Source organism: Equus quagga, chromosome 15 (genome assembly GCF_021613505.1).
Source record: "Equus quagga isolate Etosha38 chromosome 15, UCLA_HA_Equagga_1.0, whole genome shotgun sequence".
NCBI lineage: Eukaryota > Metazoa > Chordata > Mammalia > Perissodactyla > Equidae > Equus > Equus quagga.
In genome coordinates this window covers 52,633,437-52,705,525 of record NC_060281.1, presented here as the reverse complement: position 1 = coordinate 52,705,525, position 72,089 = coordinate 52,633,437, and the positions used below count along the sequence as shown (strand labels likewise).

General features: G+C 42.2%; 1 protein-coding gene across 2 annotated transcripts; it reads right to left on the bottom strand.

Annotated features, from left to right (window-relative positions):
* Window positions 1-22,215: 22,215 nt before the first annotated feature.
* NEDD9 (neural precursor cell expressed, developmentally down-regulated 9) lies at window positions 22,216-69,101 on the bottom strand. 2 transcript variants are annotated; one of them, XM_046640370.1, is made up of 7 exons: window positions 68,930-69,101; window positions 49,390-49,836; window positions 31,248-31,349; window positions 30,294-30,395; window positions 28,217-29,458; window positions 26,752-26,841; window positions 22,216-24,526 (listed from the first exon to the last, which is right to left on the bottom strand). In XM_046640370.1, the coding sequence occupies exons 1-7, from the start codon at window positions 68,939-68,941 to the stop codon at window positions 24,017-24,019; spliced, it is 2,505 nt and encodes an 834-aa protein (XP_046496326.1). In that variant the 5' UTR covers window positions 68,942-69,101; the 3' UTR covers window positions 22,216-24,016. The 2 variants fall into 2 exon arrangements, with proteins under 2 accessions (XP_046496326.1, XP_046496327.1); XM_046640371.1 differs by lacking the exon at window positions 30,294-30,395.
* Between the last annotated feature and the right edge of the window lie 2,988 nt (window positions 69,102-72,089).

Genomic DNA, 72,089 nt, shown 5'->3' with positions numbered 1-72,089 from the left:
ATTTTGTTTTATTTTTGAGTGAAAATTAGTTTATTTAGTTTAGTTCCTCAGTTTCCAATTTCTTTTCTGGGATGTTATTCTTTATTTAAATATGAGTATGAAGATAGATGCCTTCTCAAGAGAGCTGAAAACACTATTTCCAAATTCCACCTGTGGCACTGTATTAGTTATGTTCTCTTATTCAAGGAATCAGTATGAGAGAATTCCCACGAAAATATGAAGTTAGGTCTGCAAGAGAGAAAAGAAGATTGTAGTTAGTCTTGTAAACTAAAAAGATGTCTTTCCGTGAAAACATTAAGAAATGTGAATGACCATGTTTCTCTTCTGTTGTTCCTACTTGAGCCTAGGATTGTCCAAATTCCAGTTTCCTAAAATTGATAAATCAAAGAAGGTGCGTCCCCCCAAGGAACATCTTTCCTTTAAAAAACCTCATCCCACTTTACCAAAATATTTGGTTATAATATTATATAATCTATAATATTATTTGACAGCTCTCATTCCTTTTGGATCAACCAGTTCTCCAAGTTCAACCAACTTCGTTCAGAAACATTTTCAATTTTTTATAATGTGGAAAAGTGATGCGTTTTAATTGAGGAGAGCTTGTTCGGAATTTCCGAAATGAAATTTGAGCTTACACAAAGAAAGCCTCAGACAGAAAGCCTAATTTTTCGTAAATTACTGAAAATGGGACACAGAATGGATGTCTGTCTGTGACCTTTGTGTTTGTGGTTCCTGCCACAGAACTGAACAGCCATTCTTTATTGTTCTGTGACTCAGCCCTTGTGCATGAACACTTGTATAAAACAGAGGCACACAGCGGGGCAATTCTTCACTAGTTTAAATTGTTTATAGTTTCTTTTGTAGCTATAATTCACAATTTAAACATTCCTCTAAGTGCGTTTGTTTATATGTTACTCAAGCTTAACACTGGGGCTTTTGAGAAGTTCCTATGTACTATTACACTATGAAATGTCTACTTAGCATGGAAAAGAAGGCGGTGAGGGGATGGAGAATATGACCTTATGCCCCAAGAACATGTTCAAGGAACCCAGAATGACTGTGGGAATCTGGGGAAGGAAATGATTCCTCCAAAAAACTGAATGAAGAGTGTGAAACGGGTGCTCCAGTATTGAAGAGGAGGCACAGGAGGAAAGAGACTGGGCTTAGGAATTGGACGGAGGCGTGAGTGATTCCTAAATGGTGAAGAAGAATTAGGCCAGTGAAGAGACATGGTCATTGTGAGCCAGGTGGGAGAATAGCATGAGCAAAGTTTGTAAGGTGTGAAAGGGCTGGTGTGTGGGGAGGGGCTTCTCACATGGCTGAAGCAAATGTGGGTGGGATGGGATGCAGGAGATGAGGCTCTGGTCAAGGAAGGCCTTGCACGCCACACCAAGGAGGGTATTGGGGTGCCCCTGTGGGGTGGCATAATTACACTGGAATTAGAGCAAGGTCACATGAATGCAGGGGGGAGAATGGGTGGGAATGGGCAGGGGGCATGGAGAGGGATCAGTTAGGAGGCCCTTGCAGTAGTCTTACTGGTGGTGATGGTAACTGGCATTGAGGAAATAGCCATGAGAATAATGAAAAATGGACAGATTCTGTCATGATAGAGGCTAAGTGCTATTACTGTTGGTCACTGGTAGGATATGGGGCCTGATGGAATAGAATGCCTTTTGATATTGGGCTTTACCAACTGGGTGAATGGTAATGCCATTCACTGAGATAGACCACATCTACAAAATGTTGCCTGCAAAATTCCAGCAGAGTAGTTATGCATGCTGGAAGGTGTGAGAAAAGTGGAGAAGGCCTGAGACAGCCACGTGGGAACTGAGCGAGAGAGCTGACCAGAGGCCTGTTAAGCAGTGTTTAGGTCCAGCTGAAGGTGGTGACCATGAATGCACAGTCTGCATGCTTGTATGACTTTTTTCCCTGAGCTTGCAAGAGCGGCAGATGCTAACTGACGCCCAGGCTTGGTCAGATGTCCCTTAGACCAGAGCAGGTGCACATAAATGCAGAAGTGTCCCATCGGAAAATAGCCAAGAGGTGGAAATAACCCAACTGTCCACCAATGGATGAAGGGATAAACAAAATGTGGTATATACATACAAGGAAATATTATTGTGCTTTAAAAAGGAAGGACATCCTGTCACATACCACAATGTGGATGAACCTTGAGGACATTATGCTAAGTGAAATAAGCCAGTCACAAAAAGACAAATCCTCTCAGATTCCGCTTATATGAGGTATCTAAAGCAGTCAAATGAATAGAGACAGAAAGTAGAATGGTGGTTGCCAGGGGCTGGGAGGAGGGAGAAATGGGCAGTTGTTGTTAAATGGGTATAGAATTTCAGTATGGCAGATGAAAAAGTTCCGGAGATCGATTGCACAACAATGTGAATATACTTAACACTACTGAACAGAATACTTAAAAATTGGTAAGATGTTAAATTTTATGTTGTATGTTTTTTTTTACCACAGTTAAAAACAAAGAGATACTATAGCAGTAAAGATGTTTAGCTTTATTTACAATTTTAAAAAAAGATATCCCATCTGATGATCTGTTGTAGCTGGGCAGTGTCATCCCACACTTCCCTCTCACGTTGTCCACCTTTGCTGGTCTGGGGCCGGCTGAGCTTGGTGTCTGCTTTCCTGACACCTGGTAACTGACTTTGGCCATGACATGAGGATTCACATTGGCTCTTGCAGTGGATTTGAGTTTTCCTGTGCCTCCCCAGCACTGACTCAGATAGAGATGGCATCAGGTTTTGCTCTCACCAACTTGTCATTGGGAAATCAGTGACACGGGGGACTCATTCCTCTTGTTACCCATAGAACTCTATCTTGCAATGTTTGTCAAATGGCCACTTATATGATTTACTTACACGCCACCACATTTTACTAGGGGTTGAGAAAAGCTTAGCAGAATTTTCAGCCCTTTATAACTAATTTTTAAGATAAGCAAATCAGTGCAAGAGAAAAATAGGGAGAGAAACATAAGAATTCAGGATGTTTCCCTGAAATGCATGTTGTAAGGTCTGGCGCAAGTAGAAGTAAGCCCTGCTCTTGATTCTGACAGTACTGGGGGTCATAGCTGTGAGAAAAACACTCGTGGTTCCAAAGTCTACCATGTTCATCAGACTCATTCAATAAATACTTGTTTGTATATATCTTATTCTGAGGACTATTTGGCTCTGAGAACACAGCAGTAGACAAGACAGGAAGATCCCTTGGGATCACATTCTAGGTGGAAGTAGGCAGAGAAGAAACAGGCAAGAAGTGTAAGAGCTAATAATAAGGGTTCTGAGAGGATTAAGAGAAGTGAATGTGCTAGAAAGTGGTTGAGAGGTGACATTGGATGGGAGGTTAAAGATGCTAAGCTCTGGGTGACAACAAAGAGCCGATCTTGACCATCTGGGAGGGGAGCCGCAGGGCGGGGAGACAGCTGGTGCAAAGGAATGACCTGCTTATTTGAGAAACGGAAAAGAGGCTCCTGTCGTTGGAACATGGGAGGCGAGGGTAGGCATGGTCTGAGCTGAGGTCAGAGGTCAGCATTGATCATGAAGGGCTTTAAAAGGCAAAGTTCGAGTCAAAGGGCAAAGAGGAGGACTGGAGGGCACTGAGCAGGTGGGTACCAGGATGTGGTTTATGCTTTAAGAAGGTTGTCCTGGCTGCCATGTGGTAGTTGCATTGTAAATGGGTGAGGGTGGAAACAGGGAGGCCAGCTGGGGGCCATTTGCTCCTGTCCAGGAGAGAGATGACTGTAGCTCGGATTAGGTTGATGGGACTGGGTAAGACCCCTGAGGGAGAAGAGGAGGGGGCCCAGAACCAAGCCCTGGAGGCCTCCGACAGCCAAAATAGCTGTTCAGGAAAGCTTAGCTTTGCTAGGTCTGAGACCGAAGAGAAACTCTCAGGGGTCTTTATGAAGGGATACTTGTGGACAGCAGAATACTCCTCAAAACCATCACTGCATTCTCCCTTCGCCTCCACTGCCACCTCCATCGGCCCCTCCTGTGCAGCTTGTGTGTTGGGCTCAGACCTGGTGCCTTTTTTGTGATGCAGCAGCTGAGAGGTCCCCAGCACTCACGTGGCTAATGCAAAAGCCGAGGAAGGGTCAAAACTGGGAACAGTGACCAAATTCATGTGAAGGAGGTAGGGCAGGTTGTTCTGGTGAAGATTCTGAGAAATCCAGCACTAGTCAATGAATAAAAACCTAGTGTGCGTGACGCGGCTTGTCACTGAGGCAGATCAAATTCCAGTTTGATGGGCAGATAATCAATGAAACAGATGCACCTGCGCAGTGGAAATGAAGGATGAAGACGCACATGGTGTGCTACTTCATTCACTCAGGACTCAGAGACGAGAAAACGCTCTCCGTTAGAAAAATGCAATTTGATTCCACCACATCCTGACTTGCTCAAGTAGTTGCCTCTGTCATTTCCGCTCTCCCTCTGCTTTGTTGTATAAAAAGTAACCGGCATTTGTAAACAGTGCTATTGTACTATTATTATTTTTTAACTAGATAGTCATTGATATTTTCTATTGACATCAGAAGGAAATGGAGTAGAGAAGAAACTATTTCCATTAAATGACTCATCAGAGGTGTACTCATACAACTTTTATTTTTAACGTCATTAAGTTATTTTGCTCTCACTGTTTGGCAAACAATAGCAACAACAAAATTTTTTGCATACTCTATTTGATTGGAGAACTTCAGCATATTTCATTTATCATTATAAAACCCAGGGCAATTTTAAAATGTTACAATTTTTTGTAAATAGCCGTTACACGTAGGGCAATCTGTTTTTAAGTCGGAATAAATTTCTCTAAAGGAAATAAATCCTAAGTAGTTTTCCTTTCAAGTCAAGTGTCGTGTTATTGAATTGAACTTCTTATTTAAAATAATAATAGAAAAGTCCATCACTGCATCAGCACAACAGGGAGGCTGTTTCTTATGTCCTGTCCATCAGGCAGGGCTGTGGTGTCAAGTAAAAGAGTAATAGCCATTCTGTGAGCTATGAGAGGCCAAGACAGTGTGTTCCAGATGCACAGCTTGCTGGTGGACTGGCTTGATCAGGATAAAGTTCTGCAGAGCTGGAGGTATGGCTGAACTGCCTATCTCTGGGGGAACCCCAGGTGAATATTTGTCACCACGTCCATGCTGCGGTCACCTTGACCTACTGCGTAGGAGGCACTGCCACCTCCCTGGATGCTATTGCTGGTCATTTTCCTGGAACCTGGGGGACCAGCCAGGTGGCTTCCTGAGGAGCCCCATGGTCCTGGCATGGTTGGAGATGTCACTTCCTCAGGCCCTGCCTACATGAGGGCTTTCCTGGCAAGAGTCTTCAGGAGCTTTGCAAAAAAAGTCTCTCAGTTGCCCCAACTCTGCTCTCTTCCAGGAGAAATTGCAGTAGAGGCTGAAAACAGGAGACTTTTCCCTTTCCTTCATCGGGTTTTCGGTATGTAATAAGACATTCTCCTGTGAAGCTGAAATGAGTCATGGCTGTGTAAACACTGTTTGTAATTTCCTAGTTCCTTTGCATCCTAAAACAAAGCCAGGCCAGCTAGGATATTATCGTATTTCCCCCCTTTATTTCTTGGAAACAATGTAATATTCAAAGATATTGTTCAGAAGAGTAACGAGTACTTATTTTCTCTGTTTATTTTAACTCAATATCTGATTTGTAATATATTTCACTGCTTTTACAAAAGCAAAATTACTCAGGTAGCTTAAGCTTCCCCACATTTCTAACCCTACTCAATGACCCATACTTGTCTGATGGGTCAAACAATTAAGACACAGTTCATGCTAAACCTACGAAAACATTGACATATTAAGTTAGTCGGTCAGTGGACCCAAGAAGGGAATTTTTAGGTTTGGAAAAAGTTGTTTCGTGTGTTTGTTTTGTTTTTAATCTCAGAATTGTAGCAATATATTTATCAAACAGTTGTATGATGCTGACTGTGCGCCAGAACCTGTTCTAAACGCTTTACAAATATTCATTTGTAATTTTAAGCCTTGTAACAAGCCTATAACACAGCTGCTATTATTGTGCCCATTTTATTGATGAGGAAATCAAGGTGTACAGAGAGTAAAATAGCTCAAGATCACACAAGCAAGAGGCAGAGGTGAGATTTAAACCCAGGTTCTATCACTGAGGCCAGGCTCTTATAGGTAAGATTGAAGTGTTGTTGTTTTTAAAACTTTTCATTTGGAAATAGTTCCAAATTTATCGAAAAGTTGTAAGAATGAGAATAGCACATTTTACTAAGATTCACTTGTTGTTAACAGGTATAAAATTCCTTTTCTGAAACACACGTGCCTACGTTGTGGCCCTTTACCGTAGAATACTTCAGTGCATGTTTGCTAAGAGTAGGAATATTTTCTTATAGAACCAGAGTATTTATCAACTTTACTAAATATAGTGCTGATTAGCTACTTCTATTTAATTTACTGTCTGTATTTCTTTTTTCTTTTTTAGCTGAGGAAGTTTCACCCTGAGCTAACATCCGCGACCAACCTTTCTCTTTTTGTATGTGAGCTGCCATCACAGTGTGGCCACTGACAGACGAGTGGTGTGGGTCCACACCTGGGAACTGAACCCTGGTCACTGAAGCAGAGAGCACTGAACTTAACCACTAGGCCACCAGAGCTGGCTGAAATTTACTGTCTGATTTCAATGTTGACAATCAACCGAGTAATAATGACCTTTATTTTTCCCACCAGGATGGGATCCTAGCTAGTGCCAGGTATTCTGTCTCTTTCTCAGTTCTCTCCTGCCTCCTTTAATCTGAAAACATTTCATAGACTTCCTTTGTCTTGTCTACACTGATACTTTTGCAGAATATGTTTCCCCCACCTTTAAAAAATAGAATAAGTGTTCTTCATTCTTTGTTGGTCTGATGTTTTTTCATGAGGAGGCAAGGAAATTCAGTATTACACAGGCGGTGTTGTGACTGTCTCAGGGTCTCCCTTCTGGAGGTACAGGTTATTCATCTGTCCCGCGCTGGTGGTATTGATTTTGATCACCCCACTCCATCATGGAATTGTCCGCTTCCTCCACCATATAATTACTATTTTTCCCTTGCAACTAGTAAGCAGCCTGTGGGGAGACTGAAGGATGTCTCTCTGGCACTTGGAAGCACCAGTCACAGGGAGAAGTGAATGTGTGTGAGGGTGGAAGGAAGGTCTTCCCTTCCATGGGAATGTGAGGAGAGTGGGATATGCACTCCCTCCACCCGCACCTGGAAAGTCTGCACATCTTTTCATTATGAGGCTTACAGATGTCACAGGGCATTCCTTAGGGCTTAGACACTGCTCTCAGGTAGAGCATTTGGGGCTTGGATGTTTCCAGGCACTGGTGAGTCAAGCTTGCATTTTTGAAATTATAAAGCAGCTGAGATGTCTCCTGAAAGACAAAGGATTGGGATCCTAACCCTTAATGCTGTCGTCAAGGATCACACACATATATTGAAACTGTCTGAGACCAGATTTCAGGAAAGGGTATTAGTCCCCCAAGGGGAGACTGACAGTAGCAGAAATGTAAATCTGGACTGGTTTCACACCCAAGCCTGGGAGAAGTTGCACTAAAAGACTGATCTAGAGTGTGAGAAATAACCCATAGAAGAACTTGTCCCACACCAGCACCCTGGCAGTGGGTCTATAGAAGAGAACTGGCTATGAACCCAGTAGGATTGGCCCAGCCCATCTTACCAGGGAGCATCTTGGCTCTGCAGGAGGAGAAGCAGAGCCCACGCTTCTTTACTTACCCATAGTGTATGAAGCATCTGAGCTCTTACACAGTCAAAATATTCACACGGACACATGTAATATTAAAGAAAGTGGGCCAAAAAGAGAGGAAAGGGAGTAATTTAGACAGAAAAGATTAGATGAAGAGAAAAGTTAGGACTCAGATATTCAAGCCACGGGTTATTAAATAGTTACTGACATTGCGTATCAAATTTGTCTCTGATCTTCTTGGTACTATAGGCAAAAAGAAAAACATGATCAATTAGCTACAAAAATCTCATTTTCATAAGAAAAAGCTTGTCAATTACTCAGGAGAGACAAAACATTTTCCCATGATTAAGTATGAATAGTTCTGCCTATAGTTTGTCTGCTGATAGTAAAGCTTTTCTTCCATTTAGTCTTTTGTCAGTTTTCTCTGTAATTGATTTTTGCTTGTAGGCGCCATGGTTGAAAGGTCTGTAAACGCTGTGATGGGCTAAAGATCTGAGTATCAGGATGGGGATATAACAAAAGTGTTGAGTCGTGTCAAGAGAGCACATGGGGTGATGTAACTTCATAGTTATCCAAAACCATGTATTCTAAATTCAGGGACAGAGGGTTTGGTCTGGTTGTACCAACTACACAAGGCAGTGTACTGGAGCTGTGCCCACAGGGAGCTATGAAACGTGAAATCCAACCTCAGGAACTTGCAGGCGGAGAAATCATAGTCATCCAACAACAACAAAAGGCACCAACATAAATGATGGGAAATTACTTATATAAAGAGAAACAATACAGCAGTAACTTATGGATACTCTAAGTCCTGCCCTTTGGAAGAATTTCAGTTTTTATTTGCTATTCTGTAAGGATCCTGAAAAGACCTTTTGTTTCAAATGCAATGTGGGATTGGGATGTGGGGGAGACATTTGGGAAGTGGATTCATTCATTTGGTCAGTTAGCCAGTCAACAAAGATAAATTGAGTTCCTTGTGTGAGTCAGGCCATGAGATGGAAGAGATGAACTCAAGATGCCCGAGATCTGAAATATACAATAGAATAGGGACATGTGTAGGCAAAGGAATGATGGTACTGTTACCTGTTTGTAGAGTACTTAACAATTATTTTAGAAGCTTAAATTCACAACATTGAGCAAGTATCTCCCTCATTTCACGGGCAGGTTCATGGCAGAATCTGGTATAAAACCCAAATTGTCGTCCTAGGCCCTTTGTTTCCCCACCAGACCACAAGGGGGTGCTGTGTGAGGCTACCCTGAGGGCTCCTGGGTGAAGTCTGCTTTAGATCAGCAAAATGCTGGGCCCTAAATGAAAAGCTTCAAAAGCATCCTAAGTGGTGCTCAGATAAAGACTTTGTTACCTGGAGTGAATGGATACTGGCCATTTGCACTGGCAGCAAGATAAAGGAATCTTAGGAGGCCCCTTCCAACAAGGGCAGCCGCCTGGGAAGTGTAAACATAAGTCCACTCCCCTTTGTGAGCAACAGGACATGATAACTTTTCCCTAGAAAGCTCTCCTCCGCACAGCAGGCTCCTACATGCCCTCTTCTTAATGTTCCTTCAAAGCTTTTGTTTTCTTACTTGTTGATTTTCCTTTTGCAAATAGGACTGGGGGACCCATTATTCAACTAAAACTTTCTTTTGTCAAATCTTAGGCCCTTTCTAGTGTTGATTGGATGTCTAGACAGAAAGGTGGAAATAATTGCCCAGGGGCAAGGACAACCTTAACTAAGTTGTCCATTTACATTTGTACATCCCGCTAAAAATACGCCCACACCAGTCCTTTGTCTTAGTATTTCAACATTGTGCAAGACTCTGGAATATGGTGCTTCTCTTACCAGTGTTTAAAACGTCCCATTCACAACCATTGTTCTTAGAGACTTCAGCTTCTTTAACACGGATTTAAGTCACAAAGGGCCCAGACAGTTCCCAGAGCAAACCCCCATTATGCTCCCTGGGTCATAAAGGAGACTCATAAACTGCTTTTGGATGGTAACTGCTGGAGGAGGGATAGATGGTGTCCGGTGTCTGATGGTATCCTAACTGTCAGGCAGGCCAGGGAAAATTAGGGGTATGTTTTCACATAGCATCATTCCTTGCTGACTCTTGTCTCCCAGGAAAATTGTCCGTGAGGAGACAAAATAAGGTGCCCTTTCTGTTAACACTGTTTTCTTAATTATAGTTGTTGGAAGATGGCTTAAATCATGTTGTGAGGTATGGATTCTTTCTTCCCCCCAGGCTACTGAGGAATTTGTTTTAGAGGCTGGTAATAGTAAACTCTCAGATAAAAGTCAGTGTGCTAAATTTTTTCAGTTACCCTTTTCAGAGGTTTCTCCCCTGTGTGTTGGCCTCTGCTCATTAAAACCCTTTCAAGTTTGTTTTTTTTTTCTTTCTTTTTTTTCAAACACAAAATAAGCGTGTGCCTTCATGTTCAGGGAGGGAATAAGGTAGGCTTAACATAGACTTCTCCTGATACAGTTTGGGGTTTCTTGGCCAGAGTTGCTTGCTCCCTCTTCTTCCCAGCTCAGAATGGATCCACACCCTTATGGATGCCCAAGCCAGAAGCCCTCAACCTAGCTCCCTCTGCATCAGGCACCATGTCCAATTCATCACCAACCATGTGGATTTCCCCTCCTACGTACTGGGTCTGTCCGCTTCTCTCTATCTTCACTCCTCCTTTTCAATTCAGGCTACCTTTGCCCATTCTCCTAGAACTGATATAAGAGCTTCCTAACTGAGCTTTCAGGACCCGCAAGGCCCCTCCTCACCACCTTTCACACTGCAGAGAGCTATTTTCAGAACAAAGTATGTGTTTGTCTGTATTATTATTGCCACCTATTCAAGAAACCTTCATATGTATTGAGCACCTCTTCTTAGATTAAATCTCTGTACAGGCCAGACAATTCGTCTCTGACTATACTTCTCTTCCCATTTAAATGTATTTTATCTTTCTTTCGCTTTTTTGGTTCCTACCTGAAAAGTACTTTTGTTTTAAAAATTCCTCATATAAGATTGACCTTTCCAAGTGATGTCAGCATCATGGTGGAGTGAGTTGTTCCCTTTGTCTTTCCCTCTAAGTTACAACTAAACAGACATTCATTAACCAACGGAGGACTCCATAGAGAGCACAATAGGATGGCTGAGATATCCACACAGCCATATATCTGAGGGAGGGTGGACTGGATCCCCTGGAAGCAGTGGAACTAGGTGAGCAGACCCCTCCCTTTCCCCAGTGGCAGCAATCCAGTTTGCAGGTCCTCACACAGTGGTGGTGTGACTGTAAGTGGAGGTGGGGGCAGCCTGGTCTGTGCATGAATGCTTTCAGAGTGGTAGCTCGGCCTGCAGGAGTACCCACCATGCTGCAGTGGCCACACCCATGGGAATGCTCCCCTCTGAGTGGTGGAGGCTCAGCCCCTATGAAGGTACCCTGTTCACAAAGTGCAGCAGCTCAGCCAAACTGCCCATGAGTGCAGTGCTGGCTCCTACAAAAGAAAGCTCCCCTCCCACTTAGTGCAGAAATTCAGCCAGTCCTCTGCTGAGCGCATCAGTTGTACACACACAAGAGTGACATGCCTGCTGAGCACAGAGGCTCCACCTTTGCATGTGTGATCCACCGAGTGGCTATGGCCAGCCCATGTGAATGCAGAGCAGCCCTACCAGCACAACTTCCAGCAGACAGGGCAGGATCAGAAAACACAGCTTCTGCCACCCTCCTCCAGTGGTGGCAGGGAGAATCTGCGACCTCATACTACCACAAATGTGCTGGCGAAGGATCAATTCATCAAACACCGTGAAGAACTACAGTGACCCTTCAGAGTGGAAGGAAAATGACAAGTCTCTAGAAACCAATCCTGCAGTCACAGAAATTTACAATCTAAATGACAGAGAATTCAAAATAGTTGTCATGAAGAAACTCAATGAGTTACAAGAAAACTCAGAAAGACAGTTTAATGAGCTCAGGAGTACAATTAATGAGCAGAAGGAATACTTCACCAAAGAGATTGAAGCCTTTAAAAAAAACTGTACAGAAATTCTGCATATAAAGAACACAATTAATGAAATTAAAAATAATCTAGAAACCATAAAAAATAGAGCTGACCTTATGGAGGAGAGAATAAGTGACCTAGAAGATAGAAATCTAGAAATGTGTCAGGTGGAGGAGGAGGGAGAACTCAGATTTTTTTTTAGGAAATGAAGAAATTCTTTGAGATATATCTGACTCAATTAGGAAAAGCAACATAAAGATTATAGGTATTCAAGAGGGAGAAAGTACCAGAGAGCATGTTCAAAGAAATGATAGCTGAGACTTTCTAAACCTGAGTAAGAAACTGGACTTACAAGTACATGAAGACAATAGAACTCCTAATTACATCAATGCAAAAAGACCTTCTCCATGACATATACTATCAAAACTGGCAAAAGTCAATGACAAAGAAAATATATTAAGGGCAGTAAGGCAGAAGAAAATATCCTACAAAGAAACCCCTATCAGACTTTCAGTGGACTTCTCAGCAGAAATCTTACAGGCTAGGGGAGAGTGGAATGATATATTTAAAATACTGAAAGCCAAAAACTATCAGCCAAGAATACTCTATCCAGTGAAAGTATCCTTCAGAAATGATGGAAATAAAAGCTTTCCAAGATAAACAAAAGCTGAGGGAGTTCATTGCCAATAGATCTGCTTCACAAGAAATGATGAAGGAAGCCTTCCCACATGAAACAAAAAAGGAAAGGTTTACAAAGCATTGAGCAGGAGATAAAATCAGAAAATTGCAGCTCTCTATCAGAACAGGTTAGCAAGCAATTATAACATAATAGATAAAGGGAAGGAAAGCACAAAAAATAATTATGAACACTTCAATTTAGTCACAAACTCACAACACAAAAAACAATAATTTGTAACAAGAATAACTCAGAATAGGAAGAGGAAAGGAACAGAATCTGCTTAGGGTAATAGAGATAAGAGGCTATTAGAAAATGGACTGTCTCATCTGTGAGATCTTTTATACAAACATCACAGTAACCACTAAACAAAATATCAGAGCAGAGCCACAAATCATAAATAATGAGAAAACCATCGCAGAAAAGCACCAAACTGAAGTGGCAGTCAGAAATATAAGGGAACAGAAACAACAGAAATATAGAACAACCAGAAAATAAGAGATAAAATGGCATTATTAAGCCCCCATATATCAATAATCACTCCAAATGTAAATAGATTGAATTCTCCAATCAAAAGTCACAGAATGGCTGGATGGATTAAAAAACAAGACCAACAACATGCAGGCTCCAGGAAGCACATCTCAGCTCTAAAGACAAACAGAGGCTAAGAGTGAAGGGAAGGCAAGCAAAAGCAAAAGAAGGCAGGTGTTGCCATACTTATATCAGACAAAGCGGTCTTCAAGATAAAAAAGACAATGAGAGAAAAAGAGGGGCAGTGTATAATGATAAAAGGGACATTCCACCAAGAGGAAATAACACTTATGAATATATATGCACCTAACACAGGAGCACCAAAGTATATAAAGCAACTATTAACAGGCCTAAAGGGAGAAATTCACAGCAACACAATAATAGTAGGGGAACTCAACACCCCTCTCGCATCAATGCATAGATCTACCAGACAGAAAATCAACAAGAAAACAGTGACCTGAAATGAAATACTAGACTGGATGGACTTAATAGATATATATAGAACATTCCATACCCAAACAGCAGAATACAACTTCTTCTCAAGAGCACATGGAACATTCTCAAAGATAAACCATATGTTTGGAAACAAGGCAACCCTCAATAAATTTAAGAAGATTGAAACCATATCAAGCATCTTTTCCAAACACAGTGCTATGAAACTAGAAATAAATTACAAGAAAAAGCTGGGAAAGTCATAAATATGTAAAGACCAAACAACATGCTACTGAACAACAATTAGATCAATGAAGAAATCAAAGGAGAAATTAAAAAATACCTGGAGACAATGAAAATGAAAATACAATATACCAACTCCTATGGGTTGCAGCAAAAGTGGTGTTAAGAGGGAAATTTATAGCAATACAGACCTATCTCAACAAACAAGAAAAATCTCAAATAAGTAATCTTAAATTACACCTAACAGAATTAGAAAAAGGAGAACAAACAAAGCCCAAAGTCAGCAGAAGGAGGGAAATAATAAAAATTAGAGCAGAAATAAATGAAATAGAGATTTAAAAAAATAGAAAGGATCAGTGAAACTAAGAGCTGTTTCTTTGAGAAGATAAATGAAATTGATAAACCCTTAGCCAGACTCACTAAGAAAAAAAAAAGAAGACTCAAATAAATAAAATTAGAAATGAAAGAGGAGAAATTGCAATGGATACCACAGAACTATAAAGGATTTTAAGAGGATACTATTAAAAATTATATGATAACAAATTAGATAACCTGGAAGAACGGGATAAATTCTTAGACTCATACAACCTCCCAAAACTGAATTGAGAAGAAATAGAGAATCTGAAGTAAAGAGATTGAAACAGTAATCAAAAACATCCCCAAAACCTAAAGTCCAGGACCAGATGGCTTCTCTGCAGAATTCTACCAAACATTCAAAGAAGATTTAATACCTATCCTTCTCAAACTATTCCAAAAAATTGAAGAAGACAGAGTGCTTCCTAAGTCATTCTATGAAGCTAACATCACCCTGCTATCAAAACTAGACAAGGACAATGCAAACAAGGAAAATTGCAGGCCAATATCGCTGATGAACATAGATGCAAAATCCTCAACAAAATATTGGCAAATCGTATACAGCAATACATTAAGAGGGTCGTGTACCATGATCAAGTGAGATTTATTCCAGGGATACAGGGATGGTTCAACATCTGCAAATCAATCAATGTGATACACCACATTAACAAAATGAAGAATAAAAATCACATGATCATCTCAATAGATGCAGAGAACGCATTTGACAAGATCCAGCATCCATTTATGATAAAAAAACTCTCAATAAAATGGGTATAGAAGGAAAGTACCTCAAGATAATAAAGGCCATATATGACAAACCCACAGCCAACAGCATTCCCAAAGTTGAAAAACTGAAAGCCATCCCTCTGAGAACAGGAACAAGACAATGGTGCCCACTCTTGCCACTCCTATTCAACATAGTACTGGAGGTTTTGGCCAGAGAAATTTGGCAAGAAAAATAAATAGAAAGTATTCAAATTGGAAAGGAAGAAAAAACTCTCACTGTTTGTGGATGACATGATTCTATATATAGAAAACCCTAAAGAATCCACCAGAAAACTATTAGATATAATCAACAGTTATGACAAAGTTGCAGTTTACAAAATCAACTTAACAAAAATCAGTTGCATTCTATACACTAATAACAAACTAGTAGAAAGAGAAGTCAAGAATATAATCCCATTTACAATTGCAAAAAAAAGAATAAAATACCTAGGAATAAATTTAACCAAGGAGGTAAAAGACCTATACACTGAAAACTATAGCACTTTACGGAAAAAAATTGAAGACGACATAAAGAAATGGAAAGATATTCCATGCGCATGGATTGGAAGAATAAACATAGTTAAAATGTCCGTATTACCTAAAGCAATCTACAGTTTCAGTGCAATCCCAATCAGAATCCCAATGACATTTTTCATGAAAATAGACCAAAGAATCTTAAAGTTTATACAGAACAACAAAAGACCCTGAATAGCCAAAGGAATCCTGAGAAAAAAGCCAAAGCTGGAGACATCACAATCCCTGACTTCAAAGTATACTCCAAAGCTATAGTAATCAAAACAGTATAGTACTGGCACAAAAATAGACACACAGATCAATGGAGCAGAACTGAAAACCCACAAATAAAACCACACATCTATGCACAGCTAGTTTTAGAGAAAAGAACCAAGAACATACAATGGAGAAAGGAAATTCTCTTTAATAAACAGTGTTGGGAAAACTGAACAGCCACAGGTAAAAGAATGAAAGTAGACCATTGTCTTATACCATACACAAAAATGAACTCAAAATGAATTAAAGACTTGAGTGTAAGACCTGAAACCATAAAACTTCTAGAAGAAAATATAGGCAGTACACTCTTTGACGTTGGTCTTAGCAGCATCTTTTCGAATATCATGTCTACTTAGGCAAGGGAAACAAAAGAAAAAATAAACAAATTGGACCTCATCAAACTAAAAAGCTTCTGCAAGGCAAAGGAAACCATGAATAAAATGAAAATACAACCTACCAACTGGGAGAAAATATTTGCAAATCATATATCCAACAAGGGGTTAATTTCCAAAATTTGTAAAGAACTCACACAACTCAACAGCAAAAAATCAGACAAACTGACCAAAAAGTGGACAGAGGCTATGAACAGACATTTTTCCAAAGGAGATATACAGATGGCCAACAGGCAGATGAAAAGATGTTCAACATCACTAATTATAAGGGAAATGCAAATCAAAACTACAATGAGATATCACCTCACGCCTGTCAGAATGGCTATAATTAACAAGAGTAGAAATAACAAGTGTTGGAGAGGATGTGGAGAAAAGGGAACCCTCATACACTGCTGGTGGGAATGTAAACTGGTACAGCCACTATGGAAAAGAGTATGGAGATTCCTTAAAAAATTAAGGATAGAATTATCACATGATCCAGCTATTCCACTGCTGGATATTTCTCCAAAGAACAAGAAAACACAAATGTGTAAAGATATATGCGCTTGTATGTTATTTGCAGCGTTATTCACAATAGTCAAGATGTGGAAGCAACCCAAGTGCCCATAAACTGATGAATGGATAAAGAAGACGTGATATATATATACAATGGAATACTACTCAACAATAAAAAAAGACAAAATCATCCCATTTGCAACAACTTGAGGGTATTATGTTAAGTGAAATAAGCCAGGCAGAGAAAGACAAACACCATATGATTTCACTCATATGTGCAAGATAAACACATGGATGAAGAGAACAGATTAGTGGTTACCAGAGGGGAAGGGGATGGGGGGTGGGCAAAATGGGTAAAGAGGTGCATAAGTGTGATGATAAAAACTAGACTACTGGTGGTGAGCACGATGCAGTCTACACAGAAACTGATATATAATAATGTATACCTGAAATTACACAATGTTATAAACCAGTATGACCTCAATAAAATAATAAGAAATACACTTAAAAAAAAAGAAAAGATTGATCTTCCCAAAGCATTTCTACAAAAAAAAATCCTAGTCCAAAGGCGTTGATTATTTGGGGAAGTTCATCCAAGTTCATCGTTGGTTTGCTTTCTCCATTTTTACTTTAGGACATTCCGATGATGAGAAATGCATTGAGGAAACAATAAAGTATGTTTGTGTACTTCTCTGAGTGCCTAGTATAGATTCTGGAGTGTGGTGCTGAAGGCCAAACAGGTGTTGCCTCTTAGCCTGTTGCTTCTGAAGAGCTGATCAAGGTAGAGGTCTTTGATAAACACGGGCGAGACCAATGACGATTCTGTGAGATGAGTTTCATTAGCAGGCCTCATCCTTTTGTTGGGGAAGCAAAACAAAGACAAGCTATCTGAATATCCTAGACCAAGTTTTCATAAGTATTAAGAGAGAAAACAGACCTTAGGGTCAAAAAAGTTTTGGGAAACAGTAGACAAGGCAGGTGTCTTTATTGCAAGACTCTGTACAGCATTTAATACACTGAGTATTACATCTCTCCAAGAGAATGGTATTTCCCAAATGTGGTATTTTCCAAGCTGAGAATACAACCCTGTTTGCAAGTAACATCTACCGACAATTTGTTTCTCAAAATCTTGAGAACCTGGGGTATCAAGGAACATAAAATATTGCTTTAGAACCTACATCTCTTGGAGTCGTCATTTGTCACAATGACTCTTTTTTGATTCCTCTGTCGGGTCTTTGTCACCTATTTCTCCCTGTCCTTCTTCTCTTCTCCTCACCCCTCTCTCCTCCCCTCTTGCTGCCCCTTTTCCCCCCTCCTCCCTCCATTTCCTTCCTTTTATCCTTTCATAGTCTTCATTGTCTTTGTTCTTTCTTTCTTTTTTTTCTTTTTGAGGAAGACTAGCCCTGAGCTAACTTCTGCTGCCAATCCTCCTCTTTTTGCTGAGGAAGCCTGGCCCTGAGCTAACATCTGTGCCCATCTTCCTCTACTTTATATATGGGACGCCTGCCACAGCACAGTTTGCCAAGTGGTGCCATGTCTGCACCTGGGATCTGAACTGGCAAACCCCAGGCCACCAAACAGAACGTGGGAATTTAACTGTTGCACCACCAGGCTGGCCCCATCTTTGGTACTTCTTTTGTCTCATCTTTCCCTCCTCCTCCTGCTTTCTCGTTTCTTGTCTGAAAGGATACGGTGTCTTGTCTATTGCTCGGTTTCATTAAGTCAACAATATTTGGTATGCCTGTTCCAAGTTAAGCAGTCCTCTGTAGGTGCCGAGTGCAAAGCCCCGGTCCCTATGTAGTAGAATTCTAGGAAGCCCCTGTCACTCCCCGCTCCACTCTGCCATGCTCCTTCCTGACTGCCAGCCTTTGCCAGGCTTTCCTCCGCCCTCTGTGCATCCGGTTAGCTCTTCCTTTGCCATCCATCTCTTCAACCGTGCTCTTTGCATGTGCCCATTTCTAATGGTCCCAGATTGCTTCAATTTTCTCACTCTCTGTACTCCTGAAGGCTTTGCCTGAAGCTTTCAGTTGGGCATTTGTCTATAATCCACCTTAAATTGTTTAAAAGGCATGTTTACTTTTGGTCTCAAACCAAGAAAAGCAGAGAGAGGTCTTCCGTTTCTTTTCTGTCCCTTTGGTGCACAGCACGTTGCTGAGCAGGCAGGACGCTGTTGGAGAGGGTGGAGGCTGCCCGGGCTGGCACAGTTGGTGCCTTACGGATGGGTGGGGTGGATCCACCTGCTCTCGCCAGCCGGGCAGGAAATGCTCAATGAATAAATGAATCTTGTCTTTCATGTCCTCTCGTGAATGGCAACATTTCTTTTGTCATTAATTCCTCAAAAACTATTAAGAATGGAGATGTGGTTTATGGGGAAACATCTAAAGCCCAGACAGACTTTTACTGATGAGGGGCGTTGGACACTGTCTTTGTCTCCCTGGTGGCTCATGAACTAGCCCTCGACTGACTCTTTAGAAAGCTGAACTTTCTGACTTGACCTTTCTCTATGGGCCCTCCAGTGTTTCTGCGAGTTGATTGATGATAATATTGATTTGAAAAAAAATGGAACTTTAGAGTTAGTTGGGCAATGCTTTACCTCTTTTTAAAATCAACTTTATTGAGGTGTGATTTGCATACAATAAAACGTTCCCATTCTAGGTGTATTTTATGATAATTTTGACAAATATATGCATTCATGTAATTACCCTAAGAATCAAGATATAGATATGGTACTGTCCAATGCAGCAGCCACTAGCCACATATGGCTATTAAATTAAAATGAACTAAAATTAAAAACAGTTCCTCAGTTGTACTAGCCACATTTCAAATGTTCAGTAGCTGCATGTGACTGTTGTCTACTGTATTGGACACTGCAAATTATGAAGCATTCCATCTTATATATATATATTTATATATATATGCACACACTGATATAAACCATATCCATCACACCAAAAAATTCCTTTGTGTCCTTTTCCTGATAATTCCTAACTCCCACCCCTGACTTCAGGAAATCACTAATTTGATTTCTGTTACTACAAATTAGATTTGTGTTTTCTAGAGCTTCATATATATACTGTTTATTCGCCTGCGTTTTTCTCAGCATACGGTTTCTAAGGTTTATGCATTCATTCTATTATGTATATAGTTAATTCACTGCTTTTTATTGCTGAATAGTATTCCATTTTATGACTAGACCACAATTTATTTATCCACTCACCTGTTGATGCTATTTGGGTTGTTTTGATTTTTGGGACTATGATGAATAAAGCAGTTAGTTTTTCATGTGGATACATATTTTTATTTCTCTTGGGTAAATACCTATGATTGGAATTGCTGGGTTGTATGTAAGTGTATGTTTAACTTGATAAGAGATTGCCAAACTGCTTTTCAACATGGTACCATTTTACATTCCTGTCAGCAATGCAGGGGAGTTCCAGTGGCTCCACCCTTACCAATTATTACTGATGTTTTTGTTTACTTGTTCTATTAATTACTGAGAGAGTGTGTCTAAATCTCCACCTATAATTACAGATTTTCCACTTTTCCTTTCAGTGACATCAGTTTTTGCCTCATATATTTTGAAACTTTGTAATTAGCTACACACACGTTTAGGAGTGTTTTATCTTCTTTCTGAGTTGATTCTTTTTTCAGGAAATGCCCCTCTTTCCACCGTTCTGAATTCTATTTTGTCTGCTAATATAGCCACTCGGCTATTTTTTAATTAGAATGTGCATGAATGATACATCTCTTTCTATCCCTTTTCTTTTAACTTATCTATGTGTTTTTATTTAAAGTGGATGTCTTTTAAATAGTGTATAGTTTAGTCTTGCTTTTTAAGAAAATCTAGTCTGAGAATCTCTGACTTTTATTTGGAGTCTTAGACCATTTTTGTAAAAAAAATTGTAATTGACAAAGAATCAACTGTATGTATTATAAGTGTACAATCTGATGAGTTTTGACATGCATATACCTGTGAAGCCATCACCACAGTCAAGAAAAGGGGCATTTTTGTCAGTCCCTAAGTTTCTTTGAGCTCCTCTGTAATCTATTCTTCCCACCATTCCTCTTCCCAGACAACCACTGATCTGCTTTCTGTCACTACAGTTAGCATTTTCTAGAATTTTGTATAAATGGAAACATACCAGATGTATTTTTTTTTGTCTGGCTCCCTTTAAGCATCATAATGATTTTTTTTTTTAAAGATTTTATTTTTTCCTTTTTCGCCCCAAAGCCCCGTGGTACATAGTTGTATATTCTTTGTTGTAGGTCCTTCTAGTTGTGGCATGCGGGACGCTGCCCCAGCGTGGTCCGATGAGCAGTGCCATGTCCGTGCCCAGGATCCGAACCAACGAAACACTGGGCTGCCTGGAGCGGAGCGCGAGAACTTAACCACTCAGCCACGGGGCCAACCCCCTAAGCATCATAATGATTTTGAAATTCATTCATGTTGTTTTTGTTTCAATTTTTTTTGTTCCTTTTTATTTCTGTGTAGTATTCCATCCACATTTGGGTTGTTTTAGCTTTTGGCTATTACAAATAAAGCTGCTATAAATGTCCTTATACCAGTCTTTGTATGGACATATGCTTTTATTTCTTTGGGTAAATACCAAGGAGAGGAATTCCTAGGTCATATGGTAGGCATAGATTTAATTTTTTAAGAAACTGCCAATCTATTTTCCAAGGTGTTTGTGCCATTTTACCTTCTCTCCAGCAGTGTATGAGAGCTCCATTTGCTCCCCTTTCTAATCAACAGTTGGTATGGCTCGTGTTTTTAATTTTAGTAATTTTATTTGGTGTGTTTATATTTCATTTACTATTGTCCATTCATAGGTCTTCATTTGGGAGGTTTCTGTTGAAAATTTTTGCTCAGTTAAAAAAATTTAGTTGTTTGTCTCCTTATTCTGATATATGTCTTTGGCTGATGGATGTGGTGCAAATATTTTCTCCTGGCTTGTGGGTTGCTTTTTTGTTAATGATCTCTTTAGAAGAGTAAAAGTTTTTAATTTTGATCAAGTCCAATTTATCAATTGTTTTATGATTTATGTTTTTTTGTGCTGTCTAAGGAAACTTTGTCTACCTAAGATCACAAAGATTTCCTTCTATGTTTTCTTCGAGAAGTGTTACAGTTTTAAGTTTTACATTTAGGTATATGATGCATTTTCGTGTAGGATGTAAGTATTCATTTTTTTCCATGGAGAGATTTAGTTGTTCCAGCAGCAGTTTTTCAAAAGAATTTCCATTCACCATTAAAGTGCCTTGGCACTTTCCTCAAAAATCAATTAATGTTTATAGATGTGGGCAAAAAGATACAAGGTATATTCAAATAGTTTATCCATAAATCTGAGCAAGATACTGAGTGAAAGAGTGGGCCAAGCTTTAAAAATAATTTATGTGGTTATTAATGTTATTTTCATCAAATATAGTTTCCTTTTAATTATTTTTTTATGTTTGTTCCAGAATGAATTGTGCAATTCCCTTTGATTCTAAAACCACATGAATGGTAACATCCATATTATGATAGCAGAAATCATCCTACCCATTACTTAAATGTTCAGGCTTTCTGGTGAAGAGAAGCCTTGTTCCAGATATTTGGGTTTGGTAACATTCCAGAATTTTCTTCAAATGCAAAGATTCTCTGAAATGACACAAAATGAAAAGATAACCAACTCTCAATTTTCCTAAAAATTCCAGGTTTATAGTATGGATAAAATAACCATAATTTAACTTTCTATATTAGGAGTGCCAAAATAAGTCAACATTTAATTCTGTGACAAAGAAAGAAATATGGAAAAGAACATCCAGTGCCTACGAAAAGAGAGATCTAAAAATTTAATGGTTTAAAAATAGTCTCTACATATAGGATGGGAAAGAGAATAATACAGATTGGACATTTTGGTTTTGAAAACGTGAAATGTCACCACTTAGAACAAATCTGTCATCTCCTAAGAAATACACATTATACAAAGAAATCTACAAGAACATTTTTCATCTTCTTTGTTGATTTTCAGCAAGCTCCTTCCTCCCCACAATAACAATACAACAATACAATACAATACAACTTTTAATCTTCTTCTGGTAGAGCAGAACTTTGAGACCTACCATAGCGGTTGTCTTGTAAAGCACCTTCTGTAAGTTTCACTGGCTTTTTATCACACTTAGATCACATATTCTTTCTTAAATCTTTTCCTGTTTCAATGATTTGGTTGTTTAAAACATGCAAGCTTAATTAAGTCAAGACCTATATTGCAAATAAAAACGTTTTCAAATAGGCTGGACAGAACAATTAAATAAGAACTGGACCGAAAGATCACAGATAACACGCTCCTTGACTTGGTAATATGTGACTACATTTACCCACAGGGTAGGAAGTATTTCATTTGCCCATGATGAATCTAATGGCTTGTGGTGTGTTTGTGCTGTGCCAACAGCAACAGGTGCAAGGGGACAGGCTGTGAAATGGATATTGTGATGAGCTGTGAGACAGTGGTGGGCTGTACACACAGGGTCATTGGCCAGAAAGAACTGTAAGGATTAGATGGGCTCCATACAGTTGCTCTGAGTGTCGGGTCTGCATATGCATGTTTTAAGGAGGGTGCAAGATCAAGCAATGAATTTTCTTAGAGTAGGAGATGGCTCTAACATTTAGGTGACAAAGGAACCGGGTAGTTTCCCTCAGGTGATGGGGGCGGTAGCACCTAAGTGAATGTTGAGAGTCAGAAAGGCCTCTACTTACTACTGGCGGATGGAACCATCCCTTCTTTTGTGGGTGAGCGTAGTCTGATGCGTCTGTATGAATTCCTGCTGCGAATAATATGGTCTTTGCAAATCTAAAAACATCCTTTGGAAAACCTCCTGGCCAAATCACTCCTAAATGCAGATCAGAAAACCCTGGGGAAACACGTGCTCTCCTTTTATTGTGACCTCCTCTCAGTATGGAAAAACCCAGTCCTAACTGGGCGCATGTCCTCCAAATACATGTGTCTTTCCTCCAGCACCGAAAATATTGGGGCTTGGATTAACATAGGCTTCTGAAACTTTCTAAGAGGGCTTTTTCAACCAGAAGTGAGGCAATTTGCCATAATGTGCCCAACACAGTCAATTTTGGAAGGGGTTGCAAAACAAGAACAAGTCATACCATGCCTCATTACTGGGAGGCGAACACCAGCAAATATACTATGTTTCCCAGACTTGGAAGTGACAGGCTCAGAATAATTGCTGGTACACGTAGAGCAATATTACAACTATCTGGTATGTTTTCTAAAAAAAATGCAGCATCAGGATGTGCTTACTAAGGTGCTTCTTAATTCATGTTTTTTAATGGAATGTATCAGACAAACATCTACAAATGAACACGAATACACAGGCATACACACGCATGTGGACGAGTTTCTGTACAGTTTGTCTTAGATGCTTATGTGTGTACACAAGAACCACACAGAAAAACACAATTCCCCCTCTAGCTCCCTGAATTTCTGAATGTCGCCTAACCCATAAAATGTTAAAATATTTCATTTCATATAAAATATCTATAAAAATAGATAATATTTACAAAAACCAGACAGTATTTCCAGTTTTCCTTAGCAACCCACTCAGTCCTCCTTTTCTCATTTTCTTTTCAGAACGTTGCCATCTCCAGCAAAGAGCGCTTGAACAGCTGCGCGGTCCTGGACAGGTCTGTGACTTGGTGTACCATTTCTTGCAAGGCCGTAGTGCTGGGGTAATGGAGGGCGGCCATCTTGGTCGCCATAACTATAGTCTTGAGCTGTTCACAGAGCTGGTTGCTGGAGTTCATCACTTTGTTGCGAATGTCCTGGGCAGCAACCTGCCTTGTCAGTGTGTCTCCAATGAACACCAGTTTGTGTGCACTTAGGATGACAAACTTGCTGTGTGCCACGAAGATCCGCGGGGGCTGGGCTGAGCTGACGCAACTGAAGAGAGCATCGATGGCATTGAGAAGGGAAATGAAATGGGTCTCACACTGGTCATAGTAGAAGCAGAGCAACTGCCTATCCTGAGCACCCACGCTGCTGTTTGTGGTCGGGAGGCTCTGAGAAGGCTTCCACTTGGAGATGTCATTCTCCACGGGCTTTGTAATTTCTTGTTCCAACAACTGGAACTGACTTAGCTGCAAGGAAGAAAAAAGCAGATTCATTAAGGGTAAGGCAGTGTGCTGTAATGAAGACTAACCGGGGCTTGGAGTTAAAAAGACAGGGATTGTAGTCCCTAACCAGTGTCAGGTGCTTGTTAGATGGAAGTCCTTGGTCAAGGTGCCTTGCATCCCCCAACTGTAAAATGTAGAGGTTGAGGAAGATGATCTCTAAGGAATCTTCCAGCTCAGGCCTTCTATGATTGGATGATCAGCCTCTGCTGCCCTTGCGCTGGAAGGAAGCATACGGTTGAAACCCAGCTCTGTTACCTACATCTTCATGCAGGTGTAATGAGTTAATATTTACAAAGTGCTTAGAATGGTGTTTGGTATATTGTAGCTCAGTGCTTGTTAAACATTGAGTGGTGGCAAGGGAAAACCAAATGCAGGGATCTCTTTGTCAAGCAAATCTCTGAGAGTTTGCTCCTTCTGGAGGAAAGCCTTGACTCTGGCCCTTCAAGACTCTTTGATAAACAACAATCCATGGCACTTTTCTGTTTCTCCTACTCTTTCTGTCAAGATGTATAAATGTTATCATCCAGCACGACAGGAAAGACTAATGCATATAAATATATGTGCACTATGGAAAAGAACTGCTCTAAGGGAATTTGAATGCTAATTGTACATCGTAACACTTAGCCCCCAGAATTGTGGAAAGAAAAGGACCTTGCACAGAGTCAGACTCAATGAGTGTTAGCTTTCTTCCTCTCTCCTCACTGCCCGAAGCTGGTGTGTTGTTTAAATTGCAATGATAATATCTCCAGCTATTACACCAAGTCTCAGGAGAGACTCTCTTTTGCAGGTATCTGTGACCTGAGCTTGGGACTCAGTCAGTCTTCTACCCTGAGGTAGGGCTGAGTCAGAGCAGGGATGACCTCACTCAGCTTCTCCCCTGAGAAAGGCACAGTCAGCTTTACTTTTCTGCAGAATCTGTTTTCTTCTTAGGAATTACTGTGGTTTCCACAGGTTTGCTAAAGCTCTGTTATCTTACTTGGCCAGATGCCAAATAAAACATAAACAGATAGAGGATGGTGCTTCAAGATATTTAGCTTATGCTTTTGCAAATATGTTCATAAATATATCATCTCATTAGATGGGGGGTGAGGGGTTTTCTCAATTTACAGAGAATTAACTGGAGTTCAAGGAGGTTAAGTGACTTGCTTAAGGTCACAGAGTTGGTTGGTCAGAAAGCAAGGACGATAACGCTGGTTTCCTGAGTGCAGTGTGCCATTTCAGGTCTCTACATGACATTTCATTTCATCTTAAAAGGTTTATAAATCCTCAATCTATTTCTCGTTATTTTTATGCCCCTGTACTAGCAATACCCATATTATCTGCCCCGCTCATGCCCAACTGTTGAATGAACCTGCCGTGTCCCAAGCCCTTAGTAAATGGACTTGATATATTTTAAAAACAGTGGATCCTGCCCTCCTACCCTTAGATTGGATCAAGTTGAGCCAAGCCATAGGCTTGTGTTGTAGGGGAGAGATAGATGATAGATAGATAGACAGATAGTTGATAGATAGATAGATGGATAGTTGATAGTTGATAGATAGATACATAGATACATAGATAGAGATGGCCCAATCAGACTCTCCTTTTTGGGAATTTAATGAATCACAGAAGGAACTGACTATCAGCTGAGGAAGCTGAGATGAAAAGCCATCTTTAGAAGGGGCTTTGAGTGGCCATTTACGGGTTTTGTAAAGTTATAGAGGAGCCAAATGAGTAGATAAGAAGAGGAAACTACCAAAAGATAGAGGAGAAGAAAGCAGATTTAGAGAGAAGTAAAAGAAGTACAAGAAGAGGAGAGAATTTACAGCCCTAGTTCTCATCAGACTTGGCTATATCTTTTATTTTCTGTTCCTGAATCCCCTACCATGGCCTGACTATAAAACCTGTTTTCTTGGGCTGGCTTGAGTGGGTCTTGTTCCTTGAGACCAACAACCTTAACCCAAATAGTCCTAATATGTCAGAAGCACAGGTTTAGCCTGGAAACATTGCCGTTTGGACGTAACCTGTATACCACCAGATTACTGAAGCCATAAACCTTCTCGCTGTTCTTGTACCCTGTTATATGCCTTGGAGCTTATTTATGCCAAAGTGTGCTGGAAGGATCAAAATCAATCGTTTGAAGTTATACCTTCCTTATTAAGTGAGAAATCTTTTCAATACCAAGTAGGTTTTGTTGTGACTGAACTTACCTGATGATGTTCCAGCTGCATCTTGTTCTGTTTGATGATATTTTCTTTTTCCAACAGCTCTTTCTGTTGCCTCTCAAACTCCTCTTTACCCTATTATTTTTCGACATAAAGAAACATTACATCACCACTGTGATTCATTTATGCTAACAATTTCATTGACAAACGCGTAAATACTCTTTCATTTTCCACTGCCTTGGCAATTTCCCGCATGCCCAATTAGGCCTCTGCGAACCCAAGACAGGGATGACGTGCTTCTCGGCCAGACTTCCAGAGTCACCGTGTAGGTTAGGGCTGAAAATCATAATCTGTTTCTGTGTAGGGGGCCACGCTCTCTGCTCCACTTTACCATTTTCCAAGAGTACCCATGATCCCCTTCAAACTCCTTAAGCAGTACCATTTCTCAGGGTTCTTTTCTGATAGATTATATGTGGACCCATAAACCTCCTAATGCAGGTCTAAATGTGGCCCACAGTGCACTTCTAGTTTCTTGGAATCACTTACAACTCTACACCAAATTAGTGTTTCCCAATATGCAGAGATGGACAACCAGCCAGGTGAATGTTTAATGTCTCCATCTACTCTCTCCCCACGTCTTTCCTCAGTCCTAGGTGTGGCTTAGTGCTCCCTTTCCCAGTGTCTTGCACTCAAGGGAACTGTAGTTAGTTTAATAGTTCTCAGGATAATCTGTGGCTCTCAGTCAAATGAAAAGAACGGCAGAATAAGAAAGTGAGCCAAATTCTAAATAATGGATCTTAATCCCCCAAAGCAAAAGGGCAAGCTATCAGGATCCCAGGCCAATTTGGGGGAACTTCCACTTGTGGGTGGCAGACTGTGACTGCCCAGTTTCCCATATTCAGGTTAAGTTCTAGGTCAAATGGCAAATGCCTAGTGGTCCTCAAGGTAAGTTTGAGGTGTGGTTGAGTTTTTCTGCAAGTTATTACACACACACACACACACACACACATACTATAGAGCTGAGGGGACCTTAGAAATTCTGTAGTGCAGAGGTTTTCAATTTTTTTTTCTTAACAGTGAACCCCCCCGTTTTTTCAAATAAAATATCATGCAGAACTAAATCATAAAATGCAAATGGAACTGGTATGATAATCTGAAGGCCAACTATCCTACTTGGGGCATCTCTGCCCGCTTGCCTGAGGCACACCAATGGGATCTAATCCAGCCCTGTGCTTCGCTCATTTTGTAAATGAGGGAATGAAGGTCCAGGGAGGTTGTATAGATTGGTCACACAATTAGTACCAGGGATAGGTCTAGAGCTGAGGGCTCAGGACTTTCAGGCCCATGTTCTTCCTACTATACAGCATTGCCTCCAGTTTACGAACCACTAATGATGTTTGTGAACCATTAATCATGTTCTCTGCTCTGGTAGCCCAGCCTAACAGCCTGACAGGCATTCGTCCCAGGCTCTCTGAGTGAATATAAGTTATTATGAGCCTGCTTTCTTTACCTGTAGGTGGACATAGTCATAATCATCCATCCAGCTCCTTTCAGAGCCATCACTGCTGCTACAGTCAGGGGGCTGGTCCTTGCCCAGGTTATGGGGTAATGGCTTGTTGAGGCCTTGGGCCTTGTGGTCCCCAGGATGTAGCAGCTGCATCTGGGACCCAGCGTGGGGGTAGTCAGTGGAGTTCATGATGTTCTCAGGCCCATTCTTTACATGTGAGCTACCAGGGCCTGGTCTAAAGAGGGCTTCTGCGTTGCTATTGATCGTTGTGGTGAGCTGCTTGGCATCATCGGGCACCGTCTTTGCTACCATCACAAACCGGTCCAGATCATCACACTTGTTTTGGGGCTTGTTGATGGCCAGAATATTCAGGGACCAGCTGCACTCATTTAAGTCATGGCTGGTTTGGCTCAGAATCTGGTGGGAGTCTTCTACTCTTTGGAGCTCCCGCTTCATTTTGTTGTGGAGGGTGAGTTCTGGGAGGCAGGAAGCATTTGCTGCAGCTCCCTTGGCAAAATGGAGGTAGTCCCTCAGGAACAGCTCCACCTTGTCCACTGCGGTGCGTATCTCGTTGATGTGTCGTTCCATGTATCCGTAACACCGCCAGTCTGTGGTGACCAGCGCCATTAGGCTGGAGACGCCCATCTCCAGGGTCTGCTGGAGCCGATGAAGTCTCTCAATGGCTGTGTCTGGATCCAATAAAAGCCTTTTGTCCTGAGATGGGGAGGCCGACAATGAAGATTCCTTTGAGGTGGTGGAAGATGTGGACATATTACTCCTGGTGCTGCCTGTACTGGAGAAAGATAATCGGTTGATACCATCTACCACGTCCTGAGAGCCTTTGGCATCTGGTGGGTTGTGCAGAGGGACATCGTAAACACCGTCTCTTTCTTCGGGGTTTGCTTTCTCACTGGTTTCTGCTGGCGGCTCAAGAAACTGAACCCCTCGGGGGACATCGTAGGCATCGTTCTGAGTGCCCACTGACTGCCCCAGCTGTGGTGGGGGATGGTTCAGGGAAATGCTTTGGTGTCTTCGCGTCACCAGTTCAGCAGGTCCGGCAGTGTCACAGTTATATTTTATGTGAAGGTCCTTCCCCACTGGCTTGGTGCTGGTTGGGGGGATGTCATAAACGCCCTCAGGTCTGATGTCCGGCCTTCCAGCTTGTCTCATCGGAGGGGGGAAGTCATACTCTTTTTCCCTAAGTGCTGCTTCATCTCGGCAAGCAGAGGGTGGAATGGCATATACCTGCAAAGTAAGTAAAAAATGAAGCTGTCATTTGTTCTGTTGGCTCATGTGAACACGTGGAAACTGAACGGTACATTAAAATCAAGGCCAGAATTCTCAGTCCTGCTTTCTGGCTCTTCTTCTTTCACTCTCCACCCACTAATGGTAGGTATTTTCCAACTCTGCTCTGCTCTGCTCCGTTCCCACTTCCCTCATCCTCTGACAAGTGCATCCTTTCCGTGGCCTCAGTGCTGCCTTGTGTGGACCCCTGCTGGCTGAGTTGCTCTTCCCGGGTCCCAGCTTCAGTTTCTGAGCACGTCCTGGGTATCCTTCCTCAGCTGATCCAGGCTGAGAGGCAGATTATGCATTAACACAACTGACTAGGTGTCAGAAGACCTGCGGTCTCTCCCCGGATCTACCAGCTGTGTGATGCTGAATAAGTCACTTAAAGTTCTGAGACACAGTTCCCTTATCTGTAAAACAAGGCTCGCTGTACTTCCTGTGCAGGCATACACCAGAGGGCAACAGAGTGAGTCAAATGCATTAGTCCATAATGGACTAAGTAAGCTGTAACACCCTATATAAACAGGAGATATATGAGATAGATATATGAGATATATTAATTGCTTGCCAAACTGAATTAATTGTTTTACCTTCTAACTGGCTTTCCTTATTGACTGCCCCATTTCTTTTTTAGTAGGAGCCCCTAAATATGGAATATCTAGAATTATCTTTCATTATTGTTTTTCCTTTCTTCCTTCCTTCTTTCACTCCATCCCTCCTACCCTCCTTCCATTTACTTTCTCACCAAGACCAGTTTTTCTCCTTTGGGTTTGCCCTTGCCACCTTCACTTACCCCTTTAGTAGGAGGGATGTCATAGACCCCTTGAGGTTTTATCTCTACCACTGGAACTGAAAACACAGGGCCTTTTGCTGACGATGGAGGGATGTCATATACCTGAAAAGAAACACTTGAGTTACCCACAATGGAGGTGTCTTACACTTGTCATGATTTCCATTACTAAGCTTTTAACTATGGATTTGTTGACCAGCTCACCCTTGCTCTGTAGCAGCATTCTATGTTTTAAGGGATTGATGGCATTTTTCTAAGTTTTGTGTTCTTTGACTTAGATTAAATATAAAAATGATCTTAAGCAAAATATCTATGCTGTATTTTACTTTTTAAATTTTTAAATTAATTATTTTATTGAGATATAATTGAAATATAACATTAGTTTCAGATGTATGACACAATGATTCGATGTTTGAATGTACTGTGAAAAGATCACCACCGTAAGTCTAGTTAATGTTTATCACCTTACATAGATATGAAATTTTTTTTTCTTGTGATGAGAACTTTTAAGATCTACTGTCTAACCAACTTTAAAATATGCAGTACAGAATCATTAACTAGAGTCCCCATGTTGTACATTGCATCCCCAGTCCTGACTTATTCATAACTGGAAGTCTGTACCTTTTGGCCCCCTTCACCCATTTCACCCGCCCTCCCCTGCCCCCACCTCTGGGAACTACCATTATCTATATTTTAAACTGTAGTTTAAATTTTATACTTCCTGAAATAAAATGATAAGCAACAAAAGCTTTGTCAGATAAAAGCCTAAGATTTCCTGATAAAGCAAATCCAGAAAACATAATTTAAATAACGTTGGCTAAAATGGATCCTGAATAGAAACCTAAAGGAAGCTTCCTATGAAATATACACAATTTGTCATTTCCCTTTCCTCTGCAGCCCTGAAGGAACGCTACCCTTAAAGCTCATCTCTCCCGTGACCACGTTCCCGGTACGTACCCCTTGAGTGGCATGGGAAGGGGGGATGTCATAGATGTCCTTTTGGTGTCTGGATGGGTACTCGTACACATAGCCATGGCCCGACCTGACAGGGGTTATCACCTGTGGACAAGAAGACACAGAGGTGTAAAATCCCAAGCCCCCGGCCTGAGCGAATCTCTTCGCCTCCTAAACAGGCACTCCTCCCTCCCCCAGAAAAAGAAAGAAAGAAAAAAACCAAAGAGAGAAGGAAGAGAAAAGGAAGGAGACAAGGAGACACCAGGTCAGTAAACTTTTAAAACCCTCTTGAATACCCATAAAGAACAAGCCCCTGAAATATCTCTGTCCCCCCGCCTCCCAGTAATAAAGTCATCTCAAAGTTGGTCAGATTAAGTCTCAATTCCCAAAGTGTACTTTAAGAGAGAATTATTTTTAAACCACGAAAATCCTACATCGTCCCTTTGGAGCATCAAAAGCACAGCATAATGAAAAAAAAAAGTTTTTTAAAGGCTCTGAAACTATTTGTAAAGTGAATAATACAGAGTTTGGTCGCTTAAAATTCCTCACATATCTTCCCCCAGGACTCCTCTTCATCTGACATTATTATAACTAAAATTCCATAGGTCACTAGAGTACTTTTATGAAGCTAACGCTCAAACAGCGCTGCCCTTGGAAGCCTCCAGGAGCTTTCAGTCTAAGTTAGGAAACCAGTGCAGGACTGAGTCAGGGAGCAACCAGGAGCAGAGTGCAGGTCTCTCTTCATTTTCCCATTTCCACCAGGGAAGCACACATCCCAGACAGTACCTACGACCCATGCAAGGGATGTCAGAAGTCAAATATGCTCACCACAACTCTGGCATCTGGAACCAATGTCAATGAAATGAATCTCACCCAACAGGCTTGTATTTTCATATCTACATACTTCATTCTGTCCTAAGCATGGGTAGAGAATTATTTGAACTTAAACTCATTTTGAGATACATTTAATCCTCCAAGGGCTTCTAAATTCCCTGGGTCTTGTTTCTGCCTAACCCCTGCCCCCCGAATGACGAACAGCGCCCACCTCCGTATTGCCCATGACATTTTGAGGACAACAGATATTGCAAATTAGGAAGAGTTGGTTGTTCCCTAAGAAACTGTCATCTTTTATCCTTTCTGTAGTGTGCAAACTCTGGCGTCAAGCTGCCTACAAAACTATGTGAAAAATGCTCATGTCCGACTTATGCTGAATTGGATGGAATTCAGCCAAAGGCACCAATGCCCTTCTCCCTGGGGGGCTTTAAAATGCCCAAATTCAATTTGGCTTTAAATCCCTGGTGCACGCAGCTGATTATTTCTTGCAATGAAGGCAAAAGAGATTAGTATGCAGTCACCATCCCATCAAATCTCTCCACTGCCTTGGGTTTAAAAAAGGACTCTATCGCTTTAAGGTTTGTTGGCATGGAGCATACAGAACCATTTTATAGAGTGGCCACTGTACTGTGCACAGCAAATCTTCCTTTTCAAAGCAGGATGCCCTTTGCTCAAGAAAAACACACTGTGTTCCTAATGCCCTTATGTAATTTTTTTTTTCACTATTGTCCAGGAAAGAAATGAAGTTATCTTCTCTTAGTCTACCTCATCAGCTCCTCTATTTATAGCTCTCTATTTGGGCTTTATAATAGAACCTGCTCACAACGCAGCTTTTGTTCAGGCTACAAGTTTCTAAGAGTGGGGTCCGTCACGGGTTGCCAAGTTAGCAATAATGCTAATGGAAAACCAAGGCTGGTTATGCTGAAGCCAGCTGAATGGTTTCATCTTTAGAGTCAAAAAGGGAGCGGGGCTAGGAGACAGACGGGGTGGTGGTGGTATCTGAAATAGCCCCGGATGAAATGAGCATACGGCATGACCTCAGAAAGGCGGGGTCACGGATGAGGCTTTCCTCGCCTTCGTGGATCTTCCCTGGCAGAGAGCATTAATGCTCCCCGATATTTAACATCTCACTTTCTGACAAATGTCACAGAACCCCAACTTGCTCTCTCTTTCTCATTTAGAGGATGCCTGTGGTCATCTGGTTTTTAAAAATTTCACATTCCAAACCAGTCATTTTCCTTGTTTATGCATTAAAAGAAACAGATGGTGAAAACCACAGGGGAGGAAAGCCAACAAAATACAACCTCCCCGATGCCAGCATTCCTGATGTTACCATCTAATTCACGTTGGTCCACAAACGGCATTTAAATGGGGCCAACGTTTTGCATCTGGGCAGACACATCCAGGGCATGCAGCGATCCGCTGTGTGACGCAGGAAAGAACAGGGAGCTGCAAGTCTACTTTTGGACATTCTCCTCCTCAACCCATTGCTTGGGTCACTTACATGCCAATTGTGTGTTCTTTCCTCAGAGGAAAGTGCTGACTGTTCTGTACCTTACAAAGTATCCAGTTTTGTGGTTCATAAGGCCTTTTCTTCCTGCTTGACATAGCACACAAAAACCTTTCTACTATCCCAGAATTACTGAACCTCAGCGTACAAGGAACACCAAGGCCTAGCTAAGGGGACGGAAACTTTGCAAGAATTCTCCTGGGCATTGCACTGCAAGGCACTCATGGAATTGCTACACACAGGGCATTTTACAATTAATTTTCTCAATGAAATCAGGTCAGATTTTTCGCTTCCCTTTTTCCCTCTGTTTGTTTTTCTTTTCTCCATTCTTTTCATTCTGTGTATTTATTTATAGTTACAAGGGTTTAACCTTAGGAATTACCAAACCGACCTATTCGTTCACTAGGGTTGCCACAAAGGGGGCTAAACTGTGGGGTTTCTGGTGCCCTATGACCACTGTTACTGCTTTCCTGTCACCCTGGCAGAGGATTTGCATTTTCCAAATATAGACTTTCTCTTCTGATGAGGAATGCAACCTTCCTCAGATGTTAGTATACCATTCTTGTCAACTAATGGGAGAATCTTCAAGAGACATGGTGCAGAGAAGGGCAGACTGTAGAAATTTAGAAGAGGAGGAGTCCATTTACTAAATCTCCAACACTGGGCCCTGGCAGCGTAGGATCGAAACAGTCCAGAGACTGGCGTGACGTTAGCTCTCTTAATTCATCTGCTCGCATCAAAATAAGCAAACACACATGGCTGGCCCCGCCCTGCCCTTTGGTGTGTTTGGTTCACACCATTTCAAGCCTCAGATCCTGGGCAGCCCGAGCTGTTTTTAGAGACGCTTTAAATACTTCCATGTCTCATAATCTCGAGAGCCATGCATGCTGAGATTTTAAAGAAGAGTCTGTATTGGAGGCAGCAGCGAGGCCTAGGGAAAACTGAAAACCAACAGGTGTGAGGGTCAGAGAGCTGGAAGAGAGGCTCCTGGGTCAGGCATTCAGGCCTCTACATTTGGTTGGCTAGGCGCAGACCTGTAGAAGAGATGCCTGCGAGGCTGAGCAGGTAGGCGGGCAAGGGAGAAACAAGCCGGGATTCTGTGCTGGGGAGACAGAACTCAGACCCTACTGAAATCAGGAGGCAGCCATGCCTCAGCTCCAGCCAACTGCCATCCTGAAAAAATACACCCTGTGTTGCCAGATCTTTCAAATTTTCAGGAGAAGCAAGAAATCTGGATTTTTATGTGAATCTGATTTTCAAAATTGGCTCAAACATTTGAAAAGCATCTTGGCCAAACTAAACTTGTCTCTGGCCCCCAGGGTGCCATCTTCGCCTGCATCTGTCTATTTCTGCCCTCCTCCCTCGGTACCTTGAAAGCCTCTGAGGGCAGGGCCCGAGCGCTCTGCACCAACTCCATGCCTTGGCAAGATTGAACTATCTGTTTTTTATGTACGCCCTGCACTCCACACCTCTGTGCCTTCACTCACACTGTGTCTTTGTGCAAGATGCTCTTCTGCCTTTCCTCATATTCAAATTTTATTCGATTTTCAAGGTCAACCTGAGTGCCCCTCTCCCATGGAGACTTTCCCAGACAGATATAATATCTCCCTCCTTGAACTCCCCGAGTATGTTATCCATGCATCCTAACGGTACTGATCTTTTGTGGTTTGACTGTTATGGTGCATCTCATCTCTTCCCTTAGCATTGTGGAGACAGACCACTTCTTTTTCATTTGTATATAAACAGCAGGGCCTAGCACGGTGCCTCGAATATAACAGGTCTTAGATAAATTTATTGATTGAATACATTAAAGAACTAAAGGAGAACTCAAGGCTTTTCTTATGCAAGTTGGTGTGGAACTAGAGAGAGACTAAACAAGGTCTGCTTATGTAGGATAAGGTTGGTTTCCAGGTAAGTCAGCTCTAGGTTGAGTGGGACCCATGGGATAAGGGGCAGAACTGTGTCTTAGCAGCCAAGTTAGGAGCCAAGAAAACGGAGTGAATGTTAGGTAAAGTTGAGAAACCAGAAGCCATGGAAGAATTATCACCTGCACCACCATTCGGTGCAAACCACGATGGGAGGCCAAGAAGGGCCACTACATGGTTTCCTTTTCCCCAGTCTAGAGCCTGCATGTGACATGAACACCTGCATTCTTGTCAGCCACAAGCTGGAAACATATGGGGGAGTTTTGCAAAAAGGAATCAAAACAAACTCTGCTTTTTACTCTAACATCAGAAGGAAAACACAACAGAAAGGAACAGGAGTCATGCTTTCTCTAGTTCTGAAAATATGTGACAGGTCTGTGTCATGAAAAGCTGCGTACCAGAGGCCAAGGCCACAATGGGTCTTTAGCTCATTGAAAGGATTAGGTGATGTGAAGGAAGTGATTGAGAACAGAAGTTGGACTCAGGCAGAGCTGGATCTAAATCCTGGCTCTACCACTTACTAGTGCTAAGAACATGACGACGGTATTTGTCTATTCTAAGCCTCTTTCCTCATTAGTAAGTGGAAATAATAATACTTATAGGCTATTATGAGTATTAAATGAGATCAAGTACATAACATACCCAGTGAAGAGTAAACCCTCAAGCCTTAGGTATTTTTATTATAAGTGTCACCTGGGCTATATAGATTTTACTTTTGGACTTAAATTGTGGACTAGGCAGTTGAGACCAACCATCCTACTGCAGACAGCTTTAACAACTGTCTTGTTTAATAGCTGTTTGCTAACAGCTTTAGCAAACAAATGAAGAAAAGATACTAAAAATATTCTCAATAGCATCAAAGAATTAAAACATAGTAAAGAATTGCCAGGTCAAAATTTGAAAGAGGAGAAGGAATTCATAGACGTAAGTCCAAATTTTGAGACTGGTTTTTCCCTGGGGGCATTTGCTGATCTGAAACAGCTGTCTGAGAGTCTACATTGTGTTTTTTTACAGCTTCTTGGGTGGGGGGGAACACTGATAGCCATCCCCACTTTGGTTGGGACCCCTAAGGGCTGCATGCAAAAGTAAGGATTAACTGGAAGTAAACCCACCACTGCATGGACGGAAACTAGGTTTTAAGTCATAGGGTTGGCAAGAACATTGCAAAGCCTGAAGTTAGATTTATGTGTGTCTATGAGGCAGGCAGAAGGAAATAAAATCCTCTCTGGAAGTAAAGAACATCTTTATAGGTCTTAAATTATTTCTACAAATATATAAAAAGTACAATGTCCAACACACAATCAAAGATAACCAGGAACGTAAAAGACAAGACATCAGAAGCAAGATGATCAACATCCAATTTTCACTTTCTGCCTAATGTGATAAAGATGTTGTCTGTGTCTTAGTGATCACAGAGCTCAAGGCTGTTTACTTTCAAAATGTTTCATGATTAAACCATGGGAGAAAACAAACAGCATTTAATCATTCTTAGATTTAAGTCAGATAGAAATTAATCTTCACAAATGCATAAAGTGTTCCCAGTAAGGTCTACAAGGCAATGGGAATTTCAAAGCAAAGCAGTAAATGACAAGAGACTTTGGCTGTTAATGACCATCAGTAGATTTACTTGGGGTTACTATTTTACTCTGGTCTTATCAGTGTTGTCATTGTCACAATTATCACCATAACAGCCTAAGACACTCCAGTGGAAAACCCCAGGAGAAAACGTGCTTTATAAGGCTTAGAGATAGACACTTATCCAAGAGAAAGATGGTGAGGTCCAAAACCCAGCGCATTTTATTGAATTCCTCTCCAGACGAGGCCTTTTCAGTGGAAGGTCACAAGCTGAGTTTGTCAAGAGGATCTCACCAAGAAGTAGGGCACCTACTTATCTGGAATGTCTAGAAGCAAAACGCTTTTGCTCAAGACAACTTCTGCTCACACAGTATCACTTGTACCAAGGTCTCAGCAAGTCTACTTGGAGGCACTACTTTCCTTGGGCACCCACTTCACCTCCTTAAAGTTGAGCTAGTGGGTGCCTGGGATTGGGGCATAGCAGCAGCAGAGGCCCTGTCGTTGAGAGAACTTCAGCTTCTCCGCTGCATGCTGCCAGTTCAGTGGAGCGCTGAGGGAAGTGGGAAGGGAGCAGGCTGTGCCATTCATGAAGGCAGATCCTCCTTGTCACCCCACCCCCGAGAATCCTGCGAAAGCCGATTAATAGGGTCTCAGGTCATCACGTTCTGCGGTGCTTCTTTCTGATGCCAGCCCTACTGCTCTCCTACTTATCACAACTTCTCATCTCTCTCCTCCAACACTCGCCCCTGCTTTGACTCCTTCCCTCCTTCCATGCTACCAGCAACCCTAAGGAAGAACAAAAACAGTAAAAAGGAAGCAGAAAAATCCTACTGTTTGACAGAAAGAATTAGGTAGAGTGCAGGAGAGACCGAGTGGGATGGGGTGGAGCACAGGTAACCTCGGCAGCACTGGTCGTGTTCTAGTGTTTTATTATTACTATGATTCAGAGTTCTACATTTGATGCACGTATGTATCAAAAATTACAAAGTCACAAAAATATAATTTTAACAAAATTTTTAAAAATAAGAAATCCCACTTGGAAAGGTAGGGAGGAGGCTTTTGTCACTGTTCTAGTTTCTTAGTTCCATGATTCAATTCTCTGCCTCTAAGTCTCCACAATCTGAATTACACACTCCTCTGCTTTAGCTTTCTAGATGATACCTCGATAACTGGCCAATGGAGTTTATCCATGAATCTAGAAGAGCAGGAATGTGTGTAACCAGCTCCTGGTGTTCTGCCCCAAGGCCTAGTCAAGAACTAGACAACCCAGGTGGTACTCAGGAGACAGAATGAGTAAGTGATGAGAAGTTAACAAGTGCCACTATACCCTAATGATTACAGTACAGATTTATAACCTTGCCGTTAACAGTACCTAAGATAGTCTGAATTCAAAAGTAGGCTTCAGTGATTAGCAGTCATCTATTTGCATTTTTCTTGGCACATGTGGAAAGTAAAATTAGATTGCTTCCTGTCTATCTCTAATCCCCCCTAACCCCCTGTTTTATTTATACCATCTCTGGGCTTCATGCATTAACAAGAGTGTTTAGATTTCTAAAACTGCCTGTTGGAAAGGACTTATTTCACTTAAATGCCCTTAAAAAGCATTAACAAAGCCACCACAGTATTTATTAGATCTTATAACAACCTCTTTGTCTTAAAGCCCGTGAACCATGCGACCTTTCCCTTTAAAGGAAACCCTAGGAAAAGAAACATCACTATCATCCCTGCCTGCCCATTAGAACTTGGATCCAGTTTTCAGAAACTGCAATGTTATAGAGGTTTGTCTGTTTAAAATCCAAGATTATTAGATGCTTTTCTATGACCAGAGGAAAAGCCACATGTTGCCTACACTGGATTCATTAATTCTCTATAAATTCTCTCTGCCCAGCTTGGGTGTAGCGGTGAGCTCATTTATTTACTCACATAGCAACAATAATGAAAACTGAGTCTGGCCTTAAAAATACACCCTCGTGGGCCATATCCATGGTTAACCCTTCCTAATGCTTCTCGTGCTCCTCGAGATTGCTCCCTCACTATTTTGGGGAGATGATTTTTCCTTCAAAGACATGTTGATGTCTGATTTTATGCTAGAACGAAGGCTTTTGCTAGCCACATCTAAATCACGGCCAGTCTCTTTTTCCAAATGAGAAAAAAGTCACAACTAAAAGCTCAGAAGTGGAACAGGGCTCTTGGGTCACTTTCATTTGACACAGCATTTGGGCGGCGAAGCACTCAATGGAAACAGTGCCCGATTGTAAAGCCTCCACACGTCTCCCCGCTGCTTTCAGGAAGCCCTTTGTGCAGTGAGTGCTAAAGCAATATTTAGTTATGGAGTGACCAAGCGCCAGGGAGCAGCTAGAAGCATTTAACGTGAAAGGACATGATGGGAAGTGACATCTGGGTTCCTCAAGTGGTTGAGGTCTTTCTCTGGACAAAGCCGAATACAGCCTGTGACAGAGCTGGGTACAGCAAAGCCATTTTTTATATCCCATGGACTGAAATGTTCTTTGAATAAAAACTATAAAAGGCACAAGCATTTTGGTTCTTTTGATGTTCAAGTAAATTCAACAGGACACTAAGTGCTAAATCTAGATTTTGAAATGGATTTTAGAGAAATGCCCACGGAGTGCCCTAAAGAGGATGTGATTATGGAAAGGAGGTAAGGGATGAGAATTTCTGGACTCAAATGCCTACGGGTATTGTTTCCTCCTAAATAGGAGACCTCTCAAGGCTTAAATCGGAGAAAAGACACGATGGCTGATGGAGCAAACTGCTCACATGGCAGAACTTGGTGCCAGTTCTGAAGAGGGCTGACCCAGTGCTGCGGCAGGGCTGTCGCTTCGAGAGACACGGGACCCACCAAGGGCCTCTGCCAAGCTGAGGGGATTAAACAGAGGAAAATGGGCAGAAAATAACGAGTTCCAGGACAAAGCACTTCCTTAGCTCTTGGTAAAGCAGAGGTGAGAGTTCTCCTTAATGAGGTGCTCGCTATAGCCTTCTCAAGTATGGGACCGGGTCTGCAAACTTGGATTCTCCCTGGCTCAGCATACCCACCCCTCCCTCCTGTGTTCCTGCCTGCTCCTTGCTTTCTATTGACACGGTTCTATCTTCTAAAGGAGGCTGAGGTTTCTAGATAGGAAGGTGAACTGGATCCTAAAGGAAAGGTCAGAAGGAATTGCCAAAACTTAGGGGCAAACTGAAATTTATGTCAACACCTGCATGTCTTTTCTTTTTTTTAAGAATCTTGAGGCGGGGTCATTTTATTAAACTTTTCAAGCGACTGTGGGAAAGAATCAGATAAGGATATCTGGATCATAAAATTTTAGCAAAGACCATTAGAGATAATCCAGCCCTACTCCCCATTTCACAGTTGAGGGAACTAAAGTTCAGAGAGGTTATTCAGCTCATTAAGGACAGAAAAGTGAACGAGAATCCTGGTGAGCTGGGTCCGGCAGCCCAGGAGTGCTTTCCTCAAGGTCCTGGTGCCTACAGTAGCAAGACAGATTAGAAATTTACTACTTTTCTAATTTCACAAGTAAATCCTCCCAAAGAAAATTACTTGCTTCTCTGAGAAGACAAACTTGAAATCTGGGTATCTTATTTTTGGGGGGGTGCCCCTTTCACTGGCAAGCCCATTCTGGGAGATTTAACTCTATCTGGTTAAATAGTTATCCATTTGGAGCAATTGGAGGTCATTTGAAAAGGTGGTATTTCCAATGGCAGAGAAAGCCAACATAGCAATGTTGTCAGTGGTACCATGGTCTCTACATCACCTTAAAGACCCGCTCAGGACTTCTGGATCTGCCTGCCGTGAGACCGACCACTGCACAAGGCGCGCATTTCCACGTTCCTTAACTCGGGTTCCCTCAGCATTGAGGCTACTCTCTGGATCTGAGGTGGGAGCTTTCTGAAGTGACTTTAATTCTTCCTGGCCAACAGGATGCTTTTTAGCACCCAGGGTTCTGGTGAGCTGGAATTGCTAATGAGGTGTCTAAATATGCTCTCTTATTTTAAGGCTTGGCAACCTCAACCATTCGCTGGGATGTAAAACTCATTAGTTTCAGAGTCAGACAGACGGGCTCAAATCAATCCTGCCTCTTACTAGAGGTTGTGTCCTTCGGCAAGTTAACTTACTTCTCAGACCTCAGATCCCTCCCCTTGTAAAGTGAAGGCTGTAAGGAGCACCTTGTGAGGCTGTTGAGAGGATTAGATGAGATTATGTGGATAACATCCTTCACATGGAGCCAAAGCTTAAAGGCACTGTGGGGTCACCCCTACTTAGATCGAAAACTGTCTTGAAAACTGAGTAGCTTAAAAACATGCTAAAGGCTACACAGTCAGTTGGTGGCCAATTTGAAAACAAATAACTATTCGAAATGACTGGTTTAAGCACACCATGCTCTAAGAAACCCAAGTATTATAAAAATTATTCAAATAAATCAGATGTGATTATGGCATTGCTAAAGGATTCTTTGCTTCAAAAATCGATCTACTGTGGGGCGGGCCCCGTGGCCGAGTGGTTAAATTCGCGCGTTCTGCTGCGTCCAGTGTTTCGTCAGTTCGAATCCTGGGCGTGGACATGGCACCGCTCATCGAGCCACAGTGAGGTGGCATCCCAGATGCCACAACTAGAAGGACCCACAACTAAGAATATACAACTATGTACCAGGGGGCTTTGGGGAGAAAAAGGAAAAAAATAAAATATTAAAAAAAAAAAATTGATCTACTGTAGGTAATGAGAGGACTCCTTAGTACTCTTCAAATGCTACTGGAGTTACAACTTTTAAGGAAGACACACCGGCCTAAGCGAGTCACACCTGCACCCCTTAAACAGGAGCAGCGCGCCTGTCTAGAAGTGTACATTGACAACTAGGTTCATGGCACAACCATTTAGAACCAAGTGCATTTCTGATGGTATCTAGCTCTGCATTTTGCACAACATACTCAAACAAGTCTGCTTGTGAAGATGTGTTGAACCAGTAGTAAGTCTCGGTTTTATTATCAAATCAAATAAAGAAATGTATTCTTCTCTCTCCCTCACATATAGAGCATTATCCACTTAGCCAGACATCATACTGCAAACAATATGGGACCTGTTCACTCTGATGAGCACAGTCACTGAGCAGGAAATCACTGACAAACGACAGGAGATTACCTCTGTTTGCTTTGGTGCGGGTTTATAAGAAGTTACTAATACACTCTTAGAAACATGCATTATCTATGAGCTTTATAACAAATTGCAACTGCGTTTGAAGGCCTTGGAATTTTCGGAACAAAAAGGACTTTGTTCATTTTTAAGGAGGTGTCACAGTTTGCTCATTCCGCAGGCGTGGGTGACGCGACTGGGAAGAGACACTTCTCATTTTCAAAGTGAGCTCATAAAGTCCTGCCCTTGAAGTGCTCAGGGACCTCCACTTATCTGCAAGATTTCAAATGCATCTCGACACTGAGGGTAGAGATTGTAGATGAAAGTTCACTTCTCTGCATAGCCCATAAAGCCATGTATTGAGGAAAAGCAATCATTTAAATCAGGATTATCTTTATATAGAAATGCATAATTCTGGAACATGGGCTTACTCTATTGAGTTGATAAGTGAAGAAACCAGAGGTACTCTCTGCCCTGGCAAACTCTGATTCTCCCTGGTATTTTTTAGAGTGTGTGTGTGTATAGGAAAGGAAAGTGAGGGAGAGGCAGAGTTTATCTTCTCTGGGAGCTTTCATTTCCTCTAAATCTATTTTTACTTGTTGGTAGACAAATCATACTGCTAATATACAGCAGTTAGTTGGCTCATAACTGAGTGTTGCTCTGGGTAACCAGATTTCACAATGCTTCAAATCCCAATAAGGGAAGTCCTCTGTTCCTTAACCAATGGCTTTGGGTGTGTGTGTGTGTGTGTGTGTGTGTGTGTAATTCATGGTGACTCAGTGTCTAAGAAGGTACAAACATTGTAGCTAATGTATTTCTGGTTCTTATATTACCTTTCAGGAATGGGCCTAGAAGACCTGGCTAAAATCTTTGACTCATTTCCTGCCAACTATTTGGCTGTCCCCTATTTTGCAAGGTAGGAAATGGTCTTTAAAGATGATGTAATGGGGTCTAGATAAATCTTAATACTACTTGAGTTTTCTGAGTGCCACCCTGAAGCAGTACTTGCCCCAACCTAGACCATCATACATGGTATAAGGGCGGGCCATTACAGTTTTAATGAGCCCATGAGCTCCCTTGAGATTAAGTGAAATGTACCATACCTTGGGACCACTGAGGAGCGAGAAACTGCTGGGGTGCAGAGAGAAAGCTTCACAGAAGAGATGAACATTGAAATGGGTTTTAAAGTATGAATAGGAGTGCACAGGTAGACTAGAGGAGGAAAGGCATTCTAGGTAAATAATAGCATATGCAAAGGAAGCTCTGCTACTCGGTAGAAAAAGTGTAGTTCTCTTTTTTAGGTGCCTATAGAAGAGTTAACTAAACTTGTTGTGTAAATTGGGCAAAATGCATGAAATTGAGGCCCTCAGACAAGTTGCGCTTTACATCAATCATGCTTTGGATGCTCATTCGTTGTGTATAGATAGTTATGATTACAGAAAACAGATGGTGACATTCTCCAAGACCGTTCTGGGGGAAAATGACCGTGTACAATCTGACGTATGTCATAACAGACTAATGAGCTGGACGATGGGATTTGAACAGTGTGTCATGGCGGATGGTGATAAGATCAGAACTACTTTTCAGCTTATTTAAAGGTCAACTCAAATTAAATGCTTCATTTCTTTCTCTGCCTTGTTCATTTGCTCATTGGCTGTTCTCTGTGGGCTGATACTTTGCTGCAAGCTTGGCCTACGGCAGCAGAGACAGCCACAGCCCCTGCCTACCTTAATGGAGCTTATAACGTAGCCCCAAACTGATCTTCAGAAGGATTGACAGCAAATCTAATTTCACCAGTTAGAAAAAAAGTGACATGTCCAAGGACTAATGAGAGAAACACGTATAATTCCCCACGCAGATCAAGCACGACACGGATGAACTCAGGTGGCAGTTTTACTGGTCTCTGAAGCAAAGAAATGAGGCTATTTCAGATCTTTGTAGACTTTAGGCTCTTGGATGTTGGGAGGCTCCACTCCAAACCGTGCTCCCATATTAAGGAGAATTTTTCCTTTTTTAAAAAAAAATCAAGAACATTTAAAAAAATATAATTCAGCTTTTCAAGTTATTGGACTATGAGTAACTCATTTAATTTAGAATTGCCTGTGAGTTCTTGGCAATCACAGGGCATATTTAGAAATCTTTGCAAAGTGAGAAAAATCTAACCTACAAACTGTTTTAAAACGTAATGAAAGAGGTATAAGCCCAAAATATAACCATTAATGAGGTTGACACGATGTTGTTTCCTACACGTGTCTACATGTTTATTAATTTCTATTTTGCTGCTTTTGTGTTTCATATTTTGGAGCCAAATTTTTTTTATTCAGCTCTCAGACATTCTCGTAGGCCCTGGGCATTCTGCCCACAATGCCTAATGGAGAAAACGGCCCTGCACACAAAACCCAGAGTGAAAAAGACCAATGAAATTAAGTAAAGGTGTCAGTGTATATGGTTTCCAGATAATGCTGAGAGTTCTTTTCCACTCTATGCAAAATTCTTATAGAACCAGAGAGAGCGCCATGCACTCAAAGGGAACAGCATATGTGCCAGCAATAAAGTATTTGCATATTTGGGTATGATAAGAAACACAAACAGGGCCCACAGTTCAAAACAAAATCTGAGAAAGGAAAGAAAAACAAGGTGAGAGGCACCCATTTTTGAAGCACCTGCTCTGCTAAGCTCTGTGTCCAGTCATTTCTATATACCGGTTCATTTAATTCTCTCCCTGCGAGCAAGTTATGATTACTCCCATTTTACGGATGAAGGAACCAAAGCCTAAAGAAGTTCAATAACTTGCCAAGGGCTGTGCAGAGGAGGAAACAGAATTGGGAGTCAGCCACATCCCTAAGCCCGCACTCTTTTCACAATGCTCATGCTGTCTTCTTGTTTCCTAAAGGGCTGAGGACTATGTGATTTTCTTTCTTTCTCTAATCACTGATTTAATCAGTGATGAAGGTCACTGAATATGGATGGGATGCAAGAACGTGGGTAGAGGCTGGAGTTTCCCTGAGAGCAAAGCTGAAGTGATGGAAGGCAGAATTCACTGCTTTTCTCTTTTTTTTTTCCTTAACTGATTCATTAGTAGAAAAAATTGTGGTGGATAAAACTTCTGAAGCCCACGGTCTGTTAGCAACCTCAAGGGAATCTTTAACTACGGAAAGTCCCGAATCACAATCAGATTGGAACATATCCAACCCCTTTCATGGTCCATTCGCAGTGGTTCTCGAAGTGTAGTCCTGGACTACTTCCCCCAGAACTATCAAGGAGCTTACTGAACTGCAGACTCCTGGGCCCTAGGATTCGACTCTCTGGGGAAAGGCCCAGGAATCTGCATTTCCCCTCACCTTCCCTACCTCTCTGGGTGAGTCTTATGTTCTCTAAAATTTTAAAACCACACTTTCATGGTTCAAAACAAGATTCCATTGCTGCCTCTTTGTCTTCTTTAATAGCTTTTAAGGACCATAGCTTAAACTACCAGGAATGTCCAGTTCTGGGTTCACCACCATTTTACAGATGGGAAATTAAGAGAAAAATGGGTACAGAGCTATTTAGCAAGTCAGTAGAACTGATACAATGAGAACTCAAAAAATATAAAAAACCCCACCTGATCCCCACTGTACTGGGATTAACTCTTGGGGCCTCGGCTTAAGTTGTTAGTGTAATTCTCACCCACTGAGAAGATCCCTACACTGAAGGAGATGGTGGCAGAAGTTTTTAAAGCAGCTATTACCTAGAAGGTTAAAATCACCTCTTAGCAGCCAGTTCATCACCGCTATGAAGGAAGGAAAGAAGAAAAGAGGGAGGGAGAGAAGGAGGGAAGGAAGGAAGGAGGCAGAGAGAGAACGGGAAAGAAAGGGTGAGACCAAGAGCAAGAGCAAAAGCAAGAGTGAGAGAGTGGGGGGGCCGGCCCAGTGTTGTAGTGGTTAAGTTCTCACACTCCGCTTCAGTGGCCCGGAGTTTGCGGGTTCGGATCTCAAGCACACACTTAGCACCACTCATCAAACTCCACTGTGGCAGCATCCCACAAAAAATAGAGGAGGATTGGCACAGATGTTAGCTCAGCGACAATCTTCCTCAAGCAAAAAGAGGAAGATTGGCAACAGATGTTAGCTCAGTGACAACCTTCTTAAAAAAAAAAAAAGAGTGAGAAAGAGAGGGAGGAGCGGGGGTGAGAGGGAGAGAGAAGAGAGGAAGGAAGGAAGAGTGGGAGAGGAAAGAAAGGAAGAGGGCAAACACACTCCCATGGGGGTGGGAGTCAATGGTGTTCAGTGGACAGGATGGAGGCAGGCAACCTAGAGAACCAGAGGCACTAAGGTGGTATTGAAGGTGATGTCAGGATATCCTGCAGAACACTTGGTGTTTGGCGTGAAGAGCCTGGACCATTCCCTCCTGCCCTCCCCCTTCTTGCCATGTAACCACCTCAGACCCTGACTGCTCAAAGCTCAGCATCCAGCATCATCTACTCCTTAGCTCTTGGAAAGTCTCCCCCAGATCTGGCTGCAACCCCTGGAAGGGCCGGCAGAGGTCCTTTTCAGAAGGTGGCTTCCTCCCACGGGAATCACCTACCTTTTGCTAACCGTAAAATGTTCCACTGACTTTAGAATTAAACAAACAAACAAAACATTGATTTGAGCACCCCAGGGTAACCCCAGCACCCCAACATCAATTCAAGGGAAGGTGTGGGCTAAGTCTTTCCTCTCCAAAAGGATGGAGAGTCAAGGAGCAAATCTGCCAATAAGATGGGAAGAAGTCTGAAGTTTTAGACTTTTCAGACTTGGAACTAAAAAGGTTGAGTCTAAAAAGGAAAACATGTCACCTTCCTGCCAAAATAAACTGTGATGAAAGTCTAGACCCGACCACCTTTCAGCCAAGCATTTCCTGTTCTGGCCGCCTCCATCTGCCTCACACTAGCTCAGAGGAGAGAGAGCTATTTTTAAGGTGCAAACAACCAGGACTAAGAATGAGAGAAGTTATGTATTTATAGTTACACCTTTTAACTGTTCTCTTCTCCCTCTGGAGATAGAGGCTGGATTTGGCTTTCCCTTTGAATCAGACATAACTGGGGGAAGAAGGACTTTGAAAGGTCATGGTGACGTCTATAGCCTCTAGACAGGGGTCATTGTCCTGACAATACAAGTGGGAAAGCCATTCACCACTTCTTGAAGAATTCCTCCTAACTTAGCTTATGCAACACATGGGCTCTTGAGAAGCGTTTTGTAAAACATACTTGTTGTATAAAAGGTGATTTGAAAATACAGTCATGTGTCGCTTAATGATAGGGTTGGGGATGCATTCTGAGAAATGCATCCTTACGTGATTGCATTGTTGTGTGACCATCATAGAGTGCACTTACACAAGCCTAGATGGGATAGCCTACTACAAACCTAGGCTACATGGTACTAATCTTAGGGGACCACCATCGTTATATGTGGTCCATTGTTGACCTGAACGTCATTATGTGGTACATGAATGAACAGTCATGGTTTTGTTATTTAAGGAATTCAACAGTAAATCACCCCCCAGTTTTGTTTTTCAACAGAGGGTTCCATTATCATGCAAATAAATATTCCCTAATTTACATGGGTTTGTAAATTCAGACTTTGGATTCGATTTAGGGCAGGACACATGTATAGGCAGTACTCTAAGAGCCAGCATGGTGGTCTAGTGATTAAGATCTGGCACTCTCACCACCACAACCTGGGGTTCGCTTCCAAGTCAGGGAACCATACCACCATCTGTTGGTTGTCACACTATGGTGGCTGTGTGTTGCTGTGATGCTGAAAGCTATGCCACCGGTATTTCAAATACCAGCAGGGTTACCCACAGTGGTTTCAGCAGAGATTCCAGGCTAAGACAGACTAGGAAGAAGGACCCAGCCACCCAATTCCAAAAAATTGGCCATGAAAACCCTGTGAATAGCAGCGGAGCACTGTCTGACATGGCGCTGGAAGGTGAGAGGATGGGGCAGAAACACGGGGCAGGGCTCTGCTCTGCTGTCCACAGGGTCCTGGGAGACGGAATCGAATCAATGGTACCAGCAACAAAAAAGCGTCAACAGCTCTTTCTGGTGTCTAACTGCATCTTTCCTCTTGTAAGTCAGGGATCTTTTCTTGTTCCATTAAATTATTCCATTCTTAATACCAAACCATGCAGGACCCATTGTAGACTCTTGGAATTTGCCAGTAAATAAAAGAGAAAAGCCTTTCCTTGTAATGAGTCCAAAAGTATCATCTTGGTGTTGGCTATTACCCCCCATAAGTTTACTGACATTATTGTCTTCCCAGCACTTATCCCCCCACCTGACATTACAGTGTCAGCTTCTGTCTCCCCACTACAATGTCCACATCATGAAGACTTCGCTCACTCTTTAATTCAGCACTGTATTACAAGCACCAAAAATATACTAGATGCTTAAAATTTATTCAATTTATGAATTTCTATTTACCTCAAATTGTTACGGAATTTGGAATTATACAGACTGCTGAAGAGGTCCTCTCTTTCTTTAACATGATACCCTCTTAAATATCCTAACTCCACTATTTTCACCCACTGCCTCAGTCATTATTATAGGAATTACTTGAAGGACAAAAGATTTCTAAATTCAGTAGGATCTGTATGTTTCAAATGAGTCAAACTTTAAGAACTTTACAGAACAAGTTGGTTGGCATGACCCACTCCCAGCTTCCTTTTTCCCTCTACTTCTGGAGGTTTCTTTGTGCAGCCAGGCCAATGGGGTCATGATTCAGCTTTTGGCAAAAGGAGTGTCCTTGCTAGATCATTGTGCTTGTACCAAATTTGGTGGCTTGTACCACTCAAGGAAGAAACATAAAAGACTGGAATCTATTTGGGCTTAGAACCTGGGTCTAAAAACAGATCTATCAGAAAGATGCAGAGAAACAACTTGATCCAGCATGACCCACAATGACAAAGGAACTTCTAATGGCTGTGGATCAACAGTACTTGGCACGTGGTAGGAGTTAAAAAAAGTTTTGCTGACTGATGAATGGAAAAATGATGCAAAAATAATGCCCAAGCTAGGGAACTAGATATGCTTACTTCTTGGAAGTTTCAAGTTCTTATTTTGGGAACATTTTTATTGCTATGAGTGCAATGGAAAAAAATAAGCAGGAATAAAAATCCAGTGAGTCGCTCACTCACCTTTTTACTTAATTGGGGACCATTCGCCCCCCCAATGCCTCTCTGCACTGATGGTGGTACTTGATACACATCTTGTTCCTGGGTACCATGGCCAGTGGGTACCTGGTAAATTCCCTGATTTTGGTAGGAAGGTGGCACTTGGTAGATGGTGTCTCGAGAAGCACCCTGTGGGTTTGGTACTTGATAGAGCTTCTGTTGGCTGAAGGTCTGGTGCATCAGTCCAGGAGTGGGCTGGTCCTGGCTGGACGAGGTCTCCTGCACAGGGCCAATCAGAAGCTTCACCCGGTTGCCTGGGACAATGCCTTGCCGACCATGTAAGGAACAGAGCCACCATCCTTCCAGTCCTCCTGTGTTCTGCTCTATGACAGTCAGGATGTCTCCCTTGCGAAAGGCCAGTTCCTCAGCACACTCTGGGACATTGTCGTATAAGGCTCTTGCCATAAGATTCTAGGAAGGAAAGAACAGAGGGAAATCAGGTTAGAATATTGCCTCAGTCTCTTTAACACCTGAAGCCCAGGCTCTTATGGAGAAGCGCACTTCCTGGAAAGAAGAGAAAAATAAATCTGAACAGCCGCCCATAAGGAGAAAAACAGATGGTGCAGACAAAAGACAGAAACATACATACTGTGTCTGCCACCAATGACATCAGACTGCCTCCTCAGAAAAGCCCAGAACACCACAAGAGTTCTTTCCTCCAGCAGTAGATGCTGTGCCAAGGAATTATGAGTAGCACTGTTAAAGAGTTAGAGAACCGTTCACTATATAAAACATTTTCTTCCTTTCCTTAAAACCAGCTTAAGGAATAAAAAGTTCCAAGATATTCAGCTAGTCTATAATGGATATTTCTCAATGTTTTTATATATTGGAGGTAAAAAGAGTCAAAGAAAATCTCATTTAACAAACAGTACAAATGGCATTTATATTTGGTGTTAAAATGGAAACAAAAGTACACTTATATATGCCTTGGCAGGGCTTAAAAATTCTCATTCTCAGTTGATCAAGAGGTCCTTGGATACAGGGAGAATCTACAAGCAAGCATTTCTACCACGATAATCAAGCACGGGGCACAGAGTGACAGTAATCTACCTCTCCAGATTTGATGGCGGGCAGCTACAAAGAATTTATCACACATAGGTAGAGGCCATCTCTGTCTTTTTCGGTCTTTTATTCATACCTTTCCTGAGGGCCTCCCTCACCCTGCCACTTTATAACCTACTTCTTGAATCTAGCCATTCACATCAGAAAGGCTGTGCCTTCCCCTTTCATGGGCCCAAAACACTTTCTCTCTTTGTATGAAGGCCCGTCTGGCACATTCAGTACTAAGCAGACAGCCAAAGTAGGCATTCAGCAGAGAGCGGGCAGGCAGTACGTGCTGACATTCTTGGAAGCCTTTCAAAGGCTCTGAAGATTTCATTTCTTGGCGTGAGTAACGTTTCGCAGCACGATGGCAGCCATCACCACATGCCTGCTCCTTCCCGGCACACAGAGTGGCCGGGGAATGCTGTAAATTCATCACAAGCACTCAGAAAACTCAACGTGATCCCTGTAGTGCTTCCCTAAAGTGGCTGGATGGACCTGAGTCATTGCGATGGTGATCATTTGTGGGAGAAAGGACTGCTGATCAGATGGAGCATGTTTGTGACTTTACATATTTGTGGAATTTTTGGCAGTTGTTGTTTGGACTTCTGCCCCCTGTTTGTTTCTCTAGAAATGTGGACTTGGTCTTTCAGCTGCGTGCTTTTCATTCCTTAGTAATTGACACACGTTAATCATCTCCCCCTGTACTGTGCCCCACAAGCACAGGTCCTGCGCCGTGTGCTGGTTCTCTACTACGGAGTGGCCGTGCTGTGTAAAGGATCTCCCCTCTGGTTGGTAGTTGGGAAGGGGTCCTACTTTGATCTGTTAACCAATTTCCTCGTGGTGCAACTACTTAACCTAAGGAAAGGAGATAAAGCCATAGAGGTCAGTACCCAGGAAGCCTGGTGATGCTCTTTAAGAATAAGGTTGAAGTCCTTGTTCTCGGCAGTTTTGAGATGCAGGAAGTCTATGACGTAGACGGGTGAGCAGTAAGAGAAGCTAAAGAGAAACTGAGGGGTTTGCGTTCTGGGTGAAGATTTTACTTAGTATTTATATTCTAGGAAACTTTGGGTTCCTTCTGACAATTAAAAGTTCACATACATAAAAATCAGGCAGCATCCTTTCCTGGTTGAAGAACCATTTAAAGATGTGTCATAATCCTAAAATCTCCTCTGTTTCTCTTCTTCCATCTTTTGGGGTTTTGTAATTTAAAAGAAAAGTCCTAGAGTTACAGAAGACAAGATTCTGGTCCTTTGTACCAAAATGACCTGAAGGACATTGCTCCAACAGAGCAGGCAGAGAGCTGACCACTCTGGTCTCTGTCCCTTTCTCTGAGGCCCATTCAACAATTAGCAATGGCTGGTAAGGAAGCCCCAAGATGAAATCAGAAGTCATAGGGTTGGGGCCAGTTCTATGGCATCTGAGAGTGGACAACTGTGCAATTATATTGGCTACAAAGAAGGGAGAGAAGAGAAACAGAAAAAGGTAGAAAGGCAAAGAACTAGAGACCCACTCAGCATAAATGAGCTGGAGGCGTTCGGAGTTGGGCCACTGCCATGGAACTCCATGAGGCACTGAAGCAGAGCCCCGACCGTGCTTGATTAGACGCAGATAGAAAGCCCTGTGTGAGGGGTGTTCTGGATGTTCTTTGTCTCCTGTCCGAGTGACCCCCCCCCCGCCACCTGGTAAACAGCATGCTAATGTTCCTAGATGTGCCTCAAGAGCTGCTTCTCTGGGAAAACACTCAGAGCCTATTGTCCTTGCTAACTGAGGAGGCGCCATGCGTGAGTTCCCTGACGAGCTGTCCATGACTTCCCAGCAGTCCTCCCAATGCCCACAGAGATCAGGACTGTGAAAGAGAGCTGGGCATGGCTGTTAGTGGCAGGCACCCCAGGGCTAGCCTGCTACCTCACACACTGACAGATATTCTCAGCCTTGGCTGAAAAGGAGTGAGTTATTTAATATCTGTGCATGCCACAGAGAGTCAATGTCTATACCCAGCCACTCTCCCAAACAGAAGGTTACAGCCACAGAGACCTTTAGAGAACACCTGCTCCCAACCTCTCTGTCTTACAGACGAGGAAATACGTCTGGGGAAGCCTTCCTTTGCCTAAGGATACTCTGTTGGTGTCAGACATGAGAAGAGAACCGTGTTCTCTTGGTTCGATTCTCTTTCCAGAACTCTAAGCCACCTTAGCTCTCTCTACACATGTCTTCCTGACTGGGCTCAATTCCATTATACAGAATAGTTCTGAAGATGACAGTTCTACTTATCATGTCTTAGAATAAACAGATTCTTGGGAGCTGGGATCCTAGCTGTGTGACTTGGGCAGATTACCTCTCCCCTTTGTGCCTTAACTTCTGATCTGTAAAATGAGAATGCAGATAACAGCGCATACCTTATGAGTTTGCTGTGAGGATGAGCTAATTCAAGTCAAGTACTCGCACACTACTGGACACTTACACAGCTACCGTGGCTATTTACTGAATTTGCTGGATGGCTCTTTGGCCTTAGGCCTCAGTTCACCTCCTCTCAGTTCTCAGTCAAGAGTTGGTCCCATTCAAATGATGCTATTATATGTATTTTTATACATATCTGATATTTCTCTTGCTCACAATTACATTTCAGGAGAACTGTATCTCGTGGCAATATTTCTCTGAATTAATAATGAGTTCTGGGGCCGGCTCCGTGGCCGAGTGGTTAAGTTCGCGCACTCCGCTGGGGCAGCCCAGGGTTCAGATCCTGGGTGCGAACATGGCACGGCTCGTCAGGCCACATTAAGGCGGCGTCCCACATCCCACAACTAGAAGGATGTGCAACTAAGATATACGACTGTGTACAGGGTGGGTTGGGGAGATAAAGGAGAAAAAAAAAAAAAAGATTGGTAACAGTTGTTAGCCCAGGTGCCAATCTTAAAAAAAATAATAATAATAATAATAATGAGTTCTGGTGATTGCAACCTCATGTCAAGTATTTACCTACAAATGGTAATAATGAAACTATTGGTTGCGTTCAAGAAAACTTTTGAGACAAAATAATAATAATAATATTACTGGACAAATTATGGATAAATATCATTAGATTCCAGCAGAGTACAATCCATCAGAAAGTGAGAAAAAACATGGGTAACGAGCGTGGCTTTTGAAAACACTTAGTGTGTCGGAGCAAGAGTTTAACAAAATTAATTACAGCCAGAACACAAACCGTCTCATTCAAAAGTGGACATGCAACTCATAAATAGGCAAATCAAGAGTTAACTCCCCCAGCTAGGAGGTTGGTGGGGGGGCCCTCTCTTTCAGTGCAGAGGTGTGATTCCTTAAGGCCACAAAGTCAGAAGGTGATTATCTGAATATCTTAGAAAAACCCAGGAGAGGCAGTTTGTCTATTCAAGATCTACTCTTTCTCCTACCCTGTCTGGGATATTTATCTTCAGGGCAGGGAAGGTCAACATAGAAACAAACCAAGGAGAGATAAGAGAGCTATGTAATTCTATATCCACTTGGACGGTTAGCCGGAGAGATTGGCAGTTGGAAATGCAGCTAGAGCTTGGCAAAGCACCCACACAGTCGGAGCCCAGAACTTGAAAGCCAAGGGAACTTTAAACAATTATAGTCCAACTCTCGCACTTTACAAATGAGAAAAATGAGACTCAAGAAGTTAATGATTGGCCAAGTCACCTGGCAAGAAGGTCAAAGAGCTGGGACAAGAATTCAGGCCTCCTGTCTCCAGCTCCAGAATTAGGACAGTATTTAATAAAGTCAAATACGTGTGCTACAAAAGCTGTGGTTATAATCAGGAGTGGAAATTGGCATTTAGAGTCATAAATCTTATTTGAGGGTCCCCTAACATTAGCAGCCTCTAGTACTAATCCTGATCCCAATCTTTCCTTTTTTTCCCTTTTTTTTTAATTGAGGTAACACTGGTTTATAACACTATAAAAATTTCAAGCGTATATCATTATATTTCCATTTCTGTGTAAGTTACGTCATGTTCACCACCCAAAGACTAATTACCATCCATCACCACACACATGAGCTCAGTCATCCCTTTCGCCCTCCACCCTCCTCCTTTCTCCGCTGGTAACCACCAATCTAATCTCTGTGTTTGTTTGTTGTTGTTGTTATCTTCTATTTATGAGTGAGATCGTACGGTATTTGACTTTCTCCCTCTGACTTTATTTCACTTAGCATAATACCCTCAAGGTCCACCCATGTTGTCACGAATGGCAAAAGTTCACCTTTTTATGGCTGTGTAGTATTCCATTGTGTATATATACCACATCTTCTTAATCCATTCATCCTTTGATGGGCACTTAGGTTGCTCCCAATTCTTGGCTATTGTGAATACCCCATCTTTCTTGAAACTCTCTTTTGGCTTCCATGACTCCACTTCCTAGTTCTCTCTCTCCTCTTGTTCTTGTGACCACTCATCTTTCTTCTCCTGAACAGTTGAAAGGGTTTTTTTTTTGCCCATCCCTTAAGTAATTGTGTTCCAAAGGGATCTCTCCTTTGCACTTTTGTCTTCTCTATATGCTTGCTCTCTGCAGGAAATCTCATCCATGCTGATGGCATCTAAACACACACATATACTCAGATCCATAGCTCCAGCCTAGATATCGCTTCTGCACTCCAGTCCCATATGTCCAATTGTCTAATGGGTATCTTCACCTCTCACTCAACCAGTGCAAAACCCCCTTTTTCCTGCTTTCTCTCTCTTAGTTAACAGCATGCACACAGTTGCCCAAGATAGCAGCCTCAGAGGTCTGCTGAGTCTCTTCCCAACCTGAAACTCAGTCAACTTGGACCCTGCTCCCCTCCTCACCACCACTCTTGGTTCCCTGCTCCCGTCTTCACCACCACTCCTAGTTCCATGCTCTCCTCCTCACCACCACTCCTAGCTCAGTGCCTCAGGAACTTTTTTTGGGAATATGGTAATTGCTTCCCAACTGGTTTTCCTGCATTCAGCCTCTTCCCACCTCAAACCCATCTTCCACATAACCAGAATAGTTATCTTTCCAAAACCTATCAGATTGTTTCCCTTTCCAGTTCTCTGTAAATCTATCTTACAGTATGACTTGTAGTAACCCATTCAAGACTGTGAACTCCTTAAGTTCAGGGAGGCTGTCTTATTCTGATGGCATTTCTAGAACTTTAGCCCAGTGTCTGAAACAAAATACACACTCATTAAATGTTTGCTAACTTGAAATGGATTCTGAACTCTGATTTCCTGGTTCTCTACAGAGAAGGTGAAAATGTTTTCTAGAGAAGTCCATGAGACACCTGGTTAAAATTTTCAGATGGACATGGGAAGATGAACGAGATAATGGAACCAAAAAGATCAATGGTGTGTCCGAGTCACGTAAGCCACACAGCCAGAGAACGTGTGAGACAGCAAGCAGGAAAGCTCCCGCCCCTCCCTATTAAAACAGGATAATGACGTAGATGGGGAGGCTGAATCTAGTGTCCATGCCACTGAGCAAACAGGAAGGCCAAGAGGAGCTGACCATACCAGCCAGATCAAACGCAACGGTCTCTGTAAGAACCTTTTCTCCCTTCAGTGTAGCAACCTACAGCTGGCAGCAGGTGACAGAGCACCATTCATACTCTGCCGGAACATTTGGGTTCTGCTGTTCCTGGTTTCCAAGCTATGCCTGAGGAGTGGGAAGAAAATATGGTATGACCAGCCAGAACAGCGGGTACAGAGAGCTCCAGGTTGCATGACAGCTTCCACACCATCCCCCACGTTTTCCTGCCTTTTTTTTCCCCCACCACTATCAAAATGTCAAGAAAGTTTATTACTCCTACTGCCAGGGAAACTATCTGCTATTCCAAATACAGAGAGGTGTGACTTATAATTTCCATGACCATTCAAGCTGCTCTTTGAAGAGAAATGAGACACAATGGCTGGTGCGTCACCACTCTAAGACTGATAGCATCATCAATGGCCCAACTTCCTCTTATTATTTTTACTTCATTCTATATTTATCATGCAGGAGCTCCTGCCAAGGGCTCAAGGCTGACAGATTCTTAACAACATGACTTTCCTGTACCCAACCCCCCAAACTTTAGCCCTGGACTCTGGCAGAGCGCACATGCATGAACACACACACACACACACGACAGATCCTGAGAAACAGACACAGTAAAGAAGGAAATGGCCATTGTCAAGGAAATCAGTCCTAAAGGAAGTGGCTAAGCGATGAGCATCACCAAGGTCAGTCTCAGGACACACTGGGGAAGAGAAAGAAAGGCGCCCGTGCTTTTGTGCCTGCTGACAAAGTCAGCTTCAGTCTGAGGGCCAACAAATCACTTTGGGTTCCTCCCGCCATCACCTTTAAGCTATAGGGGTATGTGGGATTTCAAAAGAAGGAAACAGCTATAGTCAGAAAACATGGATCTCTACAAATGTCTGGATTTCAAGTCTTGGAATACTTGGTTTACACCTGAGTTCTTTCATTGGATGACCTGGAATGCTGAATTTTCTAAGAACTGTATCCTCTGGAGATTAAGTAGCAGACACGAAGCTTTCAAGTTCAGGAGTTAGAAGACATGATAAATAGCACATCCATGTCTTTTTTTTCAGCATTATTTGTCGATTGCGATCTGAGATACTTCTCACTAAGTGATCTAAGAAGCCACAGAAAGGCAGCAGCGGTTCCTGCTAGGTCCCACTAGTCCCCAGTCATACTTCTGACTCCTGGTGAGGAGTGTCCCACATGTGCCACCAAAGAGTCCTCTGGCACCTATACCACATTTTAGCCAATGATTTTCATTTTCTGGAAAGTACTTCTATACTCCTATGATGGTCACAAAGCTCACATGAGTATCTTGGACCCTCTCTGAATCTTCATGTCATTTACTCTGCCCCAAGTTGCTTTCTTAGATTTTCCAGCCTTGTGAACTTTAGCCACAGCATTCCCTTTTGACCATTTCTGAATGGGAGATGCTTTAAGAAATGTGACATTAGATACTTGTTTCCCAAAGGTACTCTTCGACATGCAGCCCTCACCTGTGCCGTGGGGCTGCGCCCTGTGCCTGGTCTCCTGTGAGGCTCCCAGGTTTGGGAATCTTAACGTCTCTTCCATACTGGCCTATTCCTATGTGAGGAGGGATCATTTAGAACCCAGCATTACTTTGGTCGTTCACATACCAAAGTGACACTACCTCTTGAGAGTTAGTGAGAAGATCTGATGCTCACTGCAAATTTGGATATTTGGATCTCAGAAAGAGTTTTTGATCTGACCAGATTTGGTAACATGATATGGACAGCATAGCTACGAGATTTAAAAAGCGTTTCTTCAAATGCTGGGTTCCCTTCCTTTTCTGCACTAGAATGAATGCCATCTATTCTCTCGTAATATAAGATTGATGCAGGACAGAAACTTCATATCCTGGGATTTGTTTATCATGGAACCAATGAAAGCCTGGAGTAAATCCTTTGTTTCATTTTAGGAAAATTACAGATGTGCTGTTAGGTAGGTGTGCATGCACGTGGGTATGTGTGCAACTTCACGGCAGCTTCTATTATTTCTTAGCCTATTGTAGAGGATGAATTTGATTGCTGACAGCATTTGAGAAAAATAAACTAGCTTTTTGTGACAAGTCTGATGATTATAAATAATACATGTATCTTGTGAGCTCAATTTTCCACACTTCTGTGGCCTTTGAGATTTTCTTAAGCAACTCCTGAGGGCCTTAAAGACAGTGGAAGAACACCTAGGTTTCCATGGGTAGTGGAACCAGAAGTCACCCATAGGTTGACCAGAACCAACTAGACTAGAATTTTACACTAAGAAGGGATCCTGGAGATCATTCTAACCCAATCTTCTTGCTTTACAGTCCAGAGGGTCTCCTATTAGATTAGCAGCAGAGCCAGAACTAGCATCTGGTTCCCCTCTTAATCTAGGACTTTTCCCACAGACCAGGATGTGCATCCTAAGAAACTTCTCCATCTTAGAATTTAGTACTATTGCTATTAAGCCTTGGAATTTATAAGCATTTGTCTCAGGTTGCCTGGTTTTGATAGATTTAAGTAGAGTCTATTGGCAAAGGATCAAAAACACGGGGCAGGCACAAACTCTTTTCTGGGTTCTGTCCCTAGATAAATCTGACAGGCACCATATAATGATGAAGACCTGACACCCGCTCACCCAAAAGATATGTTTTATTAACAATAAAACAACCATCTGGATTTCAGCCAACATTACAGTGTTGGCACCAGGTCACTTCTATCTGCCTGTCTAGACAAATCCCTCTAATATCCAGGTACTTGGGGAAGCGAAATGAGAATTAAGTTATAAAGGAGTAGGAGATGCCAGTCCACTATATTACAGTACATTTCTCAAAACAATATCACTTCTCAAAAGTCAAAACACACAAGTTATAACATCTAATAAAGTATTTGAAAGAAGGGAAAGATCTTCCTATTCTTACATTCCCATATATCTTATCTTCCTGCACCGTGGTATGAAGCCCCCAAGGTATGATGTTATATCTAAACCCACCAATACCGATGTGTGCACATGCTAGCAATCCTCATCAGTCTCCCAGCCCAAACCCAGCTGATGTAACTTGGATGCCACCCCTTACGGGAACTCTTTTAGATGTCACCTGACCTAGGTTTGGAACCTGATTGCTATTATCCCACTTAATTTGTGAGGTCCTCAATGAATTTTAAAAAATGGGTCCATACACTTAGCCGAGAGGGTGTATACAATCATATGCTGTCAGCATTGCAACTGCAGAGTTGTCTCAAGAAAGAACCTTTAGGTGCCTGTCAGGTGGCATGTTGGTTAAGTTCCTGTGCTACATTTCGGTGGCCCAGGGTTTGCTAGTTTGGATCCTGGGTGCAGATCTACACACCGCTCATCAAGCCAGGCTGTGGCAGCACCCCACATAGAAGAACTAGAAGGACTTACAACTAGGATGTACAGCTATGTACTGGGGCTTTGGGGAGAAAAAAAAAAAGAAGAAGATTGGCAACTTATGTTAGCTTAGGGCCAATCTTCCTCACCAAAAACCCCCCAAAAACGTAAATACCTTTAGATGCTGCAGCTTTTTAGCTAGGAGAGGAAAGAAGGCAGGAGCAAATGGAACAGAGGAAAACCTCAGAATGAAATTGTTCAGTGGCTAGAAGTATATAGACAAGCTCCTACATGTACATATCATACACCAGTTTATGAGAATAAAATAGCTTTCTTCACGGCCCAGTTCTAAATGCATGTTCCATTATTTTCATTGTATTGTATATAAAATTATATATATGCCAGAGGAAGACTTCAGAGAATTATGGCCTGAGGGTTTTACATGTGACTGGGTGAGATCCCACGCTTCTTAGTATTTTGTGGTATTCTCTTGAACAAATTGAAACTAAGTGTGTAAGAGGATGTTTCCTTTTGGTTAGGTCCTGTTACATTCAGCTCAACCTCAGTCATGATAAAATTATGGCGAACAGTTCTACAGTTGTATTTTTGTGCTTCTATCACATAAAACCAGTGAGGCGATGATTTCTAAGCAGAAAGAAGTAGGAGAGATTAGACTAGTGATTCTTAACTAGGGGGGATTTTGTTCCCCCAGGTGACATTTGGCAACATTGGGAGACATTTTGTTGTTGTCACAATGTGTGTGTGTCACTGGTAGTTATTGGGTAGAGGCTGAGGATGCTGCTAAACGTCCTGCAATGCACAGGACAGTCCCCGCCACAAAGAGTTATCCAGCCCTAAATGCCATTAGTGCTGAGCTGGAGAAACCCTGGACAGAGGACTGGATCTAAATTGAATTAATACAGAGTCCAGTCTCAGTCCTCATAGCGTAAGACTAATGACAATGAAATCACTGCCTTTTGTGCCTCTGTTTCCCTATCTGCAAAATGGGGATCATGAACGTGTTCTTTATAATAGTATTATGAGGAATCATGAAACTATACGCGAAACACTCTGATTTCTTCAGAAGAGTCTCTATAAAATCAAAGCACAGTTATTACTCACTCTTATGAGCTCATGAAATTGTGTCTTAAGAACTGGACTCCTCCCCCTCAAAAAAAAATTCCTCCGGGAAAAGAAAACAAACCAGAAATGATCTCATCATGATTACACCTGCCACACCAAAAACAGACACAGTTCAGAGAAACTAAATTCTTTCCCTCCAGCAATGAAGTAAGCTGCGTCTGTAATTAAGACCTTAATAAGGGAGGCAGGAGGCCTGATGCAGACGCTGCGGGCTACGAGGCCCAGGGCTGCCACGCCAGGTTCCAAACAAGAACAAGGGAAATACAATCTCCCTCCTGCTTAACGCTCCCAGGTGTTCTCTGCGCGCGTCCATATCGCAAAATGGGCTTGCTCTCGTTTCTAAAGATGCCCATTTCTGCAAGGAAAAAAGAAAAGGAGCAGCTTATTATTTATAAGTAAATGCTATTTATGAGTCTACATGAAAAATTTACCTGGATCCACTTAAAAAAAAGCCTTTTAGATAATTTCCTGTCAAAAGGTTGCCATAAGGGAAAAGGGGTAGCACTCTTGACAGCTGATGGATCTCTGGAGCAGCCCACGTTGACTGTCTAGAGTGACCATGTGTTCCTGAACTTTCCAAGACAGTCGTAGTTTCAAGTATCCTTCCCATTGTCAGACCATATGTCCCATTTTTGGGTTTGTGAAACACAGATACATACCTGCAGAAATTACATATATATTTTAAACTAAAAATGAAAGATAGGCATTAGCAAGTATGTATCTTGCCAATGGGTCTGCCTTAGTTGAATTTAGGATTTGGGAGAAAAAAAGATAGGTCCTGGTAAGAATCTTCGATTCAGTCAATGCACGTGTTCTCTAATTGACAAGATGATCTTTACAAGGAAACAAGATCTATTCCAAGGGCCTCTGGGCCTCTGTGAGATTGTGTACAAGTCCAGCTCCACAGTGACTGGGGTCACGAAGAGAAAGAATGCTGTGGGACTAACTGTATTCCTAATGTCCCCTCCCCTCCCCCCTTTAAGGGCATGCTCCTCACACTTTGCTCTGAGAGAAAAGTGTCAGAGAATCAGAGAAGAACACAAAGGTCTGTCCCAGATGAGCACTCCAGGGGAAGGAGACTTCAGAATTTTGCTCTGTCAATGCTGCTGTGAGGTACTGCAATCCACTAACCCATTTCCTGCCACATTCTAAGTCATACCACAAATGATTCATCGACAAAATTCATCGACAGATTAGTGACATGTCCTGTTAGATACTAAAGGTTCTAAACTCCAGGAAAACTGGAGTTCAAGAAGCGTCTAGACGTCCACCTCATTTCCCTTCCCAGGGTTCTGGCTTTGCTTGTTATGGTTATTTGGGGTTGGGGGTGTAGGGGGAAATCCCAGCTTATTCTTTCAGAAGAGCACAGAGCCTGGGGACAGAGAGAAGCCTAGATGAATCCTGTGTTAGCCACATCTCCTGTAGGAGTGAGCTGCTAAATTAAGGGTAACAATGAGAATCAATGAGATTAAAGCTAGTTCATAATTAGCAAGAGACAACACAGGGTTTCCACATAACTAAAAGAAATTAGGAAGGATGTTAATGGCCCTTCATACTGTCTAAATACATATTGTTTTAATAAATAAAAAGAAGATCCCGTTCAAATCTTAGCTTTATATGCCTTCTGGTTACTGCAGTTTTCCATTGAGCTTCACAAATATTCCTCCCCACCCAACATACATACAGAGTAAAGAAAGGAATTAAAATTAAATTCAAAAGGAGCTATCAAACATTTTTGTGCAATATTTGCATTTTTACCTGTTCATGTAATATTACATATTCACAGCTCAATCTTTATTTCTAGAAAGCATAAACATCAACATTCCACATGAGAAACATTTTTGCTAACATCTTCTATTACCTTGACATACTAGAAATAGCAGAAGGAATTCTCACTTGCAACGTACGCACCAAGATTTGCAAAGGAATAAGGCACCTCCAAATCGACGGACACAGCCTTTGAATAAAGATCTTGAACTACCTATTTACACACCATTCAGCACCATTAATGGTTGGGGAGGAGGTTTCCGGGAAAGGGACTAGCTCTTTTTTAAGAATAAACTGGTATTTAATGTCCACGATGGGGCCCAGGCGTATGTATTTGCAACCATTCCACCGGCAATTTTAATATCTCCATAATGAGATGCCCCACGCCCCACCTCAACCATGAAAAATCACGGTCACACAGCATCACTACTCATATTTCCTGGAGTGCCCATTCCACTTTCCTCAAAGTATATGCCTCAGTCAGCTAGACCGTATTATCTGCTAAAAGTACCTTCTAAAAGACTTGCTCTTCCCAGTGGAGGGTGGAAAAGGTCACCAACAAGGCCATTTATCTTAAAATGAAGATTCCTCAGGAAAATAGTCTTTTGCAGCTAGGCTGTAATGTTCCCCAGGCATGCAGAGTCCTTATTAACCAGTAACAATTACGGCAGGGAGATGACTGGAATGTTGTAAGTAAATAAGATGGAGCAGGGTGTTGTTGACAAGTATAAACAAGTTTTTTTTTGGGGGGGGGTCCCTCTTTCCATGCCCATACTCTTTGCAATCATCCATTGCCTAGGAAACCGGCAGCTATTCTCTGCATTTTAAATTAGAAATATAGCATTTCTTCCCCGCGGCCCTGTTTTGTTCATCTTGGCAAGGAGCCTTGGTAATGAAGTCTCTACGTTACTGCAGAGTACTGCCATGGTCCCGGTGGCTGGCATTTTAAACCAATTTGTTTAGGTGTCTTTCTAACCCTAAAATGATCTAAAAATAGATCACTAAGACCTCTTACTTCACATCTACGTCACTCTAACTGACCGCAATAGGATAAGGGATATAGTTTACCCTTTATCCCCCAACTCATCTCCTTTGTGTTTGACCTTTGGTTTTTCACACTGATGACTTTCTCTTTTCCTTACTAATATTTTTGTTATGGATAAACAATTCTAACAAATGTTTCCTCTTAAATTTTTACCTGTATAATGCTTCTATATCTATATATGTGTAAATATATAATATACAGCTTCTAATGCATCATATAATGGCTGCCATTTTTAAATACCTACTGTGTGCTAGAAACTGATGATTTTCATATATGATATCCTTACAACTATCTGATAAGACAGATATTATTACTCCCATTTTATAAATAGGAAACAGAGGCCTAAAGTAGCTTGCCTGAAATTACACTGTTAGAAAGTAACAAAAGTGGGATTTGAAACAAAATTCATGTTCTTTCCACTATGCCATACAGTTTCAGATTCTTTGTAATGGTTACTTGTAGAAGTATTTTATGAAATTCAACATTTGTTGAGTATTTACTATGAGCAAGATCCTGTACTTTCAGGAATATCAAATCTTATTAGTAACAATGAAGATACCGAGTCGTTAATATATTAGCAAGTGGACACATAGGCATGCTGGTAAGTCCCTGTGTCAGGCGTCTGCATTTCTACAGCACACATCCAGGCCTCTGGGATACTAAACAACAGTCAATCATCTTAACCTGGTAAGGGGGATTTTGACATAATACCATCATCAGGTCTTGAGTCCACCCCATCCTTTCAACATCTATTGAGTATCTGCCATATAAGGAGAGCTGCGGCGGACCAGCACTGTCTACTTACCATACGCCAGGAGCCACGGTTAATACTCTACATTCATATATTATCTTATTTAGGCCTTAGAACAATAGTATGTGGCAGTCATTATCTCTATTTTACAGATAAGAAAACTGAGGCTCAAAGAGCTTCACTTGCCCAAGTTTACAAAGCATCAAGTCACAAGAAACAGAAATGCCTTTCTCCAAGGCTCACACTCTATCTTGTCTCTACTAGAGAACATTTGAGATTAAGGCACTGCCCCTTCAAGCCCATAACTGATCCTAGATCACACTTTTTAGTCAAGGACTTGTCTATCAATCTGCCTCTACATACAAATAAAGGGTGGGTCTCCAGAATTCAATGGGGCTTACTTCAAACTGGACAGCCCCAGCGGGCAACTTATATGAGTTACAGCTTCGTTTAGATAGTGGTTTCACCGAAAGGCATTAATAAGTAAGGCAGTGCTAACAGAGTAGGGCAGAGGTGAAAAACATACAGCCTATCCTAGGGGTCATAGGACAGACAAGGAGACAAAAGGTCAGGCTTTTGATTGTTTTATAGAGTGGATGGATGAAGAAACATGACTGGTGGGGAGTGACAGACTAACCAGGTCACGTAGGCACAAGCAGACAGGGGCAAAGGAACAGGAGCAGCAAGGGACCATGATTACCCAGAGCAGAGCCAAGAGGGAGGAGAGAAGGAGGCGCACACGGTGGGCTTTGAGAGTGGCAGGTCTGCGTGGGGGGTGAGGCGAGTCCTACAGAAGTCTGGTATCAGAGAACATAAGGAATGCTTGAATGAAAAAATGAGAGACGATGAGGTCATAAGGGCACAAAAGGCGGACAGAATTTGCAAAGGGCCTTGAAAAGTAGAGAGGAAGTTTCTTTTTGAAGTCTTTGAGGGGGCAGACAGGAAGCCACTGATGAAGTCTGAGAAGACTGATGTACATACACTCCAGCAAGGAAAGGATGCTAAAGGAATCCGTGGTGTGTTCCCCACTATGCAACGTGCTACACTTGGTGTTATCAAATCACCCTCAGTTTTCAAAGACTTTCATCCCTGTGCAGGTAAGTCATTTAGCTCTGAATATGGGTTTTCTCAATAAATAAATACATAGATAATAAAGGTAACACTTTTCAAAGCATCTTTTGGTGCTTTCAAATTCATAGATCCCACATAAGATTTAAAGAGGGGGCGCAGGAGTCTCTAATTTGGACTGAATGCAACAAATCATTTAGAAGAGAAAAAAGAATTTGAAACCACAGTGTCAGAGTGAGGAAAGAACTGGGAATTACAGAGTCATTGATTAAATCAAAGACCCTCGATCATTCCTTCTCAGGCCAGCTTGAGAAAATAAAATGTTTTCAAAGTCCCCTCAAAAGCTTTCATAGTATACACTTTCTTGTTTCCCAACCTACCGAGCCCACATTCAAGCAGATCACAGGAATCTGAATTTCAGAATGTGGTTTTCTTTGTTGTATTGTAAGTTTCATCTGTAACTTTTTTCAATCAAAACGTTTAAGAATGATTTTGTTGAACAGCAGACTAAATAACTAACTTAGAATTTAAATGTAGGCACACGGGGTTCAGAAGTTTGGCAAAGCCACAAAAGCTGCTCAGGTATTAGTGATCAGACAGGCAGTGCCTGCAGAGCACTGACCAAGCCTGGGCCTGCAATAAGTGGGCAGGGTGGGGGGGGGGGGGGGGGGGGGGGGCAGCACAAAGTGGGCGGAGTCTGGGGCCTGGGCCTGCACAAAGTGGGTGGGGCCTCCGAGGAGGGTGCGGATCTCTGCTCAAACACAGCTGTGCAGGGCCCTTCACTCACACTCCTGGCAAACAGCAGCAACAATCGGCCTCCAGACCCTCAAGAGGGAAGCCTTCACTGAGTAAGCCACTGCTATCCAGGCGCAGCCTCCTCCCCCCATTTCAGAACATGCTCTGAGTATTCAGAGGAGCTTGTGGAAAACACTTAATAAATGAAGCCCCCATAATTTACTATCACAGAACCTCAGACTGAATCCTTTTAAGAGAAACAGAACCTCAAGTACACATGAGAGTGACTGCAGCCTTCCTATGTACAAATAAAAAACACATAATGAAATAAAAATAGACTAGATACGTGCTAACCAAAAAAGTTTACAGAAGTAACAGCTTACATTCCACAGTTCTCAAGATTATTGTAAATACGTGGCTGGCCGACCTGGAGCTGTGTGTGAGTGCAAAATGAGTGCAAGTCTGGTAACTGTTCTCTAGTTACGATCCCCAAAGTAGGCAAACCAGATAATCTGGTTTAAAAAAAAAAATCTTCTAGTGGCTGGATTATAAATCTCTCAGGGAACATTTTTAAGTCTGACTGTGCTAAATTTATAGTGTATAGACCAACACAGTATTTAAAAGATAATTCCTGACTCCAGGATTTTACAATCTAATAATTATCTGGTTTTACTACCTAAGTGGCTCAAGTTAAACAAGTAACTGCCAAATGTGCATTTCACTTTGCTTTGCAGAATTACTGTCTAAAAAAAGAAAATAAGAATCTATCCTGCAGGATACTTGGGATGAATAGTCTTAAACTTCCTGGGAGAAGAAAACACCAGTCAGACATTTTCGAGAGGTCACAGATGGTTCTTTCTCTGACTCTAATGGTGATTTAAAGTCACAAGTTCTGGAGCCAGATTGCCTTGGCTCAAATCCCAGCTCCACCACTTTTTAGCTGTGTGGCTTTGTATAAATTGCTTAGCCTCTCTGTGCCACAATTTCCACATTTGAAACTGAGCATAATAATACCTGCCTCATGGAGTTATTGGGAGAGTTAAATAGGACAATTCTCTCCTTACCTCTTATGTCATGGTAAGTCTTAAGAAATGTGATTTATCACTCTATCTTTGTGTCACCTCCTCCACTTAAAATAACAAAATCCTATCCTGAAATAAAGTTGTCCATTATTAACTAGAGAGAAAATAGGCTTTATAAGAAGGGAAAGTAGATTGCTTCAGCTATTGGTTTATTTTATAGTCACCACAAGGTGTCAATCTGTCATTTGGTCCTTCGAAGTTGGTATTTTTGCTGGTGAAGGTGTCCACAAGCTAATAAAACTCATACAGTTACATCACTTGGCAGGGCATTTGTTCCACACTGGTAAGACCCGGCAAAGAGGAAGATTTTCTCCATGAATGACAATCGCAATTTACATTGTCAGTTGCCATGATGTTTCCTTTCCATAAGAGTAAAACTAAACATGATGAGGTCATTGAATAAAAGTGACTTTAGACTTTGTCACTTTTGTCACTTTCTAGATTGCAGCACTCAATGTTAATTTCAGCCATTTATACTTTCCAATAATAAAAGTAGAAACACATTTTCCCTTTTTTTTTTTTCCTGAAAGGCAGTTTTTATGAAACTGAAGGCATTCAGCCATAGGGAGAGGAGGGGCAAAGAGTCACTGGAGGCCGCCTGAGATCTGGTCCTGTCACTCTTCTCAAGGAAATACGGGGAAACCACTTCAAGAGAAAGAGCTTTCTCACCAGGGAGAAGGACTTGTTTTTGGATGCATCCTAAAGGCAAAAATATTAAGAATCTTCAAGATTATCTGTGCCTCTGATCCTTCCTATTGAGACAGATACTGGAAAGCTGATAGTACAGTGGTAGCTGATACCTATGTCTTCAGACAGTTGTAACCTTTCCAAGAACTGTAACTCATGTGTTACAGTAAAGACTTTCTGCATTTAGATTTAGAGCTTTGCAACAAGATTTATAGCTTTTGAACAAAAGATTTATCACTGAGGTTAGCCAGTGGCTATTAGCCAGAACCAAGTATTTACAACCTCACATTAAAAAAGGATGGGCCAGAAGCTAGATAATACAGAAAGAAAACAAAGTAACTCCCAGCTAGCACCATCCCGAACGTCAATAGAAATAGAAATTGTCACCCCAAAAGCATAGCCACCTTGCGAAAATTCATTTTAATAACAGCACGTTTGTTTAAACGCACTAGGACTCGTGTCTATTCTAGAATAGAAATATTCATCCTGCAAGGAATATTCATGCCCAATTCATTACAATCTGCTTCTGTATGGTGTCTCTGGAAGATGCTTGCCTGGTTAGGTGGGGGCAACGTAAACAAAACGGAACATGCCAAGCATGTTAAAATCCTTTTGCCAAGAATAAACACACAAACAATGGTGCAAAATGCATGGGAAAATAATGCTGCCGAAGTATTATGACACTGTGAGCTTCAGGGACAATAAGCTCCCTGGAGCCTTCAGACCCTCAGTCCATTCACAGGCCAATAAAAGTGCTTTCAAGAGATTGCAAATACCCATTTGTTCTTACATCCAACATCATTTAAGGATGTCAAAATTCTCCGTCATGAGCTGTATAATAGTACCTGGGGCTTTCAATTTCTCCCCTGAAAAGTGCACCTGGGAGACTGCTTCCCAAACCAGACGCTTAAAGCAAAGGCTGAAAACTGCTCTAAGCCAGTCTGGGAGACTCAGCAGTTGGGATTCCTCTCTTCTTATGGCTCCCGGGACAGTGGAGGCCAGGCCTCGGGGAGCCGGGGAGACGTGAGCTAACGCCTGCTCCGCGGCAACTGACCCACCCTCTGACCCGCAGCGGCTGCTGTGGACCAGCTCGAAGACTAACTCCGCACAACGTTTAGAGCAGACGGCCCCGGGGGTGCAGTGAACTCCCGGCGCGGGGCTTAGAGGCTGGCTCTCCGCCTGCCCGCTTGTATGCCGCCCTCAGTGACAGAGACCCATCTCAGAACTCTGTGGGGCACAGAAGGAGTCCCTGCAGAGAAGCTGTCACAGTGGGAAACACACCCCCCCCCCCGGAAACCTTATGTAAAAGGCACCTTCTTACCTTATACTTCATCTCGGCAGCAGTGAATTGAGCCGTTTTCCTACCCTAGTCAGACTGCATTAAGCACGAGCTGTCCGCCCCATTTAGTGCAGTGAGCGCTAAATGAAAGTAAGAACGCTCCGCGCCGGCCGGGGTGTCAGTCGCAGCTCGCCCAGCGCCCGCACGGCTGCGCTCGCCGAGCCTCTGAGCTCACTGGGCAGATCGAGGCGGGCTCTTCACGGGCCACATTTGCATACCGCCCCTCCATTGGCTAGTGGGCCAAGGTAATACGCATGCCCCGCCCACCTCTTAACTTCAGAAAACTGACAAAGAACTTGTAATGTGATCATTTTTTTTACACTGTCAGAAAGGGTGGAAAATAAAACAAAGTGGGGAACCGTCCCGAACCTTACACCACCCCCCCAAAACCCAGGAAAAGGAGATAAATTCTTTTCTTTTTTTAAAGTTAACCTAAGTTTTAAAGAAATCGGATTCACAAAACAGTCTGACAGTCGTGTTTCCTGTGACCTAGCAACTCCTTCATAAACCCATTTCATTTCAAAGCCATTCACCTCACAATCTCTACATGAAACGAACTCGGGGAACAAAAGGTTTTCTGTCTCTGGGCCCCTTTTTACTAACTACCCCTGCTGATATCTCTCTCTCTCTTTCTCTGCTCTCTCCCCTCCGCTTTTTCGTGGCTGTTTGCTTTTTTTGTTCTTTTCAATGTTCAAAGTACTTCCCAAGTCAGTCTGCAAGGAGCCAGAATACAATTCTCCCTCAGTGAAAAGGAGCTCCCTAGCAGGAGCACCAGGGTTTCCCTGGCTGGGTTCTCACGAGGGCCCCACAGAGTTGACTGTCAGCCACATTCAGCGACCTTCTCCGGGCTGTGCTGAGGATAAAGGTTAGAGGTGACCTCTCAGATGGGGCTGGCCAGGGCACGCCCTATACATCATCACTGTCCACTGAGTGCTGTGTTCTTTCATGGCTGGCATTTCTAGCTCCAGCTTTGAACACTGCAGTTTTTCCTTCTGACCTCTCTCCTGAAGATGACCCCTTAACCCACCAACGCTTATTATCTGGGGAACAAAAAATGCCCACTGTTTGACGAGCCTGGTTAAAAAGACCAGTCTCTTCAGTGAAGCATAGAACATTTGGTTCAGCTTCATGGTTTCTATAGAGAAAGAGATCCCTCAGGAGAGGACAGAAATGGTCACCTCCAACAACTCTTCTGAAGGATGGAGTGGTCAGAGGAGAATTCCTTTTCACTGAGCCTGGGCACTGAGACCTGGTGAGTGCAGACAATACTAGCCCTGAGGGGGAGGGACTCCAACCAGACTACAGACTTGGATGGAAAAATCAGCCCTTATTTTTTTTCCTGACCGAGTTGGATCAGAATCAGTTTGAGTTTTTTCCTCCCAAATTCCCGGTGGATTAAAACTCTACTTTTATGATCTAAGCAAAAAGGAGAGCTGCTGTCCCACAAAAGTGGTTTCCAGACACAGGGCTCACAGTCGAGATCACAGTTTAATGTGGTACCGGTTCCCTAGACATGACCGCCAGGCGGTCATAAGGAGGTTGACACACAGGTTTGGGCCTCAGCAAGGCCTTGCTTTTCCTCATTTAGCCTTAGAGTGAAAATGAGCCTGAGTGATTTTGCAAGGTCTTTATGAACACAAATTAAGCATGTAGCATATTGCCCGGCAAGGATCTTGCAAGCAGGCCCACAGACTTATGGGAGAGTCATTAGTTTGCAGGAAATTGTTTTGGTGTCTGCCTGGTGAAGTCAAAGCCCTCCCCATCTGTAAGATGAGTCTGTGGCTTCCAGGAGCTCTAGATAACACCCCTTTGGCTTCCTAAGCAGGAAAGCTGAAGCCGCCTTCTGTTTTGTTTGATGAGCACCACTGAGGAGTGAACACCACCTCACCCCAATTTAATGCTTTCAAACCATTTCCCAAAGCATCTGCAGGGCTTTTGGTCGTTTCATTCTCTAGCTTGAAAGCTTAATTCACACCAACTGGCCCTCCTGCTTTCCTGTTTCTATCCTGTACAGTAAGACTTAAAATCTACCTCAATTTCATTTCAAGGTGGTTTGGGTTGTCGTATTGTTATAGAAAGAAAAGCACAAGGGTGTTGGAGTCCGTAAACCTGTATTAGAATTTCAGCAAATTTCTTAACTTCTTAATTATGGTGTCCTACAGTGTAAAATAGAGAAAATAATAATACTTACCTGTTAGGGTTATCATAAGGATTAAATGAGGTAATGTGGATAGAAGTTAATAGTACTAGGTACACAGTAAAACCTTAATATATGGTTGCTTCTTATTATTATTACCATTATTAATTATTATGTTAACATTAAATTTATTATATATTACTTTATTACTGTATCATATGACATTATTATTATAATATAGTATATAAATAACATTAATATTTAATTATTATATTAATTATAACTATTATCGCTATTAGACTGTTATTGACAGTACATATAAGTGTGGCAGGCATTCAGAAAAAGGTGGAGTCCCCTCATCTGTGTGCCAGCCTTTCACAGGGCATCTTTCTAATTTAGCGAATACCCGTGGAGTACCCACCGTGTGCCAGGTACTGTTCTAGGTGAGGAAGATACAACAGACAAAATTCATACCTTCATGGGGCTTACAGTCTAGTGGGAGTGGAAGACAATAACTAAATGGATATATAATACAATTTTGGAGTGATAAATGCATGAAGAAAAATTAAACAAGGAAAATTGCTAGACGAAAACAGACCAGGATGTGGGGCTGGGGGTGTGGCTCTTAGTTTAGAGAGAGTGATCAGGTAAGCTCCTCTAAGGGTGTAATATTGAAGCAGGAATCTGAACAACAGGAGGGATCCACTCAAAGATCAGGGGAAAGAACATTCCAGAGAGAGGAAGTGACCCATGGAAAGGCCCTGAAGTAGAAATGAGCTTGGTGTATTTAAAAAGAGCAGACAGTCCAGGGTGCCCAGAGTTGGGTACCCAGGAGAGGGATGGAGAAGGCAAGCTCAGAGAGGTAGGTGGTAACTGTTCGAATCTTCTCCTGAGTGCGACAGAAAGTCACTGGCGTGTTCTGAGCAGGGAATGCTGTGATGTGCTTCTCTCTGACCTTACCATTTGTTTAAACACTCCAGGGCAGCAGGCTATTAGTTAAAATAT

Excerpts from the sequence above, each read along its gene's own strand:
- NEDD9 (XM_046640370.1), bottom strand. Across the intron at positions 31,350-49,389 it reads GTCCCCAATTAAGTAAAAAG|GTGATAACCCCTGTCAGGTC; the intron begins GTGAGTGAGCGA and ends TCTTGTCCACAG. Across the intron at positions 26,842-28,216 it reads ATGACTATGTCCACCTACAG|GGTAAAGAGGAGTTTGAGAG; the intron begins GTAAAGAAAGCA and ends GAAAAATAATAG.